Here is a 72,089-nt window from a genome sequence, read left to right as displayed (position 1 = left end):
CCATTTAACTCAAAACTGTCTTGTACTGGAATAAAAATAGACACACTGACCAGTGGAACTGAATCCAGAGGCCAGAAATAAGCCCCTATACCTATGAAAAAAATAGGGTTTTTTTGTCCATGGTCATCGCTGGGGCTCAGTGCCTGCACTACAAATCCACTGCCCCTGGGGGCTACTTTTTCCCTTTTGTTTCCCTTGTTGTTTTTCATTGTTGTTGTTATTAATTTTGTTGTTGGTATTATTGTTGTTATTGCTGCCATTATTGTTCAACAGGACAGAGAGAAATCGAGGGGGGACAGAAAGGGGGTTAGAAAGATAGACACCTGCAGACCTGCTTCACCGTGGATAAAGTGACCTCCCTGCAGGTTGGGAGCCTGGGCTAGTCCTTGGACTAGGGCCATGTGTGTTTAACCCTCACCCTGCCCCCCACCCCCCCACCCCCCTGAGCCTGAACTCCTAATTTCTGACAAGGGGACTCAAGCTACAACAATAATGACTATAACAATATAACAAGGGCAACAAAAGGGAAAATAAATAAACATTTTTAAAAGTTATACTACAAATAGGTTGTTTTAAATTTATCTGGGGTTCCATGTTGATTTCATCAGTTAGTTGGCATATTTAGTAGGAGGGGGATCATTATAACACAGTATTGTTAAGGAATAAAAGGAAGATGCAAAAATGGTGAGAATGTACCATGCTTTAGAGACTGCCTGTTTGGTCATTATTTTACTTAATTTTTGTTAAATCTGAAGTAGGAGATTAGCTATTAGATTAGAAGATTAGAGATTGGGGGAAGGGAGGTAGCGCAGTGGGCTAAACACACATGGCAAGACATGGCGCTAAGCGCAATCACTGGTACAGGGATCCAGGTTGGAGCCCATGGCTCCCCACCTGCAGGGGGGTGGCTTCACAGGTTGTGAAGCAGGTCTGCAGGTGTCTATCTTTCTCTTCCCTCTCTGTCTTCCCCTACTCTCTCCATTTCTCTCTGTCCTATATCCAACGACGAAGACAACAATAATAACTACAACAATATTAATATTAACAACAATAAACAAGAAAGGGTAAAAATTGGCTCCAGGAGCAGTGGATTCATAGTGCAGGCACCGAGCTCCAGCAATAACCCTGAAGTGGGAGAAGGGGGGTAGAAAATTAGAGATTAGCTAAAGAACTTGAGTCTAACACTATTAAATCATTTTGACCAGGGTCACACAGTTTATGAAGTACTTGAGATCTGCCTCAACCATTTTACTTCACATGTATCAACTAAAGATCCATCTATTTCTTTTCATATTTACTATGAATAAAATCTTTCATGTAGCAGTGGCATGGAGTCAAACAGAGTTCAAGTATTCTCTTGCCTTGTCTCACAGTTTCTCTTAATTGCCACTGCTTTTTGATATTGTTGTCACTGTCATGTACTAACAAGAAGCATGCCAAGATATATTTAAAAGCATCAAAAGAGATATTGTCACTTCTTGAACATTATTTCTTTAAAAATTGTTATATTTATTTATTTATTTATTTGGATAGTGACATCTAGAAATTGAAAGGCAGGGCTTCTGGAGGCGTGGCTACAGAGTAGCAGCAGAAATTGAAAGAAAGAGGAAGATAGAGAAGGAAAGAAACAGAGAGACACCTGCTGCCCTGCTTCATCATTAGCAAAACTTTCCCTCTGCAGTTGGAGGCCAGGGGCTTGAACCCAGGTCCTAGCACATTTTAATAAGTGTGTTCAAGCAGGTGTGCCACCAGCTTGCCCCTGATAGCATCATTTTTTACTTCTAATTTTCATAATTTAATCTACTTTAGTTTGACTTCTAGCTCTAAACTGATTCGCAATAAATGTTTCTGTTAAGGTTGCTAGAAAGCTGTGTGAGCTGCCAAGAAGTAACGGTGGCCTATGTAGATTTATAATGACCTGACATCCAATTCTTGAGTAAATATCCATGAAATGCCATTATTTTCAAAATCATTGTCATTTGAAATCTTTTTTTTTATTAATTTTTATTGGAGAATTGATGTTTTACATTCAACAGTAAGTACAATAGTTTGTACATGCATAACATTCCCCAGATTCCCATATAACAATACAACCCCCACAAGGTCCTCTGAATCTTTCTTGGACCTGTATTCTCCCCCCCCCCACCCCGGAGTTTTTTACTTTGGTGAGATATGCCAATTCCATTTCAGGTTCTACTTCTGTTTTCTTTTCTGCTCTTGTTTTTCAACTTCTGCCTGAGAGTGAGATCATCCCATATTCATCCTTCTGTTTCTGACTTATTTCACTCAACATGATTTTTTCAAGGCCCATCCAAGATCGGCTGAAAAAGGTGAAGTCACCATTTTTAACAGCTGAGTAGTATTCTATTGTGTATATATACCACAACTTGCTCAGCCACTCATCGATTGTTGGACACCTGATTTGCTTTCAGGTTTTGACTATTACAAATTGTGCTGCCAAGAATATATGTGTACACAGATCTTTTTGGATGGATGTGTTGGGTTCCTTAGGATATATGCCCAGGAGAGGAATTGCAGGGTCATAGGGTAGGTCCATTTCTAGCCTTCTGAGAGTTCTCCAGACTGTTCTCCACAGAGGCTGGACCAATTGACATTCCCACCAGAAGTGCAGGAGGGTTCCTTTGACCCCACACCCTCTCCAGCATTTGCTGCTGTTACCTTTTCTGATGTATGACATTATCACAGGAGTGAAGTGGTATCTCCTTGTTGTCTTTATTTGCATTTCTCTGATAATCAGAGACTTGGAGCATTTTTTCATGTGTTTCTTGGTCTTTTGGATCTCTTCTGTGGTGAATATTCTGTCCATGTCCTCCCCCCATTTTTGGATGGGGTTGTTGTTGTTGAGTTTAGCAAGCTCTTTATATGTTGGTTATTAAACTCTTGTCTGATGTATGGCATGTAAAGATCTTTTCCCATTCTGTGAGGGGTCTCTTGGTTTGGGTAGTGGTTTCTTTTGCTTTTAAATTTGATGTAGTTATTACATCATTTTCACATTTCTTTTTCCTCCTCTGCCTCTTCCTCATCTCCTTTGAATTTGTTTTTATCTCAGTAAACACGTTTTTTTTTTTTTTCATTTTTGATGCATTGGTAGACTCAAATCCTCTCCTGAACACAAAAAAAAATAAATAAATAAATACTCTGCCTCTTTATGGCTATCTGTTCACTGTCAGACTTTGAAATTTAAAACTGCATTTATCCAAATTAGAGTGGTTTTTTTATGGTCTCTGTTCATTGCCTCAAAATCATAATCATACTCCTGTCCAAAATCATACTCCTATGTCCAACCTGGGTCCTGGGTTCTTAAGCTTCAGCTATCTGACCCATAGGATAGGAGGGGTACGACTCCACACGATTCCCACCACCCAATCTCCATATCCCACCCCCTCCCCTGATAGCTTTCCCATTCTCTATCCCTCTGGGAGTATGAACCCAGGGTCATTGTGGGTTGCAGAAGGTAGAAGGTCTGGCTTCTCTAATTGCTTCCCTGCTGAACATGGGCATTGACTGGTCGGTCCATACTCCCAGTCTGCCTCTCTCTTTCCCTAGTAGGGTGGGTCTCTGGGGAAGCAGAGCTCCAGGATACACTGGTGGGGTCTTCAGTCCAGGGAAGTCTGGTCAGCATCATGCTAGCATCCGGAACCTGGTGGCTGAGAAGAGAGTTAAAATACAAAGCCAAACAAATTGTTGAACAATCATAGCTTTTTAAAACACAGACTGAGTCTTTTTAATACATAGGCTGAGTCTTTGATATGTTGACTCTCTCAAAAGCCTAGACCTTGTAGAACAGAAGCAACCAGTGGCACCGCTATATACAAGATGCTGGATATTATACAGCAAACCCTAACAAAGGGACTTTTCAAAGTTACCCAATTACCAAATAATGTGATGATTACAATAACTATCCGTTGTCTTCTGGAACCCCAAGACAGCAGGAACCTCACATTTCCACTATAGAGCCTATATTTCCCCCAGTCCTGGAACCTTAGGGTGGGGCCCACTTTCTTGCATGCTTCTCTCAATTCATATCAAATAATATTGCATCTGCGGATCACAACCTAATCAACACAAGGAGTGCCACCCCAGCATGCTTCACTTCAGACTGTGACCAGAGATTTCAGGTGTGGAATGACAACCCTTCAGTTTCATCACTCCGGTGAGACCTTTCCTTTCATGGAAACCAGTATTTCAATGATGATAATTATTTTTCCAATCCATGAGCATGGGATGTCTTTCCATTTCTTGGTATCAGTTTCTATTTCCTTGAATAGTGACTCATAGATTTCGGTATACAAATCTTTCACTTCTTTGATCAGCTTTACGCCTAGGTATTTTACTGATTTTGCTGCAACAGTGAATGGGAGTGATTTCTGGATGTCTTCTTCTTCAGATGTAGTGTTTGCATAAAGAAATGCCACTGATTTTTGTACATTGATTTTGTAGCCTGACACCTTGCTATATTTGCCTAATAACTTTCAGTAGTTTTCTGCTGTATTCTTTAGGTTTTTCTATGTATACTATCATACCATCTGCAAATAGTGAGAGCTTGACTTCTTCTCTTCCAGTCTGTATTCCATTGATTTCTTTCTCTTGCCTTATTGCTATGGCAAGAACTTCTAATAATATGTTGAAGAGTAATGGTGACAGTGGACAGCCCTTCATTTCCTAACAAAGTCTCAAAACCTAGATATACACCAGGTTCCAGGAGATAGATCATATGTTCACACATATCCATAAACTAGGGCATATATATACCTGAAAGCAGTAGTCCACTAGAGTTTGCAGTGAGTACCCCCCAACACTTCATCTCCACTATTCCAACATTTGGGTCCATGATTCTTCAACAATTTGTTTGGCTTTGTATGTTAATTCTCTCTTCAGCCACCAGGTTCCAGATGCCATCAGGATGCTGGCCAGGTTTCCCTGGACTGAAGACCCCACCAATGGGTCCTGGAGCTCCGCTTCCCCAGAGACTCACCCTACTAGGGAAAGAGAGAGGCAGACTGGGAGTATGGACCGACCAGTCAACGCCCATGTTCAGCAAGGAAGCAATTACAGAAGCCAGACCTCCCACCTTCTGCAACCCACAATGACCCTGGGTCCATGCTCCCAGAGGGATAGAGAATGGGAAAGCTATTGGGGATGGGATGGGATATGGAGATTGGGTAGTGGGAATTGTGTGGAGTTGTACCCCCCCCATTCTGTGATTTTGTTAATGTCTCCTTTCTTAAATAAATTTTAAAAAGAAGAAAAAAAAAAGAACACCAAAAAAAAAAAAAAAAGAAACCTGTGTTTCTATACTGCTTACTGATTTAGGGATTATACTACAACCTAAATATTTTTCCTATATTAGAAACATATTACTATCAAGATATCCATACACAACTCTGGTATATTTTTCTTCCTGCTTTACAACATACATGTTTCATATCATTTTGACACTTTCCAACATAACTGTCTCATTAATTATGTTGCATATATGGATCATTTTTTCAGGAATTTTTTTCTATGTTTATTTTTGTATCATCTGTAACAGAAACAGACACAGTAGAAGAAATATAATTATTTGATGGATGACAAAATGAATATATTATTTTAATAAATTTGTATCATGTCAAGGAAACCAGAATATAGACATGGCATATTCATATAAAAGCTGTCAACATTTACTCAAATTCTTTTATTTTCTTTGTTTGAAAAATGAATTTAAATTGTCTGGCATGAGAAATAGCATGCCTTGTTTTATCTAAAAAGACATTTGTGACAGTTATGTTTATTGTTCAATTTTTACCATGCTTTCCTGACATATTTTAAAAATTGACACTTTAAAGAAGTCTCAATTCTAAGTTAAGTTTAAAGAGCTAATCTAATCTGTCAACACATATTAGTTTTTGCTTATTTCTGTGCTATTTTGTAAACATATTCTAAAGAGTATCATTGAAAGCAAGCTTTTAAACAAAATACAGTTGGTGAGAGCACATATTTCTACTGACTATTACAGTTCAATCCCAAATACTCAGGAATTTAATGTATCAATTTTACTGTTCTAGAAATGTATACATTTGAAATATTTAATTTTCTTCACGTGCTTAAACTTCAGTCAGAGGGAGAGCCTTAAGATTGTCAATAATTTAGAAACATCTCCAAAAATGAAAATCACAGGCTTCATCTCAAGGCCTCACCTTGCATTTAATTGCCATGTGGTAGCTTCCATTCTGTTTTCCACATTCTCCAGTTTTCTTTCTTTTTTTTTTAATTTTTTTATTGTTGTAGTTAATATTGTTGTTGTTATTGATGTCTTCATTGTTGGATCAGACAGAGAGGAATGGAGAGAGGAGGGGAAGACAGAGAGGGGGAGAGAAATATAGACACCTGCAGACCTGTTTCACTGTCAGTGAAGCGACTCCTCTGCAGGTGGGGAGCCAGGGGCTCAAACCAGGATCCTTGTGATCTCCAGTCCTTGTTCTTCACACCAAGTGCACTTAACCCGCTGTGCTACCGCCCGACTCCCTTTCTCCAGTTTTCTTATAGTTTTGATAATTTTAAAGAATATTGGCCATATACTTAGTTGAATAGTGCTTAATTGGGGATTTATTTATTTTTCCTATTTTGATTACATGGCAAAGTGTATTCTGGGAAAAATGTATAGCATAGAAGTTAACTGCATTTCCCATTGCATCACATCAGAGAATGAGACTATATTGTAGTTAAACTTGTTCTCTGTAATGTATCACATTCGCCAGTTTGCTCCATTGTAGTTAGTATTATTTTCCATGGTATTATATTCTGTTAGCACTCACTAAGTCCAGTTCACAGTTTAGGAGGTGATTTCTACTATAATTCTAACAGATAGAAGTGGTTCAGTATGTAACACTTAAGTACATATTATGCAACATTATTTTATAATATTTGCTTTTTTCACTGTGTATTGACTGAATTCATCATTCATATTATTATTACACTTATTAATATCTATTTTATTTTTTTAACTATCATAAAATATTCATTGTTAATTTTATCTCAAATTGCATTAGTTTAAAAGCTATGTTTCTTTGGCCCTTCTGTGCTTTTGTTGTACCTTGAATGTGGACATTTCAATATTTTCTTTATGATTCATATTTCACTTTCCTTGCCTCAGGACTAGAATCAGTCATGTTCCTAGAATCACTTGTGATGTAATATCCCTGGAATAATTTCTCTTTAAATTGGAAGATACCATTGTGATTATACCTACCCTTGTGTCTCTGCTTATAGTTACAGCTAACAGACAGTAAGAAAGTTTGTATATCATATGTATATGTATGTGTATGATATACATGCACTGTCATATATGCATAGAAATATATTTATACATACAACATTTAAAAAATGTGCTGTCCTGGGAATTTGTGCATGCATGATTCTACTGCTTCCTTTGCTTATTTTCTTTCATCCTTTTCTAAATGGAGGAGAAACAGAACAGGTGCAACACCACAGCATTACTCCACCACCCATGGAACTTCTTCTCCCTGATTGTATTACTTCCATATACTTCAGTACTTCAAGCCCAGGGTCTCCTGTATGGTAAGATCTGTGTCTTAACAAACCAAGTGAGCTACCTACCAGCCCCATCTTCAAACTATTGACATAAAAATTGTTTAGCTATATCTAATGATCCCAGCATACATCTAATGTTATTTAGTGATCTGATTATATTTCTAATATCCAATACATTCAAGCTTATAATTTCTCATGGTTTGTTCCACTAGTTCTATTTACTCACAACTTTATATCTTTGAATTTTTTATGTCAGTGCTTCCACTGAATATGAATTTTATTTCCAAGAAAAAAGTATTGCATCAATGAAGAGATATTCCACCACCTCTGTATCCTAGACTCATTTGAGTCATTATTTTAAAGACAATAATTTACTCATTATAAAAATCAACTCTTTTAAAATATGCATAGTAATTTTCTTTTGTTTTTTGGACATCTGTCCCCTACCACACCTGAGGTGGGCTTCATAGCTTCACAATTCCAATACTCCTGAAGAGAAATTACTTTCTCTCGATATATATATATATATATATATATATATATATATATATATGACTAAATTATATGTTATAATATATGAAATATATATATATATATATTGCTCATATTATAATGCACAAGAACCTCAGTTCAAGTCCTTATTCTCCACCTGCAGGTGTGAATCTTCACAAGTGGTAAAAACAGTGCTAAATATGTTTCCCTTCTTTCTCATTCTCTCTCTCTTTTTCTCTCTCTTCTGTTCTATTCCCCTTCCTTTCCCAATTTATGCCTATTTTTATCCCAAATCAATTAATTAATAAAAAGAGCTAATGGTAGCTGATAATTTTATACTTTTGTTATTTCTAAAAACATGATGAATTCAGGACACTTTAGTTTTCTTTACATTATATTTGATTCTCCCTTTAGAATGATCAGATTTCTCAACACCTATTATCTACTATAGTATCAACTATAGCAACAGACACCTTTAAACTTTAAAAGTTATAACTTCTGTTCAACCAAAACATTAAAGCAAAGGAAAATGGCATCCTTCATATCATTCATAATTTTCAGAAATATTAATCTGTGTTAGAAATCTTCACTGATTCCAATCCAATCACAAGGAAATCAAAAGCAAAAATAGACCAATGAGACTACATAAAACTGAAAAACTTGTGCACAGCAAAGAGAATTTCTTCCAGGACAAAGAAATCCTCCAAAGAGTGGGAGAAAATCATTATGCATCAAACATCAGAGAACTGATAATCAAAATATACAAAACCCCACCAAACTCAACAGTTAAAAGACAACCTTACTAAAAAAATGAACAGGGGTTGAGGGATAGAGGCAGAATCTTCTCCAAAGAAGAGATCCAAATGGTTAACAGACATATGAAAAAGCACTCAAAATTGACCAGGGAAAATGTAAATTAAAATAACAAGATACCACTTTATACCTATGAGAATGTCACATATTAGAAAAGACAGAAACACTGAATGTTGGAGAGTCTGTGGGGAGACACTCTCCTACATTGCTAATGCAAATGTAAGTCAATGTAACCCCTATGGACAATATTTTGGAGATTCATCAGAACTCTAGAAATGGACATACCTTATGACAAATTCCTAGGAATTTATCCTGGGAAAGAAGATATACCTATCTTAAAAGACCTATGCACACCATTGTGACACAGTTTATAAAAGCCCAAACTTGGAAGAAACCCACATGCTCAAAGACAGATGAATGACTAAGGAAGTTATGATATGTATCAGCAATAGGTTATCACACAGTTATTAAAAAAGATGAGGTAATAAATAGTCTTTGCAGTATTGTGGTCAGAACTGAAAGACTTCATGCTGAGTGAGGCAAGCCAAAAAGAGACAAACCGATATCAAAGGAACTTACTTATAGGTAGAACTTATGGGAAATCATAAAGTGATACTTGGCCTAGGTGTGGTACATTGCACCAAATCAAAGGACTCTGTGGGGAAAGAAGGAAAGGAACAAGATGAAGGGACATCTCATGTGTCTTCTAGACATCAACCTGAGAGGTTGTGGCTATGTGTTAAAGTCTATATTGCAAACCAGGTATATTTGTTAATGTTTTTGCATGTGCTACTTCAATTCAGGAATTTTTTAAAAATTTTTAAAAAATATTTATTTTATTTATTTATTCCCTTTTGCTGCCCTTGTTGTTTTATTGTTGTAGTTATTATTGTTGTTGTCGTTGTTGGATAGGACAGAGAGAAATGGAGAGAGGAGGGGAAGACAGAGAGGAGGAGAGAAAGATAGACACCTGCAGACCTGCTTCACCGCCTGTGAAGCAACTCCCCTGCAGGTGGGGAGCTGGGGTTCGAACCGGGATCTTTATGCAGGTCCTTGTGCTTTGTGCCACCTGCGCTTAACCTGCTGTGCTACAGCATGACTCCCTCAATTCAGGAATTTATATACAAGAACAAAATAAATAAATAAAAACAAAAATTAAACTACAGCATCAACAAAAAGAAAGAAAATAGTGAAGCTCATAATTTATATTTCTATATTCTTGAATTCCCATTAAAATAAATCTGGGGGGGGGTTCCCGGAAGATGGCGGACTGAGAAGCTCTGATCACATCTTCTAGAAACGGTAGGATTTTCTGCCTTTAGTAGGCCAGTCAATAAGGGGTCCTAGCGGTAACACCAAGGAGGTGACTATAACTTAATTTGGGTTAAGAATTAGAGTAGAGGTGGCTCGGACTAGTGGTCAGGCTGCTCCAGACTTCCCAGGCGGCAGCGGGCAAGGCGGGTACGCCAGGCGCTGTCCTCGGCCCAGGAAGGCGGCTCCTCGGCCGGTTGCAGAGTGCTGCTGGGAGGCCGGCAGAGGACCGGGAGAAGGCACTGTAGCTCAGGGGCTTTCTCTTGGGAGTCTCCGGGGACCACCGTGACCCTGAGGGCGGATCCAAGGACATCTTGAGTACAGCTCTCATTGGATCAAAAGGAGTTGGAGCTAGTTTTCATTTTTGAGAAATCATTTAAAAAAGCTTCGGGGGGGGGGAGGGTTTCCTGGAAGATGGCGGACTGAGAAGCTGCTAGTGGCTGGGCTCTGACCACATATCCTGGAAACTGTAGGATATTCTGCCTTTAGCAGGCCACTCAATAAGGGGTCCTAGCGGTGACACCAAGGAGGTGACTATAACTTAATTTGGGTTAAGAATTAGAGTAGGGAAAAAAGGGGAAAACATTTTTTTTTATCTTTTTAATTTTCAAGCATACTTCTTCCCGCCCCCCACCCCCATTAACCAGTCCCTGGGGACCACTTCCTAGCAGGATCCCCTACTAGGAGCTCCTTTTATTTACCAAATTCCTGTCCCACCAGGGAGTATCATTAATTCTAAGTCTATACGCTTCTGAAACTTCTGGCCTTTTTTCTTTCTAAGTAGCCAACCCCCCCCACCTCACCCCACATAGCTAATTAAATACTTAAAAATAAATACATTAAAGAAAACCCTTTCCTTTCACTGCCCTTTTATGACTGTTCTTTTTCCTATCTTTTTCTTTTCTCTCTCTCTTTCTTTTTTTTATTTTTCTTTTTCTCATTCTTGTCATCCTTTCTTCCTTAATCCTACAGCTTCCAAAGACATAACCCCCAGCCCCCACACCACCAAACAGTGCGCCTTTTTGAATTCACTGATGCACATTTGGGAATTTCCTTTCACTGCTCTTTAATTACAGCTCTTTTTCTTATCTTCTCCCTTTTCTCTCTCTTGTCTCTCTCTCTTTTTTTTTAATCTTGTCATACACTTCTTCCTCCTTCTTTGCCTTTCTGAATTTGTGAATTATTTTGGGGAAGAAATCAGACTCAGCGCGGACTCTCTATGTGTGTATCTCTGCTCTAGTTCCCTTTCCCCTCTTGTTACCCCTAGAATATACAGTGGATAGTAGATTTGCATAACTGTCTATTCTTGCTATCCTTTCTTTTCTCTTTCTTCACAGGGATTTGGTTACTATTTTTTCACAGACTGGAGAAATTGTTTGGCTAACTGGTAACGATTAAACTACTTCAATACTTGCTTCAGTTGCTACTGTAATTCCTGAGGTTGGTGAGTGCAATTGTCATAAAGGTATTTAGTACAGTGTTACTTGTACTCAAGACACAACAACTGAGGAATAACAGAGCATAAAAAAAGAAACATAAATAAAAAAAATGGGTAGATCAGAAACAAGTAAAACTGCTACTCCAATTAATGAAGACAAGAGCCCAGAACAAACTATAAATCAGCCAGAAGTAACCATAGATAAGAAAAGTATGCAAGCAATAATAAACTTATTAATCACAGACATGAAAACAACATTGGAGGAAAGGAATGGCAGTAGTAAGTAGGGAAACAACAGTTGAGACCCCCAAGGAAAATACTGATTATCTTGAGGCAATTAGAGAACTGAAAGCTGAAATAGCTGTAATGAAGAAAGAAGCTGAGGCAAGGGAAAGCAGACTAACAGAAGCAGAAAACAGAATTAGTCAGACAGAGGATGAGTTAGAGAAAACTAAGAAAGAGGTGAAGGAGCTTAAAAAGAGATTGAGAGACACTGAAAACAACAACAGAGACATATGGGATGATCTCAAAAGAAGTAACATTCGTATAATTGGCCTGCCAGAGGAAGAAAGAGAGGAAGGGGAAGCAAACATTCTAGAGGAAATAATAGAAGAAAACTTCCCAGACCTGAATAACAGAAAGCACATCAAGATTCAAGAGGCCCAGAGAGTACCAAACAGAATCAACCCAGACCTGAAGACACCAAGACACATCATAGTCACAATGAGAAGAAGTAAGGATAAAGAAAGGATCCTAAAGGCTGCAAGAGAGAAACAAAAAGTCACATACAAGGGAAAACCCATAAGATTATCTGCAGACTTCTCCACTCAAACTCTAAAAGCCAGAAGGGGATGGAAAGATATCTATCAAAAAGATTATACATCACGACCAAGTGGGATTCATCCCAGGAATGCAAGGCTGGTTCAACATCCATAAGTCAATCAATGTCATTCACCACATCAATAAAAGCAAAGCCAAAAACCACATGATTATATCAATAGATGCGGAGAAAGCCTTTGACAAAATCCAACACCCATTCATGCTCAAAACTCTACAAAAAATGGGAATAGATGGGAAATTCCTCAAGATAGTGGAGTCTATATATAGCAAACCTACAGCCAACCTCATACTCAATGGACAGAAGCTGAAAGCATTCCCCCTCAGATCAGGGACTAGACAGGGCTGTCCACTGTCACCGTTACTCTTCAACATAGCTTAAAAAGTATGGGTATTAACTGTTTCCTGAAAGTTTTGAGGAATTTGTTTGTGAAGCCATCTGGTCCAGGACTTTTGTTGTTGGGGAGATTCTTGCCACAGCAATCAGGAAAGAGGAAGAAATCAAAGGAATACAGATTGGAAGGGAAGAAGTCAAGCTCTCACTATTTGCAGATGATATGATAGTATACATAGAAAGACCTAAAGAATCCAGCAGAAAATGACTGGAAGTTATTAGGCAATATCACAAGGTATCAGGCTACAAAATCAATGTACAAAAATCAGTGGCATTTCTTTATGCAAACACTAAATCTGAAGAAGAAGACATCCAGAAATCACTCCCATTTACTGTTTCAGCAAAATCAATCAAATACCTAGGAATAAAGTTGACCAAAGAAGTGAAAGACTTATATACTGAAAACTATGAGTCGCTACTCAAGGAGATAGAAACTGATACCAAGAAATGGAAAGATATCCCATGATCATGGATTGGAAGAATAAATATCATCAAAATGAATATTCTCCCCAGAGCCAAATACAAATTTAATGCAATACCCATCAAAGTTCCACCAGGCTTCTTTAAGAGAATAGAACAAACACTACAATCATTTATCTGGAACCTGAAAACACCTAGAATTGCCAAAACCATCTTAAGGAAAAGAAACAGAAATGGAAGCATCACACTCGCAGACCTTAAACTATATTATAAAGCCATCATCATCAAAACAGCATGGTACTGGAACAAAAATAGGCACACACACCAGTGGAACAGAATTGAAAGCCCAGAAGTAAATCCCAACACCTATGGGCATCTAATCTTTGATAAGGGGGCCCAAAGGATTAAATGGAAAAAGGAGGCTCTCTTCAATAAATGGTGCTGGTGGGAAAACTGGGTTGAAACATGCAGAAGAATGAAATTGAACCACTTTATCTCACCAGAAACAAAAATCAACTCCAAATGGATCAAAGACCTAGATGTCAGACCAGAAACAATCAAATACTTAGAGGAAAACATTGGTAAAACACTTTCCCACATACACCTCAAGGACATCTTTGATGAATCAAACCCAATTGCAAGGAAGACCAAAGCAGAAACAAACCAATGGGACTACATCAAATTGAAAAGCTTCTGCACATCCAAAGAAACTATTAAACAAACAGAGAGACCCCTCACAGAATGGGAGATCTTCACATGCCAGACATCAGACAAGAAACTAATCACCAAAATATATAAAGAGCTCAGCAAATTTAGCACCAAAAAAGCAAATGACCCCATCCAAAAATCGGCAGAGGATATGAACAAAAAATTCACTACAGAGGAGATCCAAAAGGCTAACAAACATATGAAAAACTGCTCTAGGTCACTGATTGTCAGAGAAATGCAAATTAAGACAACACTGAGATACCACCTCACTCCTGTAACAATGGCATACGTCAAAAAGGACAGCAGCAACAAACGCTGGAGAGGTTGTGGGCACAGAGGAACCCTTTTACATTGCTGGTGGGAATGTAAATTGGTACAGCCTCTGTGGAGAGCAGTCTGGAAAACTCTCAGAAGGCTAGACATGGACCTTCCATATTATCCAGTAATTCCTCTCCTGGGGTTATACCCCAAGGACTCCATAACACCCAACAAAAAAGAGGTGTGTACTCCTATGTTTATAGCAGCACAATTCATATAGCTAAAACCTGGAAGCAATCCAGGTGCCCAACAACAGGGGAGTGGCTGAGAAAGCTGTGGTATATATACACAATGGAATACTATGCAGCTATCAAGAACAATGAACCCACCTTCTCTGACCCATCTTGGAGAGAGCTAGAAGGAATTATGTTAAGTGAGCTAAGTCAGAAAGATAAAGTTGAGTATGGGATGATCCCACTCATCAACTAAAGTTGTCTAAGAAGATCTGAAAGGGAAACTAAAAGCAGGACCTGAACGAATTGTAAGTAGGTCACCAAAGTAAAAACGCTGTGGTGAGGGGTAGACATGTAGCTTCCTGGGCCATTGGGGTTGGGAGTGGGTAGGAGGGATGGGTCACAGTCTTTTGGTGGTGGGAATGGTGTTTATTTACACTCCTAGGAAAATGTAGACATATAGATCAGTACTTAATTAATATGAGAGGAGGAAAATCAATTGTATGTCTCAAAGTTTTTCAAAACACAGACTGAATCTTTTTAATATATAGGCTGTGTATTTGATATGCGGACTCTCTCAAAAGCCTATACCAAGTAGATTAGAAGCATCCAACAGCACAGCTATATACAAGATACTGGATACTGTACATCAAACCATAACAAAAGGACTTTTCAAAGTTAACCCAATTAACAAATAATGTGATGATAACATTAACTATCGATTGTCTTTTTGAACCCTAAGACAGCAGGAACCTCACATCTCCACTATAGAGCCCCGACTTCCCCCAGTCCTGGAACCCTTGGATAGGGCCCACTTTCCCGTATGCCTCTCCCAATCCATACCAATTAATATTGCATCCGCCGATCACAACCTAACCAATGCAGCGATTGCCACCTCAACATGCTTCACCTCAGACTGTGTCCAGAGACTTCACGTATGGAATGACAACCCTTCAGCTTCATTGCTCAGGTGAAACCTTTCCTTTTATAGTACACTCTAATTTCATCTCAGGTCGTTCACTTTCTAACAAAGTCCCAAAACCTAGATATATACCAGTTTCTGTGAGAGAGAGCATATGTTCACACGTATCCATAAACTACTGCAAAATATATACCTGAAAGCAGAAGTACACTAGAGTTTGCAGTGAGTACCTCCCTAACACTTCCTCTCCACTATTCCAAGCTTTGGGTCCATGATTTCTCAACAAATTGTTTGGCTTCATATGTTAACTCTCTTTTCAATCACCAGGTTCCAGATGCCATCAGGATGCTGGCCAGGCTTCCCTGGATTGAAGACCCCACCAATGTGTCCTGGAGCTCAGCTTCCCCAGAGACACACCCTACTAGGGAAAGAGAGAGGCAGACTGGGAGTATGAACCGACCAGTCAATGCCCATGTTCAGCAGGGAAGCAATTACAGAAGCCAGACCTTCTACCTTCTGCAACCCTCAAAGACCCTGGGTCCATGCTCCCAGAGGGATAGAGAATGGGAAAGCTATCAGGGGAGGGGGTGGTATATGGAGATTGGGTGGTGGGAATTGTGTGGAGTTGTACCCCTCCTACCCTATGGTTTTGTTGATTAATATTTTCTTAAATTAAATAATAAATAAATAAATAAATATAAAAAATAAATCTGATTATGGGAAAATCACTCAATTTTTAGTAAAAAAATATACGTATTACTTAATTTTTTCTATTCATATCATCTTTTCATTGTATTGGCATAAAACATTGCTTTTTTCTTACCACTGATAACATTCTCATTTACAATTCTTTACATATCTAAATATTTGGCTGCATTTTGTCTCAGAAAGCTGTGACATTTATAAAATTTCTAGACTACCTTGAAATACAACCAGACTATCAACTAATTCTACTAATGGGCTTCCTGTGATCTAAAGTGATATGGTTAATGTATTTAGTAATGAAATTTGTATGAGAGTCAGTCTACAGTGAGTAGATTAATTTACCCTTTCAAGATCACTTGAAATAGCCAATCTCAGAAATACCCTTTGTGAGATGATATATTAACAGATAGCGTACAGTTATTGCAAATACATGCAGTGCTATTTTTATTAAGGTTGAATGAATATTGTTGGAGCTAGCCTGTCCACATATATAAATTTAAACTAGTTTTTTTTAATGATAACTTGAAGATTTTTGTGCTCAATAATAATTGAGGGAGTCGGGCGGTAGTGCAGCAGGTTAAGCACATGTGGCACCAAGCACAAGGAACGGCATAAGGATCCTGCTTCAAGTTCCGAACTCCCCACCTTTAGGGAAGTCACTTCACAAGCAATGAAGCAGGTGTACAGATGTCTATCTTTCTCTCCCCCCTCTCTGTCTTTCCCCTCCTCTCTCCATTTCTCTCTGTCCTATCCAACAACAACTACATTAATAGTAACTACAGCAATAAAAGCCAACAAGGGCACCAAAAGGGAATAAATAAATAAATAAATATTAAAAATAATAATTGAGTATCCAATAGAGCAGCAGATTTGTATATGTAATAACCCTTGTTCAATCCCTAGCAAGACATATGCTAGAGCATAGCTATGCACTGTATTTCATAGAAAAAAATTTAAAATAAATCTTTTAAAGTTACAAAGACAGGGAATTGTCTAATATGAGAAGCACATTCATGTATTCACTAAGAAGCATTCATAGTTGCATATGTTATGGCCATGAAAATTAATCAGCAATGAAAATTCTTTAGGCAAAAAAAAAATACTAGACAATATAACACAGGAGAGATTATTTGAAAACTGTGGCATAGATATAAAGTAAATAATTTAAGTTCCATGGAGATGAAGGACAAAGTGAAAATATGATACAGAAAGAGACCTTGAAAATGAAGAGGGCTAGAACTTCTCTATTTTGTTATTCATTTGTTGAGAGGGGTTAATGGTTTGCAAGTACAATCATTGACACATGGGTAGAATTTCATTATTAACCAGGACCCCAATGTTCTCTTCCACCTCTCCCTTCCCATCCTTCCCCAGAGTCCTTTGCTTTGATACAATATACTAACATTATACCCAGTTTGACTTTGTGCTCTCCTTCCCTATGCCTCTTTATCAAATCCCACTTACAAGTGAGATAATTCACTGTTCATCATCTCCTTTTGACTTATCTCACGGAATGATATTTCTTCAATTTCCATTCAAGATGATGATGCAAGAGAGGACTTGATTATTTTAACAGCTGAGTAATATTCCGTCCTTTAGATGTAACACAAACATTTTAACAACTCATGTTGACTTATTACAAGCCATTTTCTTTGATTTGTGAATAACTGTAGTTTAGAAGATTACTTTGGTGTAATACACCAGACAAGTCCAGATTTTACATTATATCACCCCTTTCTAGTCTTACTTCCTTAGTTTTGTAGATGAGTGAGATCATCCTATATTCATCCTTCTCTTGCTGGGTTATCTGACTTAACATAATTCATTCAAGCTGCATCCAAGATAGATGAAGAAGGTGTGAATTCATTGTTCCTATTAGGTAGATAATATTCCATTGTATGTATACATATATGACAGCTTTCTAAGTCACTCATCTGTTGTTGGACAACTGGTTGCGTCCAAGTTTGAGCTATTAGAAATTGTGCTACTATGAACATAGTTACACACAAATCTATTTGGATAACTGTCTTTTCCCCCCTTAGGATATATTCCCAAAAGAAGAATTTCCAAGTCACAGTGTACCTCCATTTCTAGCCTTCTGAGTGTTCTCCAGACTGACCTCCACAGGAGTAGACCAATTTGCTTCCCAGTAGCAGTGTAAAAGTGTTCCTTTACTCCTGCAACCTCTCTAGCATTTGTTGTTTCTGTCCTTTCTGATGTATGATATTCTCACAAGAGTGAAGTGGTATCTCATTATTGTCTTTATTTGCATGTTTCTGATAGTTACTTTAAACATTTTACATTGAACCTTTGGATCTTGATGTATATTCTGTCCCTATCCTCTTCCCTCTTTTGGAGAAGGTCATTTGTGCTTTGTTGCTGAGTTTAGTGAACTCTTCATATATTTTGATTATTAACCTTTTGTCTGATGTATGGCATAAAAAGACCTTTTCCCATTCTATAAAGAGTCTCTCTATATACATGGTGGTTTCTTTTCTGTGCAGGAGTTCTTTAACTTAATGTAGTCCCATTGGTTTGTTATTGTCTTTGTGTTCCTTGCACATGAATTTAAGACATAAAGACACCTGTGAAACTGAGATTGAAAAAGAGTTCTGACAATGTGTCCTCTTAATATTTGATAGTTTCTTGTTTAACTTTCAAATCTTTATACCACTCTCTTAAGTACTTTTTCTATGCTGAAAAATAGTATCATTTTTGCATCAACTTTGTACACTCCTACAAGCATATAGGCCATGCTTTTTTTTAACATAGGTGTCTTCATTAAAGAATCATTACATTTTGTTAAAAACTGTTTTATTTTCTAGACTGTAATTATCTTAAAACATGCTTCTACCTTCATTGATTAATTTCTCTTGTCAGTTGCAAAAAATTGTTTATGAACCCTATTAAAGTAAATTTACGATGATTTTCCCTTCAAAGAGCAAGCAAGGTGTGTCTTACCCTCCGCTGCACTTCAGCAGTACCTTATGCAATCCTTCATTTTAGCACTTGTCTTAGTGTGCTATAATTATTTGTTTGCTTTTCTCTCCCATTAAATGATGATCTCATTAACACAATGTCATTTCTTATTCAACCCCAAATTCCTAGCACCAGACATACACTAGATGTCAGGAGATAATTTATGAATGAATAGTACCTTCAAAATCCCTGCATCACCATCACTGTTTTGTTGTTGTTGTTCTTAAATCAGGTCACTGTATTTTATTTATTTTTGCATAGAGACAGAGAGAAATTGAGAGGAGGGGGGGAGTAGTGTGAGATACAGACAGAAACCTGGAGCTCTACTTCACCACTTGTGAAACTTTCCTCCAGGGGCTTGAACCCATGTCCTGGCACATTATAATGTGCTAGCTTAACCAAGTGCACCATCGCCTAGTCCCCCTGTCACCAGTTTTAATGGCATAATTCAAACAGCAATGTTGACAACATGACCTGTTATCACCAAGCTATCTTTAGCGATTTCAAAATTGCTTTATACACACAGAGTCAACTTTCTTTTATGTTTTGTAATCCTCATATAAACTAATAAATCATTGCAGAATTTATCATGATATTTGGAAATCATTCAGACAAGCTATACATCATTCACTATTATGACTGTTCATTCTAATTTGGTCATTGCCAACATCAAAAGAAATAGGATCTATTATTGTTCATCACTGTATATGCTATTCAAAGCATCAAGGTATTTACTTTAAAGCTATACCACGTAATCTTTCAATAAATCTGCAGACAGAAAGAAATAATAATGCTCCCAACGCTCTGGAGAAAGCTTTAGTGTAGTGGTTTTTCTCTCATTCAGTGTGTGTGTGTGTGTGTGTGTGTGTGTGTGTGTTTCACTCTCTTTTTTTAATATTTATTTTTTCCCTTTTTTCCCCTTGTTTTTTATTTTATTGATGTTATACTTATTAATGTTGTTATTGATGTCGTCGTTGTTAGGACAGAGAGAAATGGAGAGAGGAGAGGAAGACAGAGAGGGGGAGAGAAAGACACCTGCAGACCTGCTTCACCAACTGTAAAGCGACTCCCCTGCAGGTGGGGAACCAACAGCTAGAACCAGGATCCTTTGCGCCATGTGCGCTTAACCTACTGTGCTACTGCCCAATTCCTGACTCTATCTCTTAAAGTAGAACATTTCTAATACTCACTCAGAAAGTCACACCAGATGTTGCATACTGCAACTTGAAAACGTTCTCTACATTTAAACAATGTGAATGACCTACAACAATAACTAATTTCTAGTGAATCTGTTATGCTGAAAAGACAATGACTTTTTTTTTTATTTGAAAATATGAATTGGTTTAATTAACCTATTTTAAATGGATGTATTTGTTGGGGTAGGTGGTGATGCACTCAATAGAGCACATGCATTAAAATATCTTGTCTACAGCCAAAAGGTGGTTATTTCATCAAATATAAGCTTTAACATATTAAACCCTGAATTACTCCTTCATTGCATATGAAGAAATGGTGTACTGGTTTTTATCTCTCTCTTTTTCTGTGTCTTTTATAAACCAGTAAATGAATCTTAAAAATAAAGAGCAATTCACTAGATACTACTTTAATTGGTGATTAGAATATATGTATGTACAGACTTTCTCCAGATAATTAAACATCAATTAATTTTCTAGAATTATGTGTTTATCTGGAAATATATTTATAAGCATTGCTATTATAATTACTTCAAATAATCATTTTCCATATGCTGAGTTAGAGTGCCAAAATCCAGTACATTTTTCAAGAGATTTGGGTATTATCCTTTTAATTTTAATTTTAATTAAATTTAAAAAAATTAATTTTAAGTTTCCTTTTAATTTTTATTATATTTATTTATTTATTGTATTATGATAGAGAGAGATTGATAGAGGAAAGGGAGATAGGGAAAAATACCAAGAGATACCTGCAACACTGCTTCACCACTCCTGAAGCTTTCCCCCTAAAGGTGGGGACTGGGGCTTGAACCTGGGTCCTTGTGTATTATAACATATGCATTCAACAAGGTACACACCCACACATCCCCTTATCAGTGGTTTCTTTGTCCTCTTCCATATTAATTACTGAGACTTCTATCTTTAAAATATGTCACTACTACATATAGATTCAAAACTTTCACCAGAATCATGTTACTTAGACTTCTACCATATTATTCTGTATCATTTCATCTACACTACAAAACTGATTCCTAAGTTGTCTCTCTGCTTCCACTTTCTTCCCACCTATCATTTCTCCAGAGGGAAACCAGGTTCATTTGAACACACACATATATATATATATATATATATATATATATATATATATATATATATATATCCATTTGCCTCTTTCCTTTGCTTATATAAGCTGTATATATTCCAAATGAAATGTCAATAAAGCTAAACTCCCTTGACATAGTCTACAACACTCAAGATCATCTAGCTCTTGGCTACCTCAAAAACACTTGCTTTATGGCATGATTTCCATATAATCAGATATCAATGTACTGTGGTCTTATTTCAAGCTTTCTTTCATGTCTAAATTTCTTTTCCACAGTATTTTTTAGGTACACCTCAGATAAAACCCACTACTTCTATGTGTGCTTGATGATCTTTTCTTGTATTCACAAGGTTTATTAATAATTACAGTTTTCTAATTATAGAATCTCTTATCGGGAGTCGGCTGTAGCACAGCGAGTTAAACGCAGGTGGCACAAAGCTCAAGTGGTGCAAAGCATAAGGACCAGCGTAAGAATCCTGGTTTGAGCCCCTGGCTCCCCACTTGCAGTGGAGTTGCTTCACTGGTGGTGAAGCAGGTCTGCAGATGTTTTTCTTTCTCTCCCCCTCTCTGTCTTCCCCTCAACTCTCCATTTCTCTCCGTCCTACCCAACAACAACAGCAATAAAACAACAAGGGCAACCAAAGGGAATAAATAAATAAATAAATAAATAAATATTTTTTAAAAGAATATCTTTATCAATCACTAACAATTTCTATAACATTAGACATCACTCTATTACTCACCACTCTCAGTGGCTCTATATTTGCTTGTCCTGGACATTTCATATAAACACATTTGTGCCATGTGAGTGTGACTTATTTTACTTTGTCTACCCTTTTTTAATGATTATCCATTTCTAATTGAATCAATATTGCATTCCTTTTTCAGGTTAACTAGTATTTCATTGTTTTAAAATGTCACATTTTTCATATCCACTCATATGTTGAAGGAAATTTACGTCATTTTCTCTTTTAGATATTCTAAATAATTCTGCAAGAAACATTCTTGTGTTTGACTGTGAGTGCATATACATTTTCACTTTGCCTGAGTACATATCAAAGTATGAAATTTCTTTTTCATGTGAGCAGACATCAAGTCTATGTAATAACTCTGTTAGAGTATTGCAACAGGTTAAGTACACATACTACAAAGTACAAGGATAGGCGCAAGGATCCTGTTTCAAGCTCCTGGCTCCCCACCTGTAAGCAGTGAAGCAGGTCTGCCAGTGTCTATTTTTCTCTTCCACTCTTTGTCTTCCCCTCCTTTCTCAATTTTCTCTGCCCTATCCAACAACAGCAATGGGAAAAGATGGCCACCAGGAGCAGTAGATTAATGGTGTACACACAGAGCAATAATCCTGGAAGCAAAAAAAAAAAAAAAAGAGTATATTTTCACACACTTATTATCTGTTTACATGTCTCTCTTGAAGTAATCTGTATTCAGCAATTTGTTTATATGTAAGAATAGTTAATGAAACATTTCCTTCAAATTCTATAGAATCATTAACTACCTAACAAATCTCAAGATGCGGTCATGGGAACAACCTAGCTTTCAGTCAAGTAAAACAGAACAGAGCTATTCTGAGGAGCTGCTGTCTGATTTTTGTGTAAAATATAAGTGGGACTAAGTTTAACTTAATGAAGTGTGTATTAATTCCAGCTAATGGCGTATTGATCAATAAGTTGTTAGAAAGCCAGGTGGTGTCCTCCATGGAGTTGGAATACTGGTTAATATGAGAAATAAAAACCTCTGATTTGATGTCAGAAAAATTCTAAATGTAGAGAAGCAGAGTTTTCATCAATACACAGACACACACACACACACACACACACACACACACACACACACATCACTCTGAGTATAAACTTGTCCAAGTAGATATTATCAAGTAGGGGGTAAACATAGTTTTGAACAGTGGTAAAATCCTTGGTATTTCTGGGTCATATGACCAGTTTGATATATATATATATATATATATATATATATATATATATATATATATATATATGGAGAGAGAGAGGGGGAGAGAGAGAGAGAGATGGAAAGAGGGAGCAACATAGAACAAAATCCTTGTTCAGTGCAGTAGGACCCAGGGTCATACTTGGGTTATGTGCATGGCAAACTAATATTTTACCCATGTGAGCCAAGTGAGCTATTTTACCAATTCTAGTTTGATAATCTTATTGGGCCAATAGTCAGCTGAGTGGGAAAATCAAATCATTCATTTGTTTTTATTATGATCATTTATAAAAACCTACTATTTCATTCTACAATAAAGATTATCATAGTTATAATTTACAAAAATGAAACACTGTCAATTAAGCAAAACAATTAAAATAAACCAGAAATATAAACTTGTTATTATTGTTAGAACTCTTATTCATCAACTACCTTAATAAAATAATTTATTATTAATATTATGATTTTAAAATTTATTTATTTTATACACAGAGAGAGAGAGATGGAGAGAGATCAAGAACTGAACTCTGCATAAACAGTGACAGATATTAAACTCACACACACAAGTCCAATTTCTGATCACTTCACCAGTTCCTAGAGTAAGAAAGTACATTTTTAATTGGGGGGATTACTGACTTACAATAAATACAGTTGTTGATGTAAAGGTAAAACTTCTCAATTTTATGCAGAACACTCTCACTCTCAGCCTGGGTCCTCTTCCACCATCATGCAACAGGACCTGAAAGCCCCTTTCATCTCCAGAATCCTTTACTTTGGTGTAATAAATCATACCTCATCCAAATTCTACTTTTTGTTTCCCCTGTCTGTTCTTATTTCTCAATTTTTGTCCATGAGTGCATTTTATAGTTGCATTTGCTATATTGTGTCCTGCATTGAAATTTCATTGAATATATTGTACAGACTTAGCAAAGCAGGTTTCATATAAATCAGTCAGGCCAGACATTGAAAAGTAAACCAGTGGGAAGAGTAAATGTCAAGAAGGTGAGGGGAGGCTGGCACTGGGATTGGCAGAGAATTTGCATTCCTGGTGCATTATGGTAGGAAAAGAGAGTATTTTACAGACATCATACGGAGGAAGTGAAACTATAGTTCAATAACTATACTGCAATACACTACCCCCCCCAGTAAAAGAAAGAAAAAATAAATATATCTCCCTCTTTATCCCAAATAAACATTTTCATTTGATACATTTTATGGATGTCATCAAGAAGTTCATTGTTCAAGCGTCATCTCAATTAATAAAGAATTCGCTAGAAATTCTTTCTATACTCAACTTTACACACCAAGAAGTAAAGCTTGGTCCACAAGGAGGGAATTCCATAGTCAAATGGGAAAGCATATGAGTTAAGGTGACACAATGTAAATCCACTGTTTGTACAATAACAATGACCAAAACACCATGAGAATGTTCCTACTGTGTCTTAAAAATACTTTCCAGAGCCATCCCAATAGAATGAAATGAATGCTATGACTACCTAAACTTTGACTTTGAAAAGTTTTATCAATACTCTACAAATTGTCTACTTTTTTCAAAGACCACACTCATCATCAGATTATGCTATTGCCAAATTGATGAATTGTAGCAGAATATTTTTCCTGACAACTTTGGCTAATACTATGTAAAGGCTGATAGCATAAAGCTAAAGAGCAAGGCGCAAATGAAGGAACTCAGGGTTTGACATTTTAATAGACAGACAGATACACAAGCACATGACTATAATATAGTACTATCACAAGTATCTTCTGTCTACATTATAATTCATCATGTGAACAAAATGTAAATATTTTAATATTTTTAAAACTTTCTTTTGCTTAACTATTTTATTTATATATTATTGGATAGAAACAGAAATTTATTGAAAGAAGACAAGTAGGTAGAGAGGGAGAAAGACAGAGAGACAACTGAAACCCTGCTTCACCACTCATGAAACTTTTCCCCTTCTAGGTGGGGACCAGGGGCTTGAACGTAGGTCCTTACACACTGGAATGTATGCATTTAACCAGGTGCACCACCACCTGGCCCTGCAAAATGTAAATCTTTCTACTGTGCCAAAATTCTAATTGCTTAATTAGTCTGCATTCTGCAGCTAATTCAATAAACTCTTATTCATAATTGAGTTTGGAAAATAAATTATCTTCATTTTGTAAACCTTACTATCTGTGACTGCCCTCTGATTTTCACTTTACCCTCCTATATAGCATGGATAGCTCTAAGTGAAAATTGCCAAAAGATACATATTGCTGATGCTTATCCCTGAGAAGATGAAAATTTTACATGGCTTGACAAGTCCTTAACTGTATTGATGAATAAAATAAACACATTTTAAGTTAATTAATTTAACGTTCATGTTAGATAACGTAATTCTCTTTTTCATTACTGTAATGCCCAGGGTAGTTGGCTTAGAGAAAATAAAGAATGCATCATTTCTGATCAGACTGATAAACATGTTCTTACTTTTCAGCTATTTTTAGAGAACGTTAACTAAAGAACTTATTTCAAAAATTATTTTATATATATGTATATTTATTTATTTAAGAAAGGAGACATTAACAAAATCATAGGATGGCAGGGTACAACTCCACACAATCAAAAATTCTTAATGAGCTATCATGTGAAGTAGAAATTGTATCTTTCCTTTGTGTCTTCATGTGGATTTGATTACTATCTCCAGAATAATTATGTCTAATTTGATTTATTTTATTTTTATCAGAGTACTACTCAGCTCTGTCTTATGGTGGTGTGGGAGATTGAATCTGGGACTTCATAGCCCAAGGAATGAGAATATCTTTGCATCATCATTATGGTATCTCTCCTGCCCAGATAATTACATTCAAAAGTACTAAAGCGGAGGTGAACTGGTAGTTCGGGCACATGGCACAAAACCAAGGACCAGCATAAGGATCTGACTTAGAGCCCCCTCCCCCTCCCCCTTCGAGGGGGTGGGGGGTGTCATTTCACAAGTGGTGAAGCATGTCTGCAGGTGTCTTATCTTTCTCCCTCTCTGCCTTCCCCTCCTTTTTCAATTTCTCTCTGTCCTATTCAACAACAACATTAATAATCACTACAACGATAGGAAAAAAAAAAACAAAAAACAAAAAACAAGGGCAACAAAAGGGAAAAAATAAATAGCCTCCAGGAGCAGTGGATTCATGTTGCAGACACAGAGGCCCAGCAAAAACTCTGGAGGAAAAAAAAAAAAGAACTAAATCAAGAATATTAAGAATATTAGAAAGAGTTATATTTTAGATTTTAACTATAATACTGCATATGTATTAAATATTGATTAAAATATTAGTAATACTATCATTTTACCAAACTGAATAGATTTGATTAACATTATGTCTAAATAGATATCCTTCTCATGTGAGGAGTCATATATTTACTGAATCAATTGAAAGAAAGATGACCCCAATGTTGGATTTTCTAATATAGTGCAATTTTTATGGTGAAAGTCACAAAAGATTGGTTGTGACTGGGCTTAATTTTAATACATTTTTTCATCACTTAGGATCACCATACACATTGAGGTAAACGTGCCTATGAACTCATGCTGATTAATCTATTAATCACTATAAATAGTTTAGTCAGTTCATGTTGCAGGGCCACCTACTATTTAAAGCAAGACGTCAAGTCATACTTGCTTATTTCCACTAATGTTTTAGGCTAAAGTATGGAAACTGATCCTGCTTTAAGTGTTGTCTAACATCGGGGTCAGAAGATACGTTTAATCTCAGATTGTTTAATATAGTTGTGTGGGTCTTGAGATTTGATGTGCTCTAGTAAAGAACTGCAGCCATTTGCGTTCTTATAACAATCTGAAATTAATTGAAGATTGATACACAGAAGTTTCAAGGGAAAAAATTGTCAAAAAAATAATGATAACTCAAAGAATGAGAGGGCTAACTCCTTAGAAAGGTTACTATTACAGACTCTGAATGGGGTTTTTAAAAAATTGGGGGAGGAGTCTAAGATAACATGATTGACTAGCTGGAGTTGATATACTCCACAGTACTCTGAGCATGTACTTACCCATAATGCATACAGAAAAACCATAAGGGGAATGCCCAAATCATAAATGAGAACTGACTATAATGGCATTACAATGTAGCAAAGGGACTGGGTTAAGCTCACATAGTACAAAGTGCAAGTACCTGCCCGAATATTCCAGCCCTCGAAGGTCTGTGGGTGTCTCGGTCTCTATCTTCCCATCCCCTCTCAATTCCTGTCTGTTCTATCCAAAAATTTTGGAAAAAAAATGGCCACAGGAGCAGTGGATTCGTGGTGCAAGCGCGGAGCCCCAGCTATAACCACAGAGGCAAATTAACAACAACAATAATAATGTTGCAAAGGTTACCGTGGGCCCTTTGTTTCTTTTCTCTGTACCTATTTCGCTTGATTGTGCTTAGTCATACATGGACATTGGTCCCTACTAGTAAGTCAGATGATGTTTACATTTGGGCTTTGTTCTTCTTTAGTATGACAGGTGTTGGAAAAGTTAGTTGCCCTTGCTCAGACATGCCTGAGCACAAGTCTCATATCCTCACATTCTGTTCTTTTTGTTCTTCCTGGGTGGTTTAACACCTTCCAGTTAACCTACTTTCAATTGACAGCTGTCTGCCTTTTGCAAGATGGAACTGGAAACCCTCTAATCTTTCACCGACATAATTATGAATTTTGCCTAGTTTACTTCTAATTTACTCTAACAGTTTCAGTACTAAAGACTTTTATTTCTTTTTCCTTGTTTCTTAAGACCAGCAGAAATAATTTACTTTATTTATTTAACCCTTAAATGGTTTTCCTCCCTTGATCTGCTGAGAAGTGGCTCGGAAAAAATCCATGCACTCTTAGCATTTCCACCTAATTATCCAACCCAAACTGTTTCTCTCCTCCTACTGACTTTCTCCTTAGTATCTGTTACGGCTGTTCATACAACATGGTTTGGTTCATATTTAGTTCTGCTCAAGTAAATTATGTAAACACTCTGACTCGCAGACTATTTTTTGCTCCACAGCGTGATTTGATTCAATTTCACTGTTCCCTATAGACTATCATTTAAGAACTCATCCAATTCCCTACAGCAACTGTTTTCATCATTTTTATTATTTCTGTTGTAATTTTGCATATGTTTAATTCATGCACAGTAAAGATAAGGAGTTTACACACAAAATTATTCTTGTTTGATCCTTCTAAACTGAAACAAGTCTGCTACTTATGTCCACAGTTATCAGTATTGACACAGTTTCTAAAGTTTAATTAATTACTTTATTGAAAGTGTTTTATTGGGGCTTTGAGCATGTGCGATTTAACTGCTTCAAGCAGACACCCCCCACACACACCCCTTTAAAGCGATAGGGTGAGAGACTGAGAGGGAGAAAGGGAAACCTTGGGTCGTTACACATGGCTAAATGTACCCTCCAATGTCTGAGCTATCTCTTAAATTCAGTTTCTAAAAATTTAGTTTACTATATACAAAAGAAACATATACTGAGAATTAGTCTATAATTTTTTTGTAAAAAAGAAAATGGAAAACTCCTACTTTGATAGAGCTATATATTTTTTTAATTTGGAAAACATAGGAAGCTGTTGAGAATGGTTATTTAAATTTTAAATACATATATATTAAATATCTATTTATGAAGGGAAGAAAGAGAGCATCAGAGTATCACTCTAGCACATGGAAATCTGGGGCTTGAACTCCAAATATGGGGCTTGAGAGTCCAGAGCTTTATCCACTGTGCCACCTCCCTACCACCAAAAAGGTTATTTTTTTAATTTAGTTTTTTTTTGTATTGCTTTGTAAGAAAGAAAACATTGTTTTAAAGAGAAGTAATACAAAACTATTTGTATTGTTATGCAGGATATAATTAAAATATACCATACAATTTTGTCTTTAGCTATTTTATATTTAGCATGTTAGAAAACAAGTATCATATAATACTTGTATATACTTAAATTTTCTTTTCCTTAATTGCACCATACACTTGTATGATCAATATAGAAGCTTAACAAAGGTTTTTTTTTATTTTTTTATTTCACTTTCTCCTAATGAGATCTTTACACAGATGGATGCTAATTTAAAAAGTAGATGTGTGGAATGGTTATTTTATTTTGATTAAAAATGTAAACCAAATCTTCATGGGAAATAGTAACAGTAGCAAAAACTTTAAATCTGTAGATACAATAGCTTGGTTGTTAGCTATTAGTCTTAATTTTTGTCTAAAAATTTAGTTTCTGTTAAATGTTATTATAATATGCACTTGGTCAAGATTCCATGGTATATTATAACTGATCCTTAGTATTTATTTAATGAAAAGAAAAATTTAGTGGAAGTTTTCCCTTACAGAGAGGTAAAATGATATTTTATTATGAATATAAATATCTACTTATTATAACTTTCAAACTCTATTCACATGTATAATGTAGTTATAAAACTGTAAAATTATATACCTTTGGGAGTGTTTTTTAGATAAAGTGTTTTTTGGATAAAGTTATTCAATTTACATTAATAAATAATATATCAGTTGACCATTCAATTAAAAAAACTGATACAGAAAATACTTGCCAATCTTTAAATTTACATATAAATTCATATAACATAGGCACAAAATAAGATGTATTTAAGCTAATGAGCATTCTAGAAATAACTTTCTGGGCTTGGGTGGTAGTGCAGCATGTTAAGCGCACATGGCTCAAAGCGCAAAACCAGTGTAAGGATGCTAGTTAGAGCCCAGGGCTCCCCACTTGCAGGGGTGTCGCTTCATGGGTAGTAAAGCAAATCTGCAGTTGTCTGTCTTTCTCTCCCCGTCTCTGTATTTCCCTCCTCTCTCAATTTCTCTCTGTCCTATCCAACAACAATGACAGAAACAACAACAATAATAATAACAGCAAGGACATTAAAACAACAAGGGCAACAAAAGGGGAAAAAAATGGCCTCCAGAAGCAGTGGATTTGAAGTTCAGGCACCAAGCCCAAGTGATAAGGCTGGAGACTAAATAAATAAATAAATAAATAGCATTTCAAAAGGCATTATAGTTGGTATAAAAGAAATAAAGCAAGCAAAACGATGCAGGAGATATCACAACTGACACCACAGAAATCCAGAGAATTCTGCGAAACTTCTATAAAGAACTATATGCCACCAAGCTAGAGAATCTGGAAGAAATGGAACAATTCCTAGAAACCTATGCACTTCCAAAACTGAACCAAGAAGAACTACAAAATCTAAATGCACCAATCACAGACAAAGAAATTGAAACCGTTATTAAGAATCTCCCCAACAACAAAAGTCCTGGACCAGATGGCTTCACAAATGAATTCTACAAAACTTTCAGGAAACAGTTAATACCCATACTTCTTAAGCTATTCCATAAGATTGAAGAAACAGGAATACTCCCTTCCACCTTTTATGAAGCCAACATCACCCTGATACCAAAAGCTGATAGGGACAGAACAAAAAAGGAAAACTACAGACCAATATCTCTGATGAACATAGATGCCAAAATATTAAACAAGATCTTGGCCAACCGGATACAGCAACACATCAAAAAGATTGTTCATCATGACCAAGTGGGATTCATCCCAGGAATGCAAGGCTGGTTCAAATTCCGTAAATCAATCAATGTCATTCATCACATCAATAAAAGCAAAGCCAAAAACCACATGATTATCTCAATAGATGCAGAGAAAGCCTTTGACAAAATCCAATACCCATTCATGCTCAAAGCTCTACAAAAAATGGGAATAGATGGGAAATTCCTCAAGATAGTGGAGTCTATATATAGCCAACCTACAGCCAACATCATACTCAATGGAGAGAAGCTGAAAGCATTCCCCCTCAGATCGGGGACTAGACAGGGCTGTCCACTGTCACCGTTACTCTTCAACATAGTATTGGAAGTTCTTGCCATAGCAATCAGGCAAGAGAAAGAAATCAAAGGGATACAGATTGGAAGGGAAGAAGTCAAGCTCTCACTATTTGCAGATGATATGATAGTATACATAGAAAGACCTAAAGAATCCAGTAGAAAATTACTGGAAGTTGTTAGGCAATATAGCAAGGTATCAGGCTACAAAATCAATGTACAAAAATCAGTGGCATTTCTTTATGCAAACACTAAATCTGAAGAAGAAGACATCCAGAAATCACTCCCATTTACTGTTTCAGCAAAATCAATCAAATACCTAGGAATAAAGTTGACCAAAGAAGTGAAAGACTTGTATACTGAAAACTATGAGTTGCTACTCAAGGAGATATAAACTGATACCAAGAAATGGAAAGATATCCCATGCTCATGGATTGGAAGAATAAATATCATCAAAATGAATATTCTCCCCAGAGCCATATACAAATTTAATGCAATACCCATCAAAGTTCCACCAGGCTTCTTTAAGAGAATAGAACAAACACTACAATCATTTATCTGGAACCTGAAAAGACCTAGAATTGCCAAAACCATCTTAAGGAAAAGAAACAGAAATGGAGGGATCACACTCCCAGACCTTAAACTATATTATAAAGCCATCATAATCAAAACAGCATGGTACTGGAACAAAAATAGGCACACACACCAGTGGAACAGAATTGAAAGCCCAGAAGTAAATCCCAACACCTATGGGCATCTAATCTTTGATAAGGGGGCCCAAAGGATTAAATGGAAAAAGGAGGCTCTCTTCAATAAATGGTGCTGGGAAAACTGGGTTGAAACATGCAGAAGAATGAAATTGAACCACTTTATCTCACCAGAAACAAAAATCAACTCCAAATGGATCAAAGACCTAGATGTCAGACCAGAAACAATCAAATACTTAGAGGAAAACATTGGTAAAACACTTTCCCACATACACCTCAAGGACATCTTTGATGAATCAAACCCAATTGCAAGGAAGACCAAAGCAGAAACAAACCAATGGGACTACATCAAATTGAAAAGCTTCTGCACATCCAAAGAAACTATTAAACAAACAGAGAGACCCCTCACAGAATGGGAGAAGATCTTCACATGCCAGACATCAGACAAGAAACTAATCACCAAAATATATAAAGAGCTCAGCAAACTTAGCCGCAAAAAAGCAAATGACCCCATCCAAAAATGGGCAGAGGAAATGAACAAAACATTCACCACAGAGGAGATCCAAAAGGCTAACAAACATATGAAAAACTGCTCTAGGTCACTGATTATAAGAGAAATGCAAATCAAGACAACACGAACATACCACCTCACTCCTGTAAGAATGGCATACATCAAAAAGGACAGCAGCAACAAATGCTGGAGAGGATGTGGGGACAGAGGAACCCTTTTACATTGCTGGTGGGAATGTACATTGGTCCAGCCTCTGTGGAGAGCAGTCTGGAAAACTCTCAGAAGGCTAGACATGGACCTTCCATATGACCCAGTAATTCCTCTCCTGGGGTTATACCCCAAGGACTCCATAACACCCAACCAAAAAGAGGTGTGTACTCCTATGTTCATAGCAGCACAATTCATAATAGCTAAAACCTGGAAGCAACCCAGGTGCCCAACAACAGATGAGTTGCTGAGAAAGCTGTGGTATATATACACAATGGAATACTATGCAGCTATCAAGAACAATGAACCCACCTTCTCTGACCCATCTTGGACAGAGCTAGAAGGAATTATGTTAAGTGAACTAAGTCAGAAAGATAAAGATGAGTATGGGATGATCCCACTCATCAACAGAAGCTGACTAAGAAGATCTGAAAGGGAAACTAAAAGCAGGACCTGATCAAATTGTAAGTAGGGCACCAAAGTAAAAACCCAGTGGTGAGGGGTAGGCATGTAGCTTCCTGGACCAGTGGGGGGTGGGAGTGGGTGGGAGGGATGGGTCATCGTCCTTTGGTGGTGGGAATGTTGTTTATGTACACTCCTAGCAAAATGTAGACATATAAATCAGTAGCTAATTAATATGAGAGGGGGAAATCAATTGTATGTCTTAAAGTTTCTCAAAAGACAAACTGAATCTTTTTAATATATAGGCTATGTATTTGATATGCGGACTCTCTCAAAAGCCTAGACCAAGTAGATTAGAAGCTTCCAATAGCACAGCTATATACAAGATACTGGGTACTGTCCAGCAAACCATAACAAAGGGACTTTTCAAAGTTAACCCAATTAACAAATAATGTGATGATAATATTAACTATTTATTGTCTTTTTGAACCCTAAGACAGCAGGAACCTCACATCTTCACTATAGAGCCCCTACTTCCCCCAGTCCTGGAACCCTTGGATAGGGCCCACTTTCCCATATGCATCTCCCAATCCAAACCAAATAACATTGCATCTGCCGATCACAACCTAACCAAAGCAACAATTGCTACCTCAACATGCTTCACCTCAGAATGTATCCAGAGACTTCACGTGTGGAATGACAACTCTTCAGCTTCATTACTCGGGTGAGACCTTTCCTTTAATAGTACACTCTAATTTCATCTCAGGTAGTTCACTTTCTAACAAAGTCCCATAACCTAGATATACACCAGTTTCTGTGAGAGAGAGCTTATGTGCACACGTATCCATAAACTACTGCAAAATATATACCTGAAAGCAGGACTACACTAGAGTTTACAGTGAGTACCTCCTTAACACTTCCTCTCCACTATTCCAAGCTTGGGATCCATGATTGCTCAACAAAGTGTTTGGCTTCATATGTTAACTCTCTTTTCAATCACCAGGTTCCAGATGCCACCAGGATGCTGGCTAGGCTTCCCTGGATTGAAGACCCCACCAATGTGTCCTGGAGCTCAGCTTCCCCAGAGTCACACCCTACTAGGGAAAGAGAGAGGCAGACTGGGGGTATGGACCGACCAGTCAACGCCCATGTTCAGCAGGGGAAGCAATTACAGAAGCCAGACCTTCTACCTTCTGCAACCCTCAACGACCCTGGGCCCATGCTCCCAGAGGGATAGAGAATGGGAAAGCTATCAGGGGATGGGGTGGGTTATGGGGATTGGGTGGTGGGAATTGTGTGGAGTTGTACCCCTCCTACCTTATGCTTTTGTTCACTAATATTTTCTTAAATAAAAAATTTAAAAAAAAATTAAAAAAAAAAAAAGAAAGAAAGCAAGCTCCAACTTCTAATCCATAGATTGGAAAGAGAGAGCAAAATAATTTGGTAGAGGAATGCATTCTATAAAATACTCATAGTTTAAATGAATTTTAGTAGAAAGTGTATTTGGGAAAAATATAGAACTTAGGGCAAAATAATAATTGCTTTTTTTTTAAGGTACAGACCCCTAGAGATATACATTATTCAAATATACATGGTTTAGTGCTTGATATAAATTACCTACATTTTATGTTCACATCTATTTTACTCCTATTTCCTGTCAAAGCAGATTTAAACTATTAATATATGCATTCTTTTTTAAAAATTTTTTTTAGCTTTACTTATTTAATTTGATAGGATAGGAAAGAGGGTAAGAGAGAAGAAAGGGAGACCAACATTTGGAGCACTGTTTTACAACTTGAAAATCTTTCCTCTTACAGGTGGGTACCAGAGGCTTAAACTTAGGTACTTGTACATTATAACATGTGCACTTAACCATGGGTGTCACAGCCTGGCTTCCAATATGTGCATTCTTCAAGCTTATATTTCTTCCATTATTTACTGAACAAAGGTCCCTTTGTTTGTTGCCTCAGGAAAGGAGTGATGAAGTAGAAAGCAAAGGACATTTATGAGTTTCATATAGTTTGACATAACTAAATAAAGAAAGGGGAGTCTCTTCTATAAATGGTGTTTGGAAAATTGGATTGAAACTTAAATACTTCATTTCACCACATACAAAATAAGTTCCAAATGGATTAAAGATTTGGCTGTTAAACCCAAGGCCATCAAACATGTAGAGAAAAATATTCTCAGAACTCTTTTTGATCTATGTTTTATAGAAAACCATTTGCAAGGAAGACAAAACAAAGATAAGCCAATGGGGCTACATCAAATTGAAAAGATTCTGCACAGAAAAAAACAAACAAACAAAAACAACAACAACAACAACAAAAACACCACCCACCCAAACAGAAAGACTCCTAACATAACTTTTTTTAATCAAACACAAGATTAGTAATAAAAATATGGAAAGAGCTCACCAAACTTAGCAACAACAATAATAACAACTGCTTTTACTTATGGTGAACAAAAGGACTTATGGGACAGGAACATAATTATCATATGGATGACATCAGGACAGTGCCAAGAGCACATTTACAGCAGATATATACAAACTCACAAGAAATTGTGGGTATGGGAGTGTACTTAAAAGAGTGTTTGGCAGGAGTCGGTCCCTTTTCCTGCTTGCCCTTAGCCTGGTTGTCTAAGTCTTCTTGGACCCAATTATGCCATTTTTCTAAGGCTTGTACTTGAATACCAGTAAACTAAGTTTAAAGGATTCATAGTTCCCAGATAAAAATCTAGCTAGCCTTTTCCTCCTGTGTATTCTTTCTGACCCCATTATGTACCTAAATAAACCCGCATTTCTTAAACCCCACAAATAAGTCCAGCAGAAAGTGAACAGAATATTTACCAAAGAAGAGATCCAAAAGGGCAATACACTTAGGAAAAAAAAAAAAAAGGTCAACATCACTGATTATCAGAGACATGCAAATGAAAACAACAATGAAATACCACTCCCTGTGAGAATATCATACATTAGAAAGTACAATAATGAGAGGTGGGGAAGATGGCGGACTGAGAAGCTTCTAGCAGCGTGTGCTCTGATCACATCAGGAAACAGTAGGATTTTCTGCCTTTAGCAGGCTAGTCAATAATTATAGTCACCAAAGAGGTGACTATAATTTAATTTGGGTTAAGAATCAGAGTAAAGGTGGCACGGACTAGCAGGCAGGCTGCTCCAGACTTCCCAGGTGGCGCTGGGCAAGGCGGGTGCGCCGGGCATTGTCCTCCGCCCGGGAAGGCGGCTCCTCCGCCAGTTGCAGAGCGCTGCTGAGCGGCCGGCAGAGGACCCGGAGGGAGCACTGTAGCTTGGGGGCTTTCCTTGGGAGTGTCCAGGGACCACCGCGACCCTGAGGGTGGATCCAAAGACTTCTTAAGTATAGCTCTCATTGGATCAAAGGACTTGGAGCTAGTTTCCATTTTCGAGAAATCCTATAAAAAGGTCTGGAGGGGGGGGGGGTTTCCCGGAAGATGGTGGACTGAGAAGCTGCTAGCCGCTGAGCTCCGAACACATTCCCTGGAAACAACAGGATTTTCTACCTTTAACAGGCCAGCCAATAAGGTGTCATAGCGGTGACAAGGTGATGACTATAACTTAATTTGGGTTAAGAATTAGAGTAGGGGAAAAAAATTCTTTTTTCTTCCTTTTAATTTTCAAGCATACCTCCTCCCCCCGCCATAAACAGTCCCTGGGGACCAGCTCCTAGCAGGATTCCCCCACACCACCAAACAGGGTGCTTTTTTGAATACACTGATACACATTTGGGAAGTTCCTTGCACTGCTCTTTAATTACAACTCTTTTTCTTATCTTCTCATTTTTCTCTCTCTTGTCTCTCTCTCTCTTTTTTTTTTTTTATCTTGTCATACACTTCTTCCTTCTTCTTTGCCTCTCTGAATTTGTGAATTACTTTGGGGAAGAAATCTGACTCAGAGCTGACTCTCTATGTGTGTATCTCTGCTCTAGTTCCCTTTCCCCTCGTTACCCCTAGAATATACGGTGGATAGTAGATTTGCATAACTGTCTATTCTTGCTATCCTCTCTTTATTTTCTCTTTCTTCACTGGGATTTGGTTACTATTTTTTCACGGACTGGAGAAACTGGATAACTGGTAACGATTAAACTACTTCAATACTTACTTCAGTTGCTACTGTAATTCCTGAGGTTGGTGAGTGCAATTGTCATAAAGGTATTTAGTACAGTGTTACTTGTACTCAAGACACAACAACTGAGGAATAACAAAGCATAAAAGAAAAGAAGAAAGAAACACATAAATAAAAAAAATGGGTAGATCAAAAACAAATAAAACTGTTACTCCAATGAATGAAGACAAGAGCCCAGAAGAAACTACAAATCAGCCAGAAGTAACCATAGATAAGAAAAGTATGCAAGCAATAATAAACTTATTAATCACAGAAATGAAAACAACATTGGAGGAAAGGAATGGCAGTAGTAGGGAAACAACCGTTGAGACCCCCCAAGGAAAATACTGATTATCTTGAGGCAATTAGAGAACTGAAAGCTGTAATAACTGTAATGAAGAAAGAAGCTGAGGCAAGGTAAAGCGGACTAACAGAAGCAGAAAACAGAATTAGTTAGACAGAGGATGAGTTAGAGAAAACAAAGAAAGAGGTGAAGGAGCTTAAAAAGAGATTGAGAGACACTGAAAACAGAGACATATGGGATGATCACAAAAGAAGTAATATTCATATAATTGGCCTGCCAGAGGAAGAAAGAGAGGAAGGGGAGGCAAATATTCTAGAGGAAATAATACAAGAAAACTTCCCAGACCTGAATAACAGAAAGGATATCAAGGTTCAAGAGGCCCAGAGAGTACCAAACAGAATCAACCCAGACCTGAAGACACCAAGACACATCATAGTCACAATGAGAAGAAGTAAGGATAAAGAAAGGATCCTAAACGCTGCAAGAGAGAAACAAAAAGTCACATACAAGGGAAAACCCATAAGATTATCTGCAGACTTCTCCACTCAAACTCTAAAAGCCAGAAGGGAATGGCAAGATATCTATCGAGCCCGGAATGAAAAAGGGTTTCAACCAAGGATAATATATCCTGCTAGACTTTCATTCAAACTAGATGGAGGGATCAAAACCTTCTTAGATAAACAACAGTTAAAGGAGGCAACCATCACCAAGCCAGCCCTGAAAGAGGTACTAAAAGACCTCTTATAAACAAGAACATAACTACAATACTTGCAATATATCAGAGCAAACAAATTCTTTTTTAGAACAATGGCACTACAATACATTAAATCCATGATATCAATAAATGTCAATGGCTTAAACTCACCCATCAAAAGGCACAGAGTGGGGGGACGGATCAGAAAACATAACCCAACCATATGCTGCTTGCAAGAATCCCATCTGTCACAACAAGATAAATACAGACTTAAAGTGAAAGGATGGAAAACTATCATACAGGCTAATGGAACACACAAAAAAAGGGCAGGAACAGCCATTCTCATCTCAGACACGATATATTTTAAATTAAATAAAGGAATAAAAGATAGGCAAGGACATTACATAATGATTAGAGGATCAATCAGCCAAGAAGACCTAACAATTATTAACATCTATGCACCCAACGAGGGACCATCTAAATACATCAAGCACCTACTGAAAGAATTTCAAAAATACATCAATAGTAATACAATAATAGTGGGAGACTTCAATACCCCACTCTCACATTTAGAAATATCAACAAATCAGAGAATCAATAAAGATACAAGAGAATTAAATGAAGAGATCGACAGACTAGACCTCTTGGACATATTCAGACTCCTCCACCCCAAAAAACTGGAATACACCTTCTTTTCAAATCCACATAACACATACTCAAGGATAGACCACATGTTAGGCCACAAAGACAGCATCAATAAGTTCAAGAGCATTGAAATCAATGAAAGTATCTTCTCAGACCAAAATGGAGTAAAACTAACATTTAACAACAAACAGAAAATTATTAAAAGTCACAGAATTTGGAAACTAAACAACATACTTCTTAAGAACCACTGGGTCAGAGACTCACTCAAACAGGAAATTCAAATGTTCCTGGAAACTAATGAAAATGAAGACACAACCTATCAAAATATTGGGGACACAGCTAAAGCAGTATTGAGAGGGAAACTTATAGCCATACAATCACATATTAAACACCAAGAAGAAGCTCAAATGAACGACCTTACTGCACACCTCAAGGACTTAGAGGAAGAGGAACAAAGGAACCCTAAAGCAACCAGAAGGACAGAAATCACTAAAGTTCGATCAGAAATAAACATCGAAAATAAAAGAACCATACAAAAGATCAATAAAGCCAAATGTTGATTCTTTGAAAGATTAAACAAAACTTACAAATCCCTATCCAGACTCACCAAACAAAAAAGAGAGAAGACTCAAATTAATAGAATTGTAAACGATGCAGGATATATCACAACTGACACCACAGAAATCCAGAGAATCCTGCGAAACTTCTATAAAGAACTATATGCCACCAAGCTAGAGAATCTGGAAGAAATGGAACAATTCCTAGAAACCTATGCACTTCCAAAACTGAACCAAGAAGAACTACAAAATCTAAATGCACCAATCACAGACAAAGAAATTGAAACCGTTATTAAGAATCTCCCCAACAACAAAAGTCCTGGACCAGATGGCTTCACAAACAAATTCTATAAAACTTTCAAGAAACAGTTAATACCCATACTTCTTAAGCTATTCCATAAGACTGAAGAAACAGGAATCCTCCCTTCCACCTTTTATGAAGCCAACATCACCCTGATACCAAAAGCTGATAGGGACAGAACAAAAAAGGAAAACTACAGACGAATATCTCTGATGAACATAGATGCCAAAATATTAAACAAGATCTTGGCCAACCGGATACAGCAACACATCAAAAAGATTGTTCATCATGACCAAGTGGGATTCATCCCAGGAATGCAAGGCTGGTTCAACATCCATAAGTCAATCAATGTCATTCACCACATCAATAAAAGCAAAGCCCAAAACCACACGATTATCTCAATAGATGCAGAGAAAGCCTTTGACAAAATCCAACACCCATTCATGCTCAAAACTCTACAAAAAATGGGAATAGATGGGAAATTCCTCAAGATAGTGCAGTCTATATATAGCAAACCTACAGCCAACATCATACTCAATGGACAGAAGCTGAAAGCATTCCCCCTCAGATCGGGGACTAGACAGGGCTGTCCACTGTCACCATTACTCTTCAACATAGTATTGGAAGTTCTTGCCATAGCAATCAGGCAAGAGAAAGAAATCAAAGGAATACAGATAGGAAGGGAAGAAGTCAAGATCTCACTATTTGCAGATGATATGATAATATACATAGAAAGACCTAAAGAATCCAGCAGAAAATTACTGGAAGTTATTAGACAATATAGCAAGGTATCAGGCTACAAAATCAATGTAAAAAAATCAGTGGCATTTTTTTATGCAAACACTAAATCTGAAGAAAAAGATATCCAGAAATCACTCCCATTTACTGTTTCAGCAAAATCAATCAAATACCTAGGAAAAAAGTTGACCAAAGAAGTGAAAGACTTGTATGATGAAAACTATTAGTTGCTACTCAAGGAAATAGAAACTGATACCAAGAAATGGAAAGATATCTCATGCTCATGGATAGGAAGAATAAATATCATCAAAATGAATATTCTCCCCAGAGCCATATACAAATTTAATGCAATACCCATCAAAGTTCCACCAAGCTTCTTTAAGAGAATAGAACAAACACTACATTCATTATCTGGAACCTGAAAACACCTAGAATTGCCAAAACCATCTTAAGGAAAAGAAACAGAAATGGAGGCATCACACTCCCAGACCTTAAACTATATTATAAAGCCATCATCATCAAAACAACATGGTACTGGAACAAAAATAGGCACACAGACCAGTGGAACAGAATTGAAAGCCCAGAAATAAATCCCTACACCTATGGACATCTAATCTTTGATAAGGGGGCCCAACGAATTAAATGGAAAAAGCAGGCTCTCTTCAATAAATGGTGCTGGGAAAACTGGGTTGAAACATGCAGAAGAATGAAATTGAACCACTTTATCTCACCAGAAACAAAAATCAACTCCAAATGGATCAAAGACCTAGATGTCAGACCAGAAACAATCAAATACTTAGAGGAAAACATTGGTAAAACACTTTCCCACATACACCTCAAGGACATCTTTGATGAATCAAACCCAACTGCAAGGAAGACTAAAGCAGAAACAAACCAATGGGACTAAATCAAAGTGAAAAGCTTCTGCACTTCCAAAGAAACTATTAAAAAAACAGAGAGACCCCTCACAGAATGGGAGAATATCTTCACATGCCAGACATCAGACAAGAAACTAATCACCAAAATATATAAAGAGCTCAGCAAACTTAGCACCAAAAAAGCAAATGACCCCATCCAAAAACGGATAGAGGATATGAACAAAACATTCACCTCAGAGGAGATCCAAAAGGCTAACAAACATATGAAAAACTGCTCTAGGTCACTGATTGTCAGAGAAATGCAAATTAAGACAACACTAACATACCACCTCACTCCTGTAAGAATGGCATACATCAAAAAGGACAGCAGCAACAAATGCTGGAGAGGATGTGGGGACAGAGGAACCCTTTTACATTGCTGGTGGGAATGTACATTGGTACAGCCTCTGTGGAGAGCAGTCTGGAAAACTCTCAGAAGGCTAGACATGGACCTTCCATATGATCCAGTAATTCCTCTTCTGGGCTTATACCCCAAGGACTCCATAACACCCAACCAAAAAGAGGTGTGTACTCCTATGTTCATAGCAGCACAATTCATAATAGCTAAAACCTGGAAGCAATCCAGGTGCCCAACAACAGATGAGTGGCTGAGAAAGCTGTGGTATATATACACAATGGAATACTATGCAACTATCAAGAACAATGAACCCACCTTCTCTGACCTATCTTGGACAGCGCCAGAAGGAATTATGTTAAGTGAACTAAGTCAGAAAGATAAAGATGAGTTTGGGATGATCCCACTCATCAACAGAAGTTGAGGAAGAAGATCTGAAAGGGAAACTAAAAGCAGGACCTGATCAAATTGTAAGTAGGGCACCAAAGTAAAAACCCTGTGGTGAGGGGTAGACATACAGCTTCCTGGGCCAGTGGGGGGTGGGAGTGGGTGGGAGGGATGGGTCACAGTCTTTTGGTTGTGGGAATGGTGTTTATGTACACTCCTAGGAAAATGTAGACATATAAATCAGTAGTTAATTAATATGAGAGGGGGGAAAATCAGTTGTATGTCTCAAAGTTTCTCAAAACACAAACTGAATATTTTTAATATATAGGCTGTGTATTTGATATGCAGACTCTCTCAAAAGCCTTGACCAAGTAGATTAGAAGCATCCAATAGCACAGCTTTATAAAAGATGCTGGGTACTGTACAGCAAACCCTAACAAAAGGACTTTTCAAAGTTAACCCAATTAACAAATAATGTGATGATAACATTAACTATCGATTGTCTTTTTGAACCCTAAGACAGCAGGAACCTCACATCTCCACTATGGAGCCCCTACTTCCCCCAGTCCTGGAACCCTTGGATAGGGCCCAGTCTCCCGTATGCGTCTCCCAATCCATACCAAATAATATTGTATCCGCCTATCACAACCTAACCAACGCAACGATTGCCCCTCAACATGCCTCACCTCAGACTGTGTCCAGAGACTTCACGTGTGGAATGACAACTCTTCAGCTTCATTACTCGGGTGAGACCTTTCCTTTTATAGTACACTCTAATTTCATCTCAGGTGGTTCACTTTCTAATAAAGTCCCATAACCTAGATATACAGCAGTTTCTGTGAGAGAGAGCTTATGTTCACACGTATCCATAATCTACTGCAAAATATATAACTGAAAGCAGAAGTACACTAGAGTTTGCAGTGAGTACCCCCCTAACACGTCCTCTCCACTATTCAAGCTTTGGATCCATGATTGCTCAACAATTTGTTTGGCTTCGTATGTTATCTCTCTTTTCAATCACCAGGTTCCAGATGCCACCAGCATGCTGGCCAGGCTTCCCTGAATTTGAAGACCCCACCAATGTGTCCTGGAGCTCAGCTTCCCCAGAGACACACCCTACTAGGGAAAGAGAGAGGCAGACTGGGAGTATGGACCGACCAGTCAACGCCCATGTTCAGCGGGGAAGCAATTACAGAAGCCAGTCCTTCTACCTTCTGCAACCCTCAATGACCCTGGGTCCATGCTCCCAGAGAGATAGAGAATGGGAAAGCTATCAGGGGAGGGGGTGGGTTATGGAGATTGGGTGGTGGGAATTGTGTGGAGTTGTACCCCTCCTACCTTATGGTTTTGTTCATTAATCCTTTCTTAAATAAAAAAATTTTTAAAAAGTTAATACAATTAAACACAGAATGATTTTATTCACTAAGCTAGACAACTAAATCTATTTGGAAATATCTGACTAGAAATAATCACTGATATTTTAAGAAATGAAGAAATACAGAGATATGTCGATAATTCCGATAATATAAGCAAAATATTCTTAGAATTGCCTGGTACTTACATTTTGTGGCATCTCAGGATCTTCCTTGTAAACAGGCCTCTTGTCAAGAGTTATTTTCAAACATGTAATATAGACATCTTTAACTTGGGCAATGACATCTGCACTACATTATAGTGGATGGCAAATGTTGTAGTGAGTGAATATCTTCTTTCTTAAAATATACCAAATGATTTTAATGAACAATAAAGTAAGAATTATCAAAACATTGGTACTTTATTAAGAGGGAGTTTATAATCAAAATAAAGCTCCTTTAGTTTAAATTTTTATTTTATCTCATTACTCCTAGAGGTATATTTATATTGACATATAACTTAAATTAAAAAAATAATAAAGTCATTATGTCTCCTAAAATTTATAATGTAATAGAGCAGAAATTTTGTCAACACAAAAATATATGAAAAGGTTCATAATGATTACTGTCACCAGAAGTAGAATGAAAAGAGCCAATCAACAAGATTATATTTAAACAATTTTCCAAATAGAAATAAAACAAATCTTTGTGTTTGACTTAGAAATTCTGAATGATTGAAAAATAGGGCGGGGAGTAGTTAGCAAATATTAGATAACATGATTGTTGGACTTCAATGCATGTTTTCCTTTTATCAGTTGCTTCATCTATGAAAGAGGGATTCGAATATGTAACATCGACCAGGCTGCAGCACACCTGGTTCAGTGCACACATTACAATATAAGCAGAATTTTGTTTTCTTTCTCTAAGAAATCTCTGGACGACAAGTATATAAACTTTCATATAGCAATTACCACATTAAAAATAATAGAAATTTCCCATTAAAAATAATAGAAACAATGAAAGGATAAAAAGAAGAAGGAACCAAAAGAAAAGGAAGTAGGTAGAAGAGTGATAATAGACAACACAGGAAAAATGTTATGTAAGCTGTTGAAGATGCTATTAAAATGATAAAGCAAATTATTTAGAATTATTGCTAGAGAATTTACACAATAAATCTAATCAATACTTTAACATTACCCAGTATTAATGTGGAAGTAAACTAATCTGAGATGTGGTTAGTTCTTTCCTAATAAATAAATGATTTTCTTTTTTTAATTTTTTAAAATTATCTTTATTTATTTATTGGATGTAGGCAGTTAGAAATTAAGAGGGGAGGGGGAGATAGAAAGGGAGACAGACAGAGAGACTCCTGCAGCCCTGCTTCACCACTTGTGAAGCTTTCTCCCTGCAGGTGGGGAATATAAATGGTTTTCTATATTAAATAAATTAAGGGGTTTTGACATTTGACTCTGACTACAGAATCAGAAATATGCTTTGAGCAATCAAAGACTGCTAACCACAAATACGAATACATTTATAGAAATAGAATTTTTGCTACCTAAGGCTCTTTACAAGATTAATTCAAGTGTGGTCCAGGAAGTAGCACAGTGGATAAAGTATTTGATTCTCAACCATGAGGTCCTGAGTTTGATCCCCGGCAGCACATGTACCAGAGTGATGTCTGGTTCTTTCTCTCCTCCTATCTTTCTCATGAATAAATAAATAAATTCTTTTAAAAAAAACAAGATTAATTCAATTAGATTCAGTGTGTATTTATTAGTTCCTACTGTGCACCAGTTAATGTCAGAGACACAATTTTTCAACCAGTAGTGCATGCATGATTATGAAATAGATTTATTCTTTTTAAAAATATTTATTTATTTCCTTTTGTTGCCCTTGTTTTTTATTGTTTTTGTTGTTATTGATGTCGTTGTTGTTGGATAGGACAGAGAGAAATGGAGAGAGGAGGGGAAGACAGAGAGGGGGAGAGAAAGATAGACACCTGCAGAGCTGCTTCACTAAATGTGAAGTGACTCCCTTAAAGATGGGGAGCCGGGGACTCGAACAGCTATCCTTAAGCTGGTCCTTGTGCTTTGCGACCACTTGTGCTTTGTGCCACTTGCGCTTTGCACCACCCCCTGTGCTTAACCCACTGCGCTACCACCCAACTCCCGAAATAGATATATACTTAAGAAACTCATATAGATTAAAGAAAAAATCAGAATCCCATAAATTATTTTAGATGAGTGTGAGAAAGAAACAGATATTATAAATTCCATACATTCTATGCATATTAAGTGATGTTACAAAAGTAAATTCAAGCCTAAATTGTACTAATTATGCAAATAATTATATTAAATGACTAAATAAGTGTGATCAATTTGAAGTTGTTTCAAACTAGGTTGTTATAAAACACAATTTCACTTGTTTTGGTAGAACAAATAAAGCAAGTAAATTAGATAATACAGTTGTTTAATTCAAGATGCTGAAAAGAAAGAGAAGCAAATCCTCTGAAAGGCTGTGAAAACTGAAAATCACAGTTTCTCTTGCATTATAATACAATTCACTGAAGAGAAGAAAATATTTACATTTATTAGTGATGAGTAGGAATAACCATCACAGTTATCCTAAGTCTTACCGTTTGCTTGTTTCTATTTTGATTAGATTTTTTTTTTGGTAAGTTTATATAAATCAGTTCTCCAGATTTCACATATAAGTGAAACAATCTGGTAACTGTTTTCAGTTCTTTACTTATTTCGTTAGGCCTAACCACCTCCAGTTCCATCCATTTTGTCCCAAAAGACACAACATCCTCTCTTTTGATTGCAAAGGAGTATTGCTAAAGCAGTTGCTTTAACAACTGTCTTCAGCAAAAACATCCTTTTCTTTGTTTTTTAACACTTATTCCATTTAATTATTATTATTGATTTAAAATAATTAGCAAGATCATTATATCTTCCTCTTAATTTATCTCTATCTTTATCAATAGGAAAAAGAAAAAAATGAAGGACATAAAAAAAAGAAAGGAAGGAAGGAAGAAAGGAGAAAGAGGGGAAGAAATAAAGAGAGAAAGAAGAAGAAAGTAGTCACTAGGAGATGTGGAATCATTGTCCATGAACTACTACTTTCCATCTTTGTAAAATATGTCTGTTGCTGGCTTCCATCAAATTTCGTTTTAGTGTTCTAATAAAGGTGTGAAAAAAGAAGAAATTTCCTGAGGTTATTCCTCAGTAAAATTAAAAATAACAAGCTGTCGCTATAACTATGGTAGAGATAAAAGGAAAGAGAGGATCGTGTTCATAATGTTGAGGACAGATTCAGATGGGGCAATTGAGATAATATGCTTGTAGCATCATTCTAGGATTGATCAATTTAAAGTTCACGATGAGAGCAACATCTTGAAAAACTATTCTATTTTTAACAAAAACAATTATAAGCAATGACTCATTTGTTTCATAACTTCCTAGACTCCTATTTTAGGGAATATTATAAAAATCTATTTGCTCAACATTCTACTTACTGTAGAATTGTCCCTTCTTCTTCTTCTAGCGTTTGCCCTTCTTCTGTAGCCAGTCAACAGCGTCAGGTTGAGCCTGATGTAAAGTTTCGAGACCTCCTTTGAATCTGGAGAGGTGGCAGTCGTTGACTACGTGGGTCATAGTCTGTCTGTAGCCGCAGGGGAAGTTCGGGTCGTCTCTGGCTCCCCAGCTATGGAGCATAGCTGCGCACCAGCCATGGCCTGTTCGATAGTGATTGAGGAGGGCCCAATCATAATGTGCTAGGTCAAAGCCGGGTTGACGCTTGTATCAAGACACTATATATTCATTCTTCATCACCCAGTGTACATTTTTATTGCATGGGGCTATATATGAAAATGTACTCTCATATATTTTGCACCCCCCTCCACCATTCTCCTCCCCTTCCTCCTTCTCATCCTTCCTTGCTTTTTTAACTAGCATAATCACTCATATTTTTTTTTTTAATTCAGAGAGATAGTCATACTATCAGAGCTTTTCCCAGAGACATTGTGGTACTTCCCTGCAGTGATAGGATTTGGATCATGGTGAAGCTCAGGCCTAACTCTATGAGTTATTTTTCTGGTTCAATATTTTATTTTATTTCTTTATATTTATTATTATTATTAATCAGCACACTTATTTGATCCATTTCTATGTTATGGATCTGTTTCTGGTACACTTTAAAAAATTTATTTATTTATTACTGGATAGAGAGAGAAAGGGGCGTAGACAGGGAAAGAGACAGAGAGACACCTGCAGACCTGCTTCACCACTCAGGAAGCTTCCTTCCTGCAGGTGGGGACCAGGGGCTTGAACCTGCATCCATGAACAATGTAATGTGAGCACTTAATCAGGTGTGGCACTCCCTTTCTGGTACACTTTTCATTTCAAAGCTATCAGTAGAAAGCCAGAGAGACTGAAAGAGTTTATCATAATATTTCTCAGTTGTTTGTGTCATTTCCCCAGGACTAGTGCCCTCATGTGGTGACAGGAGGTTTTAACTCAGGTCCTTACTGAAATGCACTTTAATGGATGAACCATTCATTACCTGTTCCTCCAAGAACTATATGTTTATCATGCTCTTATCATGCCATGAGCTACTTTCCATGTTTGTAAAAATGTCTGTTGCTGGCTTTCATCAAATATCATTTTAGTGTTCTAAAATGCATGAATAAAGAAGAGATTTCCTGAGGTCATTGTTCAGTAAATTAAAAATACTAAAGTAAAACAAGGAAGAATAAATAGTTTAGCACATGACACTAAAATAAGTAATAAATGCAACCTCATGAGAAATTATTGAAGCATAAAGTTGCTTTTGGAGAAGGATGAGTCATATAATAAGTTTCACTCTATTCTCTCTTTTATGTTGGGTTAATAAATATATAAAATTCCTTTCAGTTCAATACAATATTGGTTCACAGTAGGAAACTGTCTGATTGGCTTTATGAAGCTGGACAAAGATATCTTCTCTACAGTTAATCAAATAGATTTTCTTTAACCAAAAAGTATCAATGTGTTAATTGCACTATAGATAATATGTTAGAATCATTATTAGATACCTACTTTCTGCAGCCATGCTTAAGAAATTTTGATTTAATATTTTTAATGCTGTAAACATTAGAATCATGTAAAAACAGAAATGAGAAAGCTCTAGTTATTTACTCCATGTTGATTTGCTAATACTTTACCCCGAGTTACTTCAAGTCTTCTCTTTCCTACTTACTCTCATGATGAGATAATCATGCATCGGGAAAGAAATGTGCAGATGAAGAAATACTGTTCCATCTTATTATTGCCAATTAATATATATCATATCCTTGAGAAATTGTTTAATATATCTGAATCTTGGCTGTGGTTTTATACATCAAAAATAAAGACTTTTTTTTCTGCTAAGGGACATTTTAATATTGCTAATAACAGTAAAATATAATATAGTATTATTAACTTTATAATCAACACTTAATTTTGCTATGAAAAGTTAATTCCTACATTCATTGAATTTTTAGGTCCCACCTACTTGACTTGGCAAGGTTAAATGGCCTGCTGGCTACACATTCCTTACTTGTTATAGATAGGCTACCATAAAATATGATTCTTTAAAGGAAAAAAAATGAAAATTTTGATTCAGAAAAGGTTTTCTACATTGTAGTATAGCACACATATGGACATAAAAACCTGATAGTATTATTGAGGATATTTTTGTGATTTTGTATCTTATACCTCATTCAGACTTTGTATTCAGGTACAGTAATTTGTCGAACTTCACTTCTGATTGTAAACTTTTACTCACTTTAATTATATACATTCATTCATATTAAACTCAGAAGGCAATAGATATCCATTTTTGACTGAAAACTCTTTGCTCATATGGACTCAAACATTATTCCAATAATGCTAACATGTATATTATACGATCATAGATGCCCTGGCTTCTGAACACTTACCGTATCAACTCAATATTTAAAACAAAAACAACCTAGACTACTATTACTATATATTACAATAATAGTATATTACCTATACTATTATTATATGTACAAGCACCTTAAAATAATTAAAGACATCTGCTATTTCTTAAAAGAGGGGAACAGTTATAAATTACTTACCTACAGAGAAAATCTAAGAACTATTATCTTGGGGGACACCAGCATAAAGAGAAAGGCTTTCAACAAGAAACAAAAGAATTCGGAGAACAAAATAGCTAAGCAAATAAAATGTGTTGTATAATGGAATTTGCTGAATGATTTTTGTTACCTTCTTGAAGTTAGCTCTATTAAATATTTTGATCTGTAGTAGGGGTAGAAAGCATAACTGTTATGTAAAAAACTTTCATGCCTGAGGCTCCCAAGTCCCATGTACAATCACCTGCAGTACCATAAGTGAGAACTGAGCAGTGCTCTGGTGGAAAAAATTAATAATAATTCTGTGCTCAGAGTGGTTCCATTAGTTCAAATAATCAGTTATTTCCATAGTCTCTGACATTTTTTTAACTCATACACTGAGATAGGTAATGCAAAATATGTTTGGTATAATTGTATTGTAAATATTCAGTGATGTACATAGAACATCTAATCTTTGACAAAGGTGCCTAGACTATTAAATGGGGAAAGCAGAGTCTCTTCAACAAATGGTGTTGGAAGAAATGGGTTGAAACATGCACAATAATGAAACTGAACCACTATATTTAACCAAACATAAAAGTAAATTCCAAGTGGATCAAGGACTTGGATGTTAGACCACAAACTATCAGATACTTAGAGCAAAATATTGGCAGAACTCTTTTCTGCATAAATTTTAAAGACATCTTCAATGAAATGAATCCAATTACAAAGAAGACTAAGACAAGCATAAACCTATGGGACCACATCGAATTAAAAAGCTTCTGTACATCAAAAGAAACCACTACCCAAACCAAGAGACCCCTCACAGAATGGGAGAAGACCTTTACATGCCATACATCGGACAAGACGCTAATAACCAAAATACATAAATAGCTTCCTAAACTCAACAAGAAAACAAATAACCCCATCCACAAATGGTAAGAGGACATGGAGAGAATATTCATGACAGAAGAGATCCAAAAGACCAAGAAGCACATGAAAAAATGCTCCAAGTCTTTGATTGTCAGAGTAAAGCAAATAAAGATAACAATGAGATACCACTTCATTCCTGTGAGAATGTCATACATCAGAAAAATTAACAGTAACAAATGCTGGAGAGGTGGTAGGGTCAAAGGAACCCTCCTGCACTGCTGGTGGGAATGTCAATTGGTCCAGCCTCTTTGGAGAACAGTCTGGAGAACTCTCAGAAGGCTAGAAATGGACCTACCCTATGACCCTGCAATTCCTCTCCTGGGGATATATCCTAAGGAACCCAACACACCCATCCAAAAAAATCTGTGTACACATATGTTCTTAGCAGCACAATTTGTAGTAGCCAAAACCTAGACGCAACCTGGGTGTCCAACAACAGATGCGTGGCTGAGCAAGTAGTGGTATATATACACAATGGAATACTACACAGCTATAGAAAATGGTGACTTCACCATTCTCATCAGATCTTGGATGGACCTTGAACAATTCATGTTAAGTGAAATAAGTCAGAAACAGAAGGATGAATATGGGATGATCTCATGGGCAGAATTTGAAAAACAAGATCAGAAGAGAAAACAAAACTAGAACCTGAACTGGAATTGGCATAATGCACTAAAGTAAAAGACTCTGGGGTGGGTGGTCGGGATAATACATGTCCAAAAAGGATGACAGAGGACCTAGTGGGGGTTTTATTGTTATATGTAAAACTGGGAAATGTTATGCATGTACAAATTATTGTATTTACTGTCGAATGTAAAACATTAATTCCCCAATAAAAAGTAAATAAATATTCAATTCAGTAAAAATTAGATACATCTATTGACGTATAAACAGGCCTGTATCAATGAACCTATTGAGAATAATTGTCGACAACAATGAGATATCACTTCTCTCCTGTGAGAATGTCATACATCAGAAAAGGTAACAGCAGCAAATGCTGGAGAGGGTGTGGGGTCAAAGGAACCCTCCTGCACTGCTGGTGGGAATCTAAATTGGTTCAACCTCTGTGGATAACAGTCTGAAGAAATCTCAGAAGGCTAGAAGTGGACCTACCCCATGATGCTGCAATTCTCCTTCTGGGTATATATCCTAAGGAACACAATATACCTATCCAAAAAGATTTGTGTACACATATGTTCTTAGCATTACAATTTGTAATAGGCCAAACCTGGAAACAACCCATGTGTCCAATGACAGATGAGTGGCTGAGCAAGTTGTGGTATATATATATATATATATGTATATATATATATATATATATATATATCACAACTATATATATATAATGGAATTATATATATAATTATTATATATAATTATAATTATATAATATATATTATATATATTATATAATATATTATATAATATATAATAATATATATAAATATATATTATATAATATATTATATATATTTAATATAAATATATATAATATAATATATTATATATATTTATATATATTATATAAAACCGATTATATACATGAAACGACATATGTACACTTGACATATGTTCACTTTGAAAACACTTCGTCATTCCCCTTTGATTTGGTGCATATTCTTGTCAATAAAAAACATTCTGGAGTCCTGGAGCATTTGGATTTTGATGTAGTCTCATTCTGAGATATATCCAGTGTCAGTCCTCTGGTTTCTCTCTCACTTAAGGTGGAGTGAATGAGTGATCTCTCAATCCTGGTTAAGTGTAGAATCCGGGTAAGTGTAGAATTCCAGAAACCCAGCCTTGAATGATTAGTCATAAATAAATAAATGGATACATAAATAAATATTTCAATCAGGACAAATAATAGTCACATAAATTTTATTATATTACATCATTATATTTGTTACTAGCTTTTGTTCTTCATATCTTTTTTGTAACTAACCTATAAAATAAGTATTGTAGGTAATAACTTACAGGAAAAAAGCCACATTGTCCAGAGTTGAGTACTAATCACAGTTTTACATGTCCACCTAGGATCTTATAAGGTAAGTTATCCTCCTCAAATATGAGGAAGAAATACTGTAGTTTCTCAGCCTCTGATGTGTTCTGTTAAAAATCTCATTAAGTCTGCGCTTTAAATTTCTGCTTGGACTGAAATGAGGGCTATGAGATGACTCTGTGCATGGAAATCTAGAGATGTTACATTCCCACTTCCCTAGAGATACTCCTGCTAAAATGTCTCCTTGCAAAGCTCCCTTCCTTTATTCCAGTAGTGTCAAGGCAACAACATGATGGTGGAGAAACAGTGGCACAACATTTTTTAAAATTTTTTTTATATTTATTTATTTTCCCTTTTGTTGCCCTTGTTTTTTTATTGTTGTTATAGTTATTATTGTTGTTGTTATATATGTTGTTGTTAGGACAGAGAGAAATGGAAAGAGGAGGGAAAGACAGAGAAGGGGAGAGAAAGATAGACACCAGCAAACCTGCTTCACCGCCTCTGAAGCTACTTCCCTGCAGATGAGGAGCTGGGGCCTCCAACCAGGATCCTTGAGTTGGTCCTTGCCCTTTGTGCCACCTGCGCTTAACCTGCTGCCCTACCGCCCAACTCCCACATTTCTTTTTTTTACAGGCAAAACCAAGAATCTTTCCTTTCCACAGATATTTATAAAATTTATGAGAATTTCACTTTGGGCTCAATTTTTATTCAATGAAATAGGGAAAATGGCATAATTAGGAGGAAAAAAGAAAATTGAGGTCCTTTTATCAGTCATCTAAGTCCCTTAATCAATGTGTTTTACTATAGCTGAAGAAATTTCTACATAATTATCATGCTTACGGTTGTTTAGTTTCAATACTGAGAGAACTAAAGTAGTCAATTGACTATCATTTGGCAGATTCTGCATTTTTGAAGGGGTAACATTTTCTAAATAACAGACCTTACTTAAGGTATCATTCTTTATATGGCTTATTCTGAATGTTTATTTTCCCTTTATTAATGTTTCTGAATCTCTAAGGCTATGTTGAACACAGGTCAGTACTCACACATGTCCAATTTCACCACTCCTGGTCTAATTATTGGTCTTATTTATTCTTTGCATTTGACATGCCATCCATAATAACGAATATATATTATTATACTTTTGTTATTATTTAAGAAAATGAACCAAAATTATATGAATTTGGTGAATAATTAAATCTTTGCAAATTTTAATCTACAGAAGTATTAAAATACTATTTTAATTTTAAAATAATATTTTTGATTAAAGTAAACAAGAGGTATTTCTTGACTATTAGGTATTCTTTTTCTGAAAAATAATTATGATAGTTTATTTAGTTGATCTTAACTTCTCAAGTTCTCCCCAGACCATATTTTCTGTTTTTCAGTTTTACTGGGGTGGGCCCACCCTGTCCAACGCTTGACGTCTCGTCACCCAATCTGGTCCCCTATGCCTACACTGAACTTCTCTGTTCCAGTCTCTTGGAAACAGAGTTGGCAGTCAGCTGAGGTAAAGAACAAACACCTCATCACAGACCCCTGCAAGCGGCTTTGACCTAGCACGTTATGATTGGGCCCTCCTCAATCGCTATTGAACAGGCCATGGCTGGTGCGCCGCTATGTTCCATCGCTGGGGAGCCAGAGACGACTGGAACTTCCCCTGTGGCTACAGACAGACTATGACCCACATAGTCAACGACTGCCACCTCTCCAGATTCAAAGGAGGTCTCGAAACTTTACATCAGGCTCAACCTGACGCTGTTGACTGGCTACGGAAGAAGGGCAAACGCTAGAAAAAGAACTGAGGCAGGGGGAAATGGTTTACAGTACAATCTTTGACATAGACACAATTTCTCATGACCTTTTAATTGGTATCTAGAATATATAAGCTCCCACTGTATTTTCATCCTATCCCTTTCACTCTTTCCCTGAGTCCTTTGCTTTGGTGAAACATGCTGAGAGAGGAAGGATAATGGTTATCAGGGAGACCTTCTTGTAGAAGAAACTTATCACAGTGTTTCATGCAGCAGAACCTCATTTCTTACATTTCAGGGAACCAAGTATAATTTTTTATAAAACAAGGTTAAAATAGAAATATTGATGTTTAAGTGTGTTTGCCTTTTTTTAACTCACAAAAGAAAAGAACATATGTTCTATTTTTTTTTCAATAACGGAATTAGGTATATACTCACAAATAATGTATTTTGTAGTATGAAACAGAGAGATGTATCTTGGAGAAAGTAAATCAATTTACTAGGATTATCTAAGATTACGATGGGAAATGCTCAGTGGCACTGAGAAGAAAGAGTAGATTTGCTAGGATACATACTTCATTTTGATAATGAAAGTGTGCAAATTTGGACTCTACATTGGGGATGATAAGTATTATCTTCCGTTTCCTGGTTTTCTTTTTTGAGTAAAGTCTGGATAATTTCCATTCATGCACCTAATATAACTCTTTTTATCATGGGCAAATAGTATTCATTTTATTTTATTTTATTATTTTATTTTATTTATTATTTGATAGAAACAGAGAGAAATTGAGAGAGGATGGAAGATAGAGAGAAAGACAGAGAGACACCTGCAGCCCTGCTTCACCACTCCTAAAGCTTTCCCCCTGCTGGCAGGGACCAGAGGATTGAACCCATGTCCTTACACACTTTAATCTGTGTGTGCTTAACTAAGTGTGTTACCACCTGGCCACAATAGTATTTGAATTAAAGTTTTCATGTTTATGAGGGCACAGGTCTATCTGGGGAATTTGGACATACTTTTAAAAATTGTGCCTTGCATATAATATTCCCAGACTTTAAAAATGCTGGAGATAAGATGCATGTTTAAGTATAACTTTCCAGTTGATGAAACTACTTTTATATCTCTTCAGAGAAATTTTACTTTCTAAATAGTAACCCAAGCAATGTATCTGTTTGGAGATTTTGGGTTGCAGAGTGAATCATATACCAATATTCCCTATGATCATAGAATATTTGCAAGATTTTAGTTAAAGCATGGAAAACTACCATATTCATTATACTGTGAAAATTTCACATTACTTTTCTTTGGAAAAATAACAGTAAATGAACCAACAAACTCCTGCAATTTGTCTTAAAATAAATGTTTCCTTTGTGTTCAATAAATGGGAATACATTCACTATCTTTCTCAGTCTATATAATTATAACAGATGGGAACATTTTTCCTTAGATTAAGAATCTGGCACTTTTACATGTTTAATTTGGCTCAAGATACAACATTTATAGACTGCATTCCAAGCAGTGATTTTCTAAAAGACTCTCTATTGAATATAAATATAATTATGTTAAATATTCCACCCAGAAATTGTAGCCTTAACTTTACAGGTTGTTTCTTAGTTAGAAAACAAAAATATGGGCTTTTAATTTATTTTGCTATGTTTTCTAGACCGCTAAACATAAGTCAATAAATTGCTACTCCAAAGTAACAGTTGCCTCAAAAATTGAGTATAAATGGAATTAGATTTATATAACAGCAGAAATTATATATTAATATTATTAACCATAGTAATTAAATCATGATAAGATGTATAGTTTTCCATTTTATAAGAAATAATAATTACTCAAAAATATTGTTTATTATAATGATTAATTATAATTAACTTTAATAGTTAATATTAAGACTGTGCTTATATGATTGGCACTCAAAAGTCTAAGTTGATTTAGGAATATAAGGAAAAAAATGGAATATCACAGCCAACAATATCTGTTTTTGTTCTCTTTAATTGTTCTGCTTGATGATGAGGACTAAGATACATACCCAACTAATACAAAACATTAAATAAAATCTGATTTTCAGAAGAATCAATATGAGACTTTTATGGGATAGAGATAGCCAAGACACCTTAATATTTTGGCAACATTCTACATAGCTAAATTTAGTCTCATCATGCAATTGTGTTTCTGTCCAACTCATAAAACATGCGTGTGTATGCAGAAACTTACATACTAGTGCTTATTTCTAGTGTCATTAATAAAGATTAAAATAGAATAAATTACAATTGCCTTCATAAATCACTGGCTATTAAATATGTCCTATTAATACAATTGAATAGTATTTATTGATAAAATGAAATTATCAAGCCACACAAAGATATATATAAACACTTAGTGAATATTAGACAGTTAAATCAAATTCTGAATACATTTTTAAATTTTTATTAGTGATTTAATAATGATTAAAAAGATAACAGGAGTACAATTCCACACAGCTCCCACCACCAGAGTTCCATATCAAATCCTCTCCTTTGGAAGCTTCCTTATTCTTTTTCCATCTGGTAGTATGGACCAAAATTCCTTATGGGGTACAGAAGGTGGGAGTTCTTGCTTCTGTAATTGCTTCTCAAATGGAAATGGATGTTGGCAGGTTGATCCATACCCCCAGCCTGTTTCAATCTTTCCCTAGTGGGGCAGGGCTCTGAAAAGGTGAGGTTCCGGGACACACTAGTGAGGTCATCTGCCAGAGACGTAAGTATGATGTTGTGGTAGCATCTGTAAGTTGGTGGCTGAGAGGCGGTAAAACAAAAGCAGAACTAATTATTCAGTAAACAGGACCCCAAAAGTAAGAATAGAGCAAATATAACTAGGGGTCTTCATGTTGGAAGAAGATAGGAAATCTATTTTAGATATGTTCCAAGGGGCCCATGACTTCAATTTTTGCCTGAGTCCAAGAGCTAACCTAAATGTAGAGTAAAAAAATACTGTCTGAAGTGGTCCAGGAGGTAGCTCAGTGATAAAGCTTTGGACTCTCAAGCACGAGGTCCTGAGTTCAATCCCTGGCAGCACATGTGCCAGAATGATGTCTGGTTCTTTCTCTCTCCTCCTGTCTTTCTCATAAATAAATAAAGTCTTTAAAAATAAATAAATACAGTCTGAAAAGATGGTATCAGAGTTGATAATAGAACTAGAAATCTGGATTAAAGCAGAAAGAAGCTACCAAATATGAGGACAATATGTAAATACCATTAACTGTTAGCATCAATATGACATGAGTATATTTTATATTCTGTGGTAGTATTTATAATCTACTTAGTGAGAAACTTATATAAACTGTAAGCAAACCATTGGCTTGAGTTCATGTAATAATTTATATTCATGTACAACTAAACCAAAGCTCACATGCTTACACACACACACACACACACACACACACACACACACACACACACACGCACATGCACATACTAGACAACACAAAAAATAAAACTCTTTTGAAAAGAAGGCTCACAAAACAGAAAAAAAAAGGTAAATCTTGTTGCTAAAATGTATTTTTTCTAGAGCTTGACTGTGTTGTGCTTTCCTTAGGACTCAAGACCTGCGATGATTGGGAAGAAGTGTTTAGTGCACTCACTGGAGCTTATTAACTGTGCATAGTATTCTTCTCAGCCATAAAAAACTTGACTATAGAATATTTTAAGAGCCCTTACAGCTCAGAAATAAAAAAGAAATAGCCTATGTCTAAGAAAAGGAAGGAAGGGAAGAAAGAAAGAAAGAAAGAAGGAAGGACATGAATATTTTCCCAAAGAAGATAAATAATTGGCCATTAAGTACATACTAAGATGTTCAACAGTGTGAACTCTCAAATAAATAGAAATTAAAGTTAGTTTTTTATGCATACTGTGATAATCATAATAATTTTTAAAGGAAAACAAAAGTGTTGTTAATCATATGAAGAAATTAGAACTCTGCCTTACTGTTGAGAATGCAACAGGTTGCAGCCTCTTTGAAACAATATGGTAGCTCTTCTGAATAATAAAGTCATCATATTGCTAATTACACTATTAAAGCAATGAAATTGTTTCATGCATGCAAAGAAGCATACACACAAACTTGAACTATATATGTAAAATGCACTCAGGTATTACTAATATAATATCAGCTTACATAATAATTTAAATTATTTATGTAAAGACAATTCAACAGTCTTATAGCAGATTGATAGTTAAATAGAATTTTACATTAAGATAATAATATTTTACACCAAAAAGAAATGAAGTAAAAAATTAAGTTAGTTTCTAGTATGTTTAAGAAACTTAGACGTTTCCATTCCATCCTAATAAGTAAAATACCAAGTAAAGGTGCCAGGTGATAGTACTTATGTTTTAGCACACACATTGCAGTGATCAAGGACCCAGGATCAAACCCCTGGTCCATAAATACAAGGGGAAAGCTTCAGGAGTGCTGAAGTAGAACAGCAGGTGTCTCTTTCTTTCTGTCTATCCCTCACTCTTGTCTCAATTTCTCTATCTCTATCCAAAAATGATTAATTAATTAAAAACACCAAAGTGAGTAGATAAAAATCCTCAGAACAGGTACTAGACACAACTGCACACTATCACCATTACTATTCAATATATTATTGTAAGTTCTTGCCACAGCAGTCAGGCAAGAGCAAAGAATTAAAGGGGTGCAGATAGAAAAGAAAAGGTCAAACTGTCACAATTTGCAGATCATATAATAATATACATATAAAACATAAAATAATCCATCAAGAGTCTCCTGGAAATCATCAATCAATATAGGAAAGTGACAGATTATAAAATAAATATACAAGTCAATGAAATTCCTTTATGCAAACACTAAGTCAGAAGAGAAAGAAATCTAGAAATTAGCCCCATTCACTATCTCAGCAAAAACAATACGATATCTAAGAATAAACCTAACAAAAGGAGTGAAAGACTTATATACTGAAAATTATGAGCCACTACTCAAAGAAATAGAAAAAAAAAGTATGAAGAAGTGTAAAGATATCCAATATTCATGGATTGGAAGAATTAACATCATCAAAACAAATATTTTACCCAGATCTAAATGCAAATTTAATGCACTTTCCATCAGGGTTTCATCATAAATTTTAAGACAATAGAACAAAAGCTACAAGGTGTGGCTATAGAATAGGAGCCATTGCAGATCATGTTTCTAATAAACTAGAAAAAAAATCACCTGAAAACTCAGCAAAATACAACCAGTATCTTTTTAGAAACTCAAATAATCCACAGTCACCAAGGTGTGACCGCTAATAAGATTTCATCTTGCACTCCCTGGGCAGACAACTAACTCATCAATGTACTCTGGAACTTTACCTCTTCAGAGGCCTACCCCATTAGGGAAAGACAGAAATAGGCAGGGCATATAGATCAACCTGCCAACATCCATGTCCACAGAGAAGCAATTACAAAAACCAGACTTTTCAACTTCTGTACCTTTTAAAACATTTTAGTCCTTACTCCTAAAGGGGTAAATGTTAAGAGAAGATGACCAGAGAGCTCTAAATTCTATCAGGAACTGGAAAGAGAAGTAGAAGGGGAAGGAGAAGAAAGGAATCTACCTGCAAAAAAATTAATAAACTAGAAACCTATTACCTTGACATTAGTAAAAGTAGATTTATTTACAGAAAAAAAATAAAAAGCTACAAAAGTTTTCATGAATGCAGAGAATACCTATAATAACCAAAGCAATCTTGAGGGAAAAGAATGAGAGGTATCACACTCCAATGTATCAAACTATAATCATAGGGACACTGTAATCAAAACTGCCTGGCTCATGAGCAGAAATAGATATACTTATCAGTGGAATAGAATAGAGATACTAGAAATAAGCCCCCACCCCTATGGACATCCAATTTTTGACAAGGGTGCACAAATTATTAAATGGAGAAAGGAGCATGCCTTTAACAAATGGTAGTAGGAACACTGAGTTGAAACGTGCAGAAGAATGAAACTGAACCATTACATTTCACTAAACACAAACGTAATATCCAAATGGATCGAGGACGTGCTAGACCAGAAGCCATAAAATACTTAGAGGAAAATATTGGCAGTACTCTATTCAATCTAATTTTTTATTGATTTTTATTGATGTAATAATAATTGACACAATTTTAGGATAAGAGGGATACAATTCCATACAATAACCACCACCAGAGTTCCATATACACTCCCTTCTATTGGAAGGTTTCCTATTCTTCATCCTGCTAGGAGTATGCACCCAGGATCATTATGGGATGCAGAAGTTGGGAGGTCTGACTTCTGTAGTTGCTTTCCACTCGACAGGAGTGTTAACATGTCGAATCATACTCCCAGCCTGCTTCTATTTTTTCCTAATGGGATAGGGATCTAGAGAAGTGGGGTTCCAGGTCACATTGAAGGGGTTTTCTGCCCAGGAAGTTAGGTTGGTGTCATGGTAGCAACTGCAACTTGATGACTAAAAAGCATTAATATAAAAAGTAGAAAAATCATTTATTAATCAGGAACCTAAATGTAAGAATATAGCACATGGTGTCTCCATTTTGGAAAAAGCTGGAAAGTTTATTTTAGGTATATTCCAAGGGACCATGACTTCATTAATTTTTGCCTGAGCTCAAGAACTAACATGCAGGTGAGGAGATGGTATCAGAATTGGAAACAGAACTAGAAAGCTGGATCAGGGCTGAAAGTAGTTCCCAAATATGGGAAAATGATATATAAATACAATTAACTGTGAACCCCATTGATCTGATCTGGGGCCCAAATTCTGCACAAAAGCCTGTATAACCTCTGCATCCCTGTAGGTCTGAGTTCATATTCCATGGTCATAGCTAGGAACATTCTAGGCTGCACTTATTTTAGTATCTGTCTTCCTGGAGTGGCAGAGTAAGTTGACCCAGTCTTCCTTCAGAGACTGGGGCAGTCCCCACCATTATTGTTCCACATTGAGCGCAAGGTCCAGTAGAGAACCCACAAGAGGGTACTCAATGCTGTTGCTGATGGAGTTGGCCAGTGATGGTAGAGAGAGGGATCTGTTAAAGGTCTAGGTTGATCATATCTATGCGGGAATCATAGCATTCCCTGACTAGGGTCCTGGAGGTTGGGGTGACTTGATAGTGATCAAAAGGTCCGTCATTAAAGTGTGCTGGTATCTTTTGTATATATCACTACTAAAATTTTTAAAAAAGAAGTAATATTTAGAAATACAGTATTGTTTTTATTTATTGCTATCAAAAAACAGGAAAGCACATAAAATATGGAAGTTTTATTATTTTCACACTCCATGCCTGTGCCAAATGGTAGCATACCTGGTACATTATATATATTATCATGCACAAAGATCTAGGTTCAAGCACCTGGTACCCACATACAAGGAAGAACCTTTATAAGTAGTGGGGCAGCGATGTAGGCAACTTTATTTCTTTCCTCTCTAATTTTATTTGTATATATTAGATAAAAAGGGAAGAAAGGAAGGAAGTAAAGAAGAAAGAAAGGAAGGGAGGGAGTAAAGAAGGGAAGGAGGAGAGAAAGCAAATAACCAGTAGGAGCAATGGAGGTGTCCTTACTAGTGATCCAGGTGGCAAAAAAAAAAAAAATCCTTATAAGGTCATGTCTTTGTATGTGAAGTTATTGAATTATTGACTCAATTGTTCAATTGATAATAACTGCGTTTCATCCAAAAAAAAAGAGAAAATACTGACTATGGAAACTGACTTGAGATGTTAAGAGGAAAAATTATATTCTAATCTCCTCTCTCATTTTTGGATTAAAATAGGGATTTTTTTAAAACATGTGTACAATGTATCATTTATTTGCTGGTGTATTTTTTACTCTGCTTTTTTGCGGGGTATTATTTTCCTTTCACATCGACTTCAATGACAAAAAAATGTTCCTTTTCCAAATGTCATGTATATTAAGTTTGTCATGGATGAACAGTGTCATAATTCAGAACTAATATTTTTTTCTTTTTTTTAACTACTTACAGTTCAGTAGTGTTCTATTTTTGCAAAAGGGCATATCTAAAATATTTGGGGAAAAAAACTGACAAGTTCCATCAAACTTCACTTGAAATGCAGTAGCCTTCTTATTCTTTCATAAATAATATGGTTTCTACTCTGTCATACTGTCTGACACATACAAAAGTTCTAAAGGTCTGGTGTGATGCCTTTGTTAGTGGCAACAATAATAGAAATATATAGTCTACTTATCTTAAGATCAGTTGTATTTATCTTCAAGGTAGTGCTTATTTATGTATGCTAGTTCTCTGAATATATAAGGCAACTTAAATATGCTTATCACCTACTCTTCTATTCATTAGTCAAAAACCCAGTTACAAAAGAGTAACTAGAAATTATTAATTCATTACATCTCTTGATATTATGGAGACAACTATTATATGTACTATATTGCCTTAAATTCTGAATCACTATGCTTGAACACACATATATAAACATATATATGTATATAAGTGTATATATATATGTATATATATATATATATACATATATATATATATATATATGACTTCAACTGAATAAATCCTTTATAGCCTAGAGCTTGATAAAGGTAATTGAACTAGGTCAAATTAAGTAAATTAGGCAAATGAAGTTTCAGAGGTGCTTGATCAAGTTCATGTGTCCACAATAAGAAAAAAATGTGATATAGGGAGGCGGAGCTATGAGCAGCAGCAGATCTCTTTCTTTCCTCTCCTCTTCTCTCCTGGATCAACTAGGAATACCAAAGGAGACCACCCAGGACTGAAACAAGACAGAACTAGAATGATCACAGGAACCCACTAAATCACCAGTGAGTACAAACACGTGTGGCTGGTGACAGAGAGGAGCATAAGGAGAGATTAAGTGACTGCTAACAATCCAGCAGTTTATCAGTTGAGACACCACCTCCAGTCTGCTTCACCAACAAGAGGACAGCTGAAGGGAGGAGAGGACTCCCCTGAGACTCAACAAGAGCAACTCTGAGTCTCCATTGCTACTGTCCTCAGAATCTGGAGCAACTACAGGGAGGGATACCAGGGGACAGAAATATAACCAGGAAACTCAGGAGAAAACCTATACGTCAGGAGGCATAGCTGTGGGGCTGTGAAAGTCTCTTTGCATAACCACTGGATTATCTCTGCTACACCCTGATTTATCTCTTGGTCAGGAGTCAGTGATTAAGCTAAGAAGCCTATTGATAGTTTAAAAGCCCTCAGGATCCCATAGCCTACAGGGAAAAGAAAAAAAAAAAGAGACTTTTAAACCACTGAGCTCCAACTCAGGGATTAAAATACTAGTGAAACAACTTTTAACTTCCACAACTGTGAACCCTCTAATTAACTTACTTAGAAACAAGTCAATCCAGGCAATAGTGATCAGTAATTTGAAAAGTACTGAGAGAGGGAACTCATAACATAATATATAAAACGGTTAAAACAACAAGAAGAAATGTTGGAGAAACGAACCAAGACAAGAGTCCAGCTAAAAGTTCCCCAGAGGGTGAAGCACAAAATAACGAGTTCAATATCCAAACACTAGCTAAGGAAATAATCACAGGAGTAAAGAATTTGAAAAAAATTTAATCAGAAATACAGGAACAACAAATGAGACTATGGAAGAAAATACTATCTCATGGTTATTAGAGAGCTGAAAACTGAAATCACTGAGCTAAGAACACAGCTAGCTGAACAAGCTAAAACAGTATCAGAACAGGGCAACAAAATAGATGAACTCCAGAAAGCAGTAGAGGGCAGAGAGAATAGAATCAATGAGGCTGAAGAAAGAATTAGCAAGATCGAGGACGAATTAGAGACAACTAAAAAAATAAGTAAGAGATCTCAAAAAGAGATATATAGATGCTGAAAACAACAACAGAGTCCTATGGGATGACTTCAAAAGAAACAATATACGCATTATTGGCATACCACAGGAAGAAAGAGAAGGAGAGGAAGAAAGCATTCTCCAGGCCATAATAGCTGAAAACTTCTCTAGTCTAGCTTCTCTAGTCTAGACAACATCAAAGACATAAAGATTCAAGAAGCCCAGAGGGTCCCAAAAAGAATTAACCCAGACCTAAAGACACCAAGACATATCATACTTAGAATGGAAAGGAATAAGGATAAAGAAAGGATCCTGAAGGCTGCAAGAGAAAAAACAAAGAGTAACCTACAAAGGAAAACCCATATGATTAGCAGCATACTTCTCCATACAAACACTACAGGCCAGAAGAGAATGGCAAGATATCTATCATGTTCTCAATGAGAAATGCTTTCAACCAAAAACACTATATCCTGCTAGACTGTCATTCAGACTAGATGGAGGCATCAAAACCTTCTCAGACAAGCAACAGTTGAAGGAATCAACTATCACCAAGCCTGCCCTGAAAGAAGTTCTGAAAGGTCTCCTATAAACAATCAGACCACCATAAATAGGACATATATCAGAACATTCTAAAACTCTACAAGAATGGTGTTAAAATATCTTCAATCTTTGATATCAATAAATGTCAATGGCCTGAATTCACCTATTAAAAGGCACAGAGTAGGAAGATGGATCAGAAAACACAACACAACGGTATGCTATCTACAGGAAACCCACCTAACTCAACAAGACAAACACAGACTTAAAGTGAAAGGATGGAAAACTATCCCACAAGCCAATGGCCCACAAAAAAAGGGCAGGAACAGCTGTTCTCATATCTGACATGATAGACTTTAAAATAGATAAGATTAAAAAAGATAGGAATGGACACTATTTAATGCTCAGAGGATCAGTCACTCAAGAGGACTTAACAATTATTAACATCTATGCACCCAATGAGAAGCCATCTAAATACATCAAACGTCTACTGAAAGAGCTACAGCAATATATTAACAGTAACACAATCATAGTAGGGGACTTCAACACCCCACTCTCTCAATTTGACAGATCATCCAGGCAGAAAATCAATAAAGACATAAGGGAGCTAAATGAAGAGATAGATAAACTAGAACTATTGGACATTTTCAGAGTCATTCATCCCAAGAAACTGGAATACACATTTTACTCAAATCCATACGGGACATTCTCAAGGATAGACTATATTTTAGGCCACAAAGACAGCATCAGAAAATTCAAGAGCATTGAAGTCATCCCAAGTATCCTCTCAGACCGCAGTGGAATTAAACTAACACTTAACAATCAACAAAAGAGTATAGTTTCAAAACGTGGAAACTCAACAGTACACCTCTTAACAACTTCTGGGTCAAAGAGGAAATAAAGGAAGAAATCAAAATGTTTCAAGAATTCAATGAAAATGAAGACACAAGCTATCAAAATATTTGGGACACAGCTAAGGCAGTACTAAGAGGGAAGTTCATAGCTATAAAAGCACACATTAGGAAACAAGAAAAAGCACAAATAAACAGCCTGATCGCACAACTTAAAGACCTAGAAGAAGAACAAAGGAACCCTAAAGCAACCAGAAGGATGGAAATCACTAAAGTTAGGGGGGAAATAAGTAACATTGAGAATAAGAAAACCATACAAAAGATCAACGAAAGTAAATGTTGGTTCTTTGAAAGAGTGAACAAAATTGACAAACCTTTAGCCAGACTCACGAAACAAAAAAGGGAGAAGACCCAAAGAAATTGAATACTAAATGAAAAAGGAGTTATCACAACAGACACTGCAGAAATTCAACATATCATGCGAGGTTTCTATGAACAACTATATGCCACCAAGTTAAGAACCTGGAAGAAATGGACGATTTCCTAGATACCTACCAACTTCCAAAACTAAGTAAAGAGGAAGTGGATAACATGAACAGGCCCATCACAGCTAATGAATTTGAAACAGTTATCAAAAATCTCCCCAAAAATAAAAGTCCTGGACCAGATGGTTTTACAAATGAATTCTACAAAAACTTCAAAGAAGAACTAATACCTCTACTTTTAAAAGTCTTCCAGAAGATTGAAGACACTGGAATACTCCCTGCCAGCTTCTATGAAGCCAACATCACCCTGATACCAAAAGCAGACAGGGACACAACCAAAAAAGAAAACTACAAACCAATATCTCTGATGAACATAGATGCTAAAATATTGAACAAAATTCTAGCCAACGGGATACAGCAGTATATCAAAAAGATTGTTCTTCATGACCAAGTGGGGTTTATCCCAGGCATGCAAAGTTGATTGAATATACGTAAATCAATCAATGTGATCCACCACATCAACAAAAGCAAGACCAAAAACCACATGGTCATATCAATAGATGCAGAGAAAGCCTTTGACAAAATAGAACATCCTTTTATGATCAAAACGTTACAAAAAATGGGAAGAGATGGAAAATTCCTGAAGATAGTGGAGTCTGTATATAGCAAACCTACAGCCAACATCATACTCAATGGTGAAAAACTGGAAGCATTTCCACTCAGATCAGGTACTAGACAGGGCTGCCCATTATCACTATTACTATTCAACATAGTGTTGGAAGCTCTTGCCGTAGCAATCAGGCAGGAGCAAGGAATTAAAGGGATACAGATTGGAAGAGAAGTCAAACTCTCCTTATTTGCAGATGACATGATAGTATACATGGAAAAACCTAAGGAATCCAGCAAGAAGCTTTTGGAAATCATCAGGCAATACAGTAAGGTATCAGGCTATAAAATTAACATTCAAAAGTCAGTGGCATTCCTCTATGCAAACACTAAGTTAGAAGAAATTGAAATCCAGAAATCAATTCCTTTTACTATAACAACAAAAACAATAAAATATCTAGGAGTAGACCTAACCAAAGAAGTGAAAGACTTGTATACTGAAAATTATGAGTCACTACTCAAAGAAATTGAAAAAGACACAAAGAAGTGGAAAGATACTCCATGTTCATGGTTTGGAAGAATTAACATCATCAAAATGAATATACTACCCAGAGCCATCTACAAATTTAATGCTATCCCCATCAAGATCCCAAGCACATTTTTTTGGAGAATAGAAAAAATGCTACAAATGTTTATCTGGAACCAGAAAAGACCTAGAATTGCCAAAACAATCTTGAGAAAAAAGAACAGAACCGGAGGCATCACATTCCCAGATTTCAAACTGTATTATAGAGCCATTGTAATCAAAACTGCTTGGTACTGGAACATGAATAGACACACTGACCAGTGGAATAAAATTGAGAGCCCATAAATGAGGCCCCACACCTATGGACATCTAATCTTTGACAAAGGTGCCTAGACTATTAAATGGGGAAAGCAAAGTCTCTTCAACAAATGGTGTTGGAAACAATGGGTTGAAACATGCAGAAGAATGAAACTGAATCACTGTATTTCACCAAATACAAAAGTAAATTCCAAGTGGATCAAGAACTTGGATGTTAGACCAGAAACTATCAGATACTTAGAGCAAAATATTGGCAGAACTCTTTTCCACATAAATTTTAAAGACATCTTCAATGAAATGAATCCAGTTACAAAGAAGACTAAGGCAAGTATAAACCTATGAGACTACATCAAATTAAAAAGCATCTACTCAGAAAATGAAACCACTACCCAAACCAAGAGACCCCTCACAGAATGGGAGAAGATCTTTACATGCCATACATCAGATAAGAGTTCAATAACCAACATATATAAAGAGCTTGCCAAACTCAACAAGACAACAAATAACCCCATCCAAAAATGGGGGGAGGACTTGGACAGAATATTCACCACAGAAGAGATCCAAAAGACCAAGAAACACATGAAAAAAATGCTCCAAGTCTCTGATTGTCAGAGAAATGCAAATAAAGATAACAACGAGATACAACTTCACTCCTGTGAGAATGTCATACATCAGAAAAGGTAACAACAGCAAATGCTGGAGAGGGTGTGGGGTCAAAGGAACCCTCCTACACTGCTGGCGGGAATGTCAATTGGTCCAACCTCTGTGGAGAACAGTCTGGAGAACTCTCAGAAAGCTAGAAATGGACCTACCCTATGATCCTGCAATTCCTCTCCTGGGGATATATCCTAAGGAACCCAACACATCCATCCAAAAGGATCTATGTACACATATATTCTTGGCAGCACAATTTGTAATAGCCAAAACCTGGAAGCAAACCAGGTGTCCAACAATAGATGAGTGGCTGAGCAATTTGTGGTATATATACACAATGGAATACTACTCAACTGTAAAAAATGGTGACTTCACCATTTTCAGCCGATCTTGGATGGACCTTGAAAAATTCATGTTAAATGAAATAAGTCAGAAACAGAAGGATGAATATGGGATGATCCCACTCTCAGGCAGAAGTTGAAAAACAAGATCAGAAAAGAAAACACAAGTAGAACCTGAAATGTAATTGGCATATTGCACCAAAGTAAAAGACTCTGGAGTGGGTGGGTGGGGAGAATTCACAGGTCCATGGAGGATGATAAATGACATAGTGGGGGTTGTATTGTTAAATGGGAAACTGGGGAATGTTATGCATGTACAAAGTATTGTATTTACTGTTGAATGTAAAATATTAATTCCCCAATAAAGAAATAAAAAAAATGTATAGTACTTTTAAACTGTGAATCACTGAAATTGTCTGAGTTTATTAATGATTGAATATTGGTACTATCACACAGATGTTTCTGAAGTGTCAAAAAGTGAGAATGATGTACTTTTTAAAGATTTTTCTCCTTTTTTAATTTTTGTATTATCTTTATTCATTTATTGGATAGAGGCAGCCAGGAATTGAGAGGAAAGGGGAGATGGAGAAGGAGAGAGATAGAGAGACACCTGTAGTCCTGCTTCACCACTGCTCAAGGTTTAATATAAAAAATAATCATCCAGGGAAGAAGCTTAGTGGAGAAGCGTTAAATTTGGGTGTCTAAGAACCAAGGTCTGACTCCCAAGTGTGTTTTATAATAGATTAGTATTTCTCTCTCTCTCTTTCTCCCTCTCTCTCTCTCTTTCTCTCTCATAAAGTAAATAAGTAATGTAGTATAAAGATGTGTCTAATCTTTCCAAATTATATGATTTTAGGATATAATAGAATTACCCCATAGCAATGGTTGGCATTGAAAACATTTCTCAATATTCTAGTAATGAATGATAAAAAAATAGGAAACAAAATTTATAAACATTTAATTTTGTATTCATTTTTGTACTATGATATTATAATATTGCTTTTCATATTACTTGGACAAAATATGCATTTGAAACAGTTTTATCTTAGAGAAGTGTTTCTAGAAATTACAGCACTCTCACCACTACAACAAAAATAAATCCAGAACAAGGAGTGAGAAAAAAAAAACTTTTCCTGAATTCATCAGAACACTGAGAATAATAAGACATCAATCAATGCTAGAATGTTTTGAGCAACAAGAAAAATTGCTTTGGGATTAAAGTATAAGGAAATTAGAATGAATTAAGTAATGAAAGAATAAAGAAATGGAAATGCATAGTTAAAAAATAACAAATAAATGTCCTTCAGAAGAATTTTAGACAGAAAACATAAAACTAGTGTCATGTGGGATATGGAGTTGCGGTGGTGAGAACTGTGTGGAGTTGTACCCCTTTTATCCTATGATTTTGTCATTGTTTCTTTTTTATAAATAAAATTAAAAAATTAAAAAATACATCTGGTCAGTACTTTTTAGATGGGTCAAGACCATAAAAATTACAGTATCCACTAAGAAAGTTCTAATATTATATTAATATCAAGAAGAGCTTTATACCCATCACTTCTCCTTTCCCTCAAGCAAAAAAGATAATTTTCACAGCCTAAAAACTACTTTTGCTGTTGATTTTATCCTTTATTTGCTCTATTTACATTCTACATATGTGAGGATTCTTATAATTGTTCTTTGCTTATATTTTGTCTCAGAACAATAAGTCTGAGAATTCCATCCATTTTTATCCCTAAGGGTATAAGTTTAATCATTTTTAAAAGGCGAGTAATATCCCATGAGAATATAACTTATAATGTCTTCGTCCTGTTATCTTCCTATGAACATTACATTTATTCCAGTATTTAGTATTATGTGGTATCATTTTTCATGAGAAATTATGCTCTAAAATGGGGAATTTAAAGATATTTTTAAATCACTGAGACATTTGTTTAAATTATATATGTAATTACAAACATATTTCCATGAGTTTCATGTATAATTAACTACCTACTAATAGGAAATACAATGTGATAGGCAGAGATCTACAGTGGACCATAATGGATTCCCCAGGTACTTCTACAAGTACCATTTATATCGTGACTCAATTAAACACTAATCTGGGTGTTGTATAAAAGGATTTTGGAGTTGTAATATCCCAATTCAGTTGTCTTTAAATTAGGGGAATTATCCTCATGGGTTCTTGCCTAATTGAACAAGTCTTTAAAAGAAACTGGACTATTCTTGTATGAGATTACATCGATTATTCCACAAGAGATTAAAAACATGGGAAGAATTTTACACATGGCAGATCACCTTTTGCTGGCTTTGAAAATGATGGAATTAAAGAAAACTGACAGTATATAAGGATACAGTAATATTAGCTCTATAACTAGAAGGAAATGAGTTCTCCAAGTAACAAGAGTAAGTTTTGAAGTGAATTTTCCCTAGAGGAGAACTCAGCATGGTTTTCACATTGATTTTAGCCCTTAGCAGCAAAACCTGTAATTCCACACTGACCTAAAGTAATGTGAGCAAATAAATGGGCGTTATATAAAACTATACAGTTTTTGATAATTTTTCTTCACAAAAATAAGACACAAATACAAAGAATCAATAAGGTGTAATTTGCATGAAACCAAACATCTGACAATTGGCCTTCTAAATATAATTTGCTATCATTTATCAACTCAGTATAGTTTTCCTTTTTGGAAGATTAATGGGCCTCTTCCCCCTTTTATAGTACTTTGACTATAAATAGTGAGTGGTCACAGAAGTCAAAGTAAAAACACAGGGTATTTTTCCTGGTGTTCCTTATACGATGTGTTCTGTATCGCAAGGACTAGGTTATGAAAACTATTGTTCTAAAACTCAGCTGCCAGTTGGCTTCTAGTTACATTTGACTAATAGATGGCATCAATAAAGGATTTGAAAACAGGAGAAGAGAGCCAAGCACTGCTTTGCATCTTTTTGTTTTTTTAAACACTAATAAGTCCCTAAGCCTCCAGCAATAGTCAGTGTTTTGTACCAAAATAGCAAATAATACCTGATTATATCCAATCAAGAAACTCCATTCAAAATGTATAATATAAATAATTCAAGTATTCATTATGCAGTAATAACAGTCATAGAGATAGTATCATAAAAGCACAAGCACAAGAGATTTTCATGTCTGAGTTATCGTAGATTCATTCCCCAAGACTTCCATTTCCTTGTGGGTGGGTGGAGAGAATACAGGTCCAAGAAGGATTCAGAGGACCTAGTGGGGGTTGTATTGTTATATGGGAAACTGGGGAATGTTATGCATGTACAAACTATTGTACTTACTGTTGAATGTAAAACATTAATTCCCCAATAAAAAAGGAAAAAAATAGTAATAATAAGAAGAAGAAAAACAAAAATAAACAGTAACATGAGTCTCCAATAGCTGGATCACCTTCTTGTTTTCCATTTAGTCTGAAGTTGATAACAACTTCCTGTAGTTTCTGATATTTTAATTACTTTACTTCTTTATTTGGACTTTCTTTAAACTTCAGATACTCTTGTAACTAGATCCTTTTTCTAAAATATAAGGAGTATCTTTTACTTTGGTCCTGATCAGTACAGTGGATATTCTAGTTAGTATGATAAATATTAAGAAGTCAACAATTACAGTTTCTGCTTTGAAGAAAATATTGATTGAAAAAAATATTTTTGTTGCTCAGTCTTTACAAGATTGAATTTCAAAGA

Source organism: Erinaceus europaeus, chromosome 1, assembly GCF_950295315.1.
Source record: "Erinaceus europaeus chromosome 1, mEriEur2.1, whole genome shotgun sequence".
NCBI lineage: Eukaryota > Metazoa > Chordata > Mammalia > Eulipotyphla > Erinaceidae > Erinaceus > Erinaceus europaeus.
This window is presented reverse-complemented; position numbering follows the sequence as displayed.